This window comes from Miscanthus floridulus, chromosome 7 (assembly GCF_019320115.1).
Source record: "Miscanthus floridulus cultivar M001 chromosome 7, ASM1932011v1, whole genome shotgun sequence".
NCBI lineage: Eukaryota > Viridiplantae > Streptophyta > Magnoliopsida > Poales > Poaceae > Miscanthus > Miscanthus floridulus.
Window position 1 is genome coordinate 113,888,728 of NC_089586.1, and position 72,089 is coordinate 113,960,816.

Here is a 72,089-nt window from a genome sequence, read left to right on the forward strand (position 1 = left end):
AAAGCAAAGTAGCAAAGAGGAACACGGACACGGCTAGGCTCTGGAACGACTACGTGTCTCAAATTGCTACTCGGAAGGACAAACCACCATCAGCTACACTGTTTTCTTCAAAGGACGGACGCAGTGCATCCAAGGCGGAAATCAGCAGCACGGCAGGACAACATGTAGCAGAGAAGGCCGGTGGACATATGTCTACCCAAGACCGATGTGATGCTGGATATGGTGTTGATCTGCACTGGACAGTCTCAAGATAGGCGACGAAGATCAACCCAGAACTGCCAGATGAAGGAACAAAGCCCACATCATAAGACTTCCTCCAACTACCACCATGTACATCCTGATGCAATGCCACTGCAGGATTAGTCTACCTCTAACCCCTATCACAAGACTTCCTCCAGCTACGACAAGACACACAGGAACTACAAAATATGTCCGGGGCTGCTCAACTTTACAAACTACCATATCCATGACTACAAAGACTTCAAGCCACACAACAGAATGCTCAATGATTCAAAAACAAGCACCACAGGAGGGTATTTATAGACCAAAAGAGCGGTGCACATGAACTGGGAGCACCAAAGGTAAAGACCTGACAAAGGAAACAGTGAAAAAATAGGACTCAATAATGGAAGACTCAGGCGAGAGGGAATAGTACTCGAAGACGAGCATATTCGGAAGAATATACCAGCATAGTACAACCCATGAACAAAAGGTATTTACACTCAACCACCACCATACAACTACATCTGACAACAGCAGACTATCAAAGAATACGCCAAGACCTCGCATCCGAGTTCTTCCTGAACAAGACAACATGGATATACGCTCGGAGGCTGCATGCTGCGAAACTACTCGGATGATGGTTTAATCCAAGACTAAAGGGCTGCTTCGGAAAGATGCTGTAAAACTACTCAGATGATGACATAATCCAAGTCTCGGGGACTACTTCAGAACACAAATTTTCAAACAACATAAAGATTCAAGACCCTCCAACTTTTTGTTCCAAATAGCAAGAGGCTCGGGGGCTACACTCAGTGAGTGCACTTTTTTCTTCAAAAAAACGCACGTCACCAAAAGACTTCCTCAACGCAGACCACTTCAAGACATTACGACAAAAAGAACCCGGAACGAGCCATATTTGAGTTCTTTTTAATAAAACTTCAATGAACAAACAGAGCAACTTCAAGACAAGATCCTCCAGCTCCTTGTTCCAAATAGCAAGAGGCTCGGGGGCTATAACCAGATGGATGTACTTTTTCTTCAAAAAGCACTCACCACTCGAAGGTCCCAAGAAGCGCTACAAGGTTTCACTCTAGAAAGCACTTGGATAACGTTTGTTCCTACTCAACAAGACTTGAAGGAGCAAAACAAGACTTTCAGAGCTCAACCATGAAGTGCTCGGGGGCTTGTCGATGCGGAACCCACAAGATACCCTGCAAGGGAGAGAGAAGATCTAGTCCAACTAGGATTCTTCCCATGTAATCTTAGTAGTAGTACTATTTAGTAATCCTACTAGGAACTCTCATTGTAAACCGACTAGGACTCTGGCCTCCTGACTATATAAAGGAGGGCAGGGCTCCTGGGACAGACAACAGAACAGCAATTGTACAACACAACACTTTACAATCAATCCAACGCAAAGGCTAACGCCGACTAGACGTAGGGCTGTTACTCGATCAACGATTGATGGCCTGAACCAGGATAAGTCGACTATCTCTTGCGTAAACCATCGAGTTCAGCATACGCCGAAGCCCGAACAACACTGCCCCGGGGACCCCCGTGGCAGGCTATCGGTGGTAAAACATCGACAGTTGCCTAACGAAGACCGTCTCCGCCAGTTCGCCGTTGAGGAAGGCCGATTTAACGTCTAAATGATGGACGCACTAGTCCTTTGCTGCTGTCAAGGCTAGTAGCAAACGAACCGACTCCATGCGCTCTACTGGCGCAAAGATCTCCTCAAAGTCGATGCCCTTGCGCTAAACAAAGCCTCCAGCAACGAGGCGCGCCTTGTGCTTGACAATGGCGCTGAGCTCGTCCCGCTTGACCTTGTACACCCACTTCAGGCTGATCGGACGGCATCCTAGAGGTAGATCGACGAGCTGCCATGTCTCGTTTTCCTCAATCGCCTTCATCTCCTCCAGCATCGCCCGTCGCCCGTTTTCGTCCCGCTCGGGTAGCGAGAACGTGGGTGGTTCCTCTGCACTGACGAGTAGCAGCTCTGCGTCATTGAGCAGCCGACCAGCCAGTCCTGAGGGTCCTGTAGCGCCGATGATGTTGTCTAGCCTATGGAGCCGCACCTCCTCACCTTCGTGGTAGGCGTCCAGGAACTCAGTGATGTCACTTAGAGGTGATATGAACTCGACCAGCGTTGATGGAGTTCTATGTTCCGCCGGAGTGCTTGGCACCGTACCTGAAGTGCTCGGCACTACTTCTGAACTTCTCATCATAACTCCTATAGTGTTCGACCACACTGTAGGAGTGTCCAGCCTCATTTTTGGAGTGGTCGGTACCACTACAAGACGTCTTGGCTCCGCCACGGGAGTGCTCGGCACCCGTCCTAGAGTGGTCGCCACCACTGTAGAACCTCCCGGCACCACTCCTGGCGTGCTCGGCATCCCTTTAGGAGTGCTCGACACTGTTCCATGAGTGCTCGATATCCCTCTCGAAGTGCTCGACACTGCTCCAGGAGTGCTCGGCTCTACCGCTGCAGTGCTCGATACTCCTCCCGGAGTGCTTGGCACCTCTTCCCCAGCATCTCCACAACCGTAGATGACCAGGTGCTCGACGACGAAGGTGTTGGTGAAGCCGTCAGCTTCCCTGTGCTCGGACTGCTCCAGTCCCAAGCTGCCTTCTTGTCGAACATGACGTCGCGTGAGACAAGCACCTTGTCTCCGCGTGGGTCGTAGAGCCGGTGCGCCTTGGTACCCTCCGCGTAGCCCAGGAACACCATCGGTGTGCTCCTATCCTCCAGCTTGGTGAGGTTCGGCTTCGTCTTCCTGACGTGGCCGATGCAGCCGAATGTCCGGAGAAAGGACACGCTCGGCTTGCGCCCATACCAAGCTTCGAACGGCGTCTTGCCCGTCAGGGCCTTGGTTGGAGCGCGGTTGAGGATGAACACCGCCGTGGTCATCGCCTCCCCCAGAATCTTGCCGGCATGCCTTTGGCCTTCATCATGGATTGGACCATGCCGACCACCGTCTGGTTCCATCGTTCCACCACGCCATTCTGCTGTGGTGAGTACGGCGCGGTGTGGTGTCGCTCCACACCCTGATCCGCGCAGTACGCAGCGAACTCCACCGAAGGAAAGTTTTAGATATTTTTTTTAGATTTGAGTGATGCATGCATGATCTCTGGATATGGTAAATTCTTTTTTATTTTGCAACTTTAGATTTGATATATTTTGATTACCATGTCATTTTGTATGTGACTAAATACACTTGAATTTGCATCATCAATATGATTTGCATGTGCGCCAACGTGACAATACTTGATTTGCATGCGTGCTATGTGCACTCATTTATGTGTGCAACAGTGCAAGCATGTGAGTTGAGTGAGTAATGACGCGATATGAGTGGATAACGTGTGCATGTAATGCCCAACATATTGCCACCGATTGCAACTTTTGGTGACATGTTAGCGTGGTTTGCATATCGTGCGGACAATGTTCGCGTGTAGATTTTTGGTGGCATGTTTGGCGTGCGGAATGTGCTGCGACGTCCGAGACTTGATTTTGATTGCCGGTGTTTTAATTTGTAGCCACTGAAATATTGCACCTATAAGCGCAGACAGGGCAGACTTAAAATCTGCAGCAAGCAGCATAACCATGGCCGTCTCGCAGGGCTGCCTGTGGGCGGCGTCCGTCGGCGGGCCGCGATTGCCGGCTTGCACGCGGCGCGAGGGCTGCGAGGAGCCGGCCGGGGCTGCGGGCGTCATCCGACCGCCGCTGAAATTGCATGTTTCTTGATATCGGTATCCTTTTTCCAATCACTTAATAAAAGGAAAAGATATCTCTAAAAAAGAAGGGGTCATGCGGCTCGGAAAAGAAAGGGGCCACGCCCTGGCTCTCTATCCGCGAATTTTTTTTTTTTTTTTGTGAATTCTCTGTATCCACGACTTGGGAAAATATTTACTTTTTTCTTTTTTCATAGGTTAATTAATATGATACATTATTTAAAAAAAATAAGGGCCTAGATTTGTTTGAGGGGGCGAGATGAGTGAGGGCTTAAGGGCACCACCAACTGGGGCGCCACCACCACTGTTAGCCCTGGGCTAAAAGGATCGCTACACATAGGAAGTTTGCTCTGTAGTCAACAGACTCCCAATGCAGGCAGCTTTGTGTTTTTTTACTGTACCATCCCATCACGTCCCGCTCTACTTTTTCCCCCATGGACCACACTCCCAACACATCTCTGGTAGTAGCTCCATCCTTTTGACGGATGAGACCACTGCTTCCTCCGCAGGCCACTCTGCGCGCTTGTGAGGCTACTAGCATGTTCAACATGGATGTTTGGCGCCAGCGTGGAGTCTGGGGCAGTACACCACGTCCTTGTGTTGGGGAAGCCCTAAGGTGGTGCCGGGGCCGGACTCACCCCCAGCGACACCGGACCTAGTTGTCGGGGACCACGAGTGCACCACCGGCTTGCAATTCGATCATCTAGTGTCACTCGATGCAATCTCTCAATGCAATCGCACTAGAATCACTCACTCGCAATCGATTTGTACTCTTGCAAGCACAAGTGAGTTAGAGGACTCTTAAGCACCGTCGAGCATGGACACTAAGTCCCCCAAGATGCTCAGCCTCAGCTAAGCCTGAGCTCCACCTCTATTTATAGCCCTTAAGCCAAATAGAGTTGTTGGACCCTTGGAGCACTTTTTCTGCGTGGTCACCGGACAGGACGGTGTCACACCACCATAGGGTGGTGGTGCCCTCCAACAGTCGAATCCAACGGCTAGTTTGACTAGCCGTTGGCACAGTGCCTAGCACCGCCACAAGGGGTGGGGCACCGCCACCGCCACAGGGGGCAATGCCACTGCCACAGGGGGGGGGGGGCAGTGCCCACAACTGTGCCCAAACAAGTTTTCGCCCTTCTCTAGAAAAAAGGGGCGGTGCCCATCTCGCCCAAACTCGTTTTCAACGCTCAGAAAAAAGGGGCGGTGCACCGCCTTAGGGTGGTGCCCACTGTGCCATGGATGCGCGTTGGCTGCAATTTTGTTAAGTTTCCGACCCACGGACAACCCGAACAACTCTCCGCACATGATGCTAACTCTCAAGATGTTTCCTTAAAACATGTTAGATCTAAATTAGTATTTCTAAAAATATTTTTCGCTTGCCCTCATTTTCACCACGCCATATCAACCCTACAGAAACGAAATCGAAGTCTGTTTCTCACGGTGCTAGCTGGGAACGGCGCACGCTTTTGTTTGCGGTGACCGCTGGTGCTTCTTTGGTTCTTAATCATGGTGCAGGTGGTACCGCCGCCCTCGCGGCTCATGCCGACCAGCAGCGCCACCTCCTCCACGCGTGCCGCTGGCGTTGCTGTCTTAGACGTCGCTTTCGGGTGCTGCTCTTCCAATCTCCAATCCCCAATCCCAAACGACATGCTGCTCTTCCACGGCATGTCCGCCTCAACTGCGCTGGGGCCTCGCCCGGTGGCGGCGGTGGCCGGGACTGGGCTCGAGCTCGCCCATGGCGTTCGGTGACGGCGGGCACACTGGTACGCCATGCGCCGCTACCACGGTAGCCGAAGCACGCCGCGCAGTACGACTGAGGCCAGGACGCGGTCGCGACGGAAGTGTGCCCATGAAGGTCGCCATGGATGACGGTGGCATGGCTGCAGCCATGAACGACAGTGTGTGCATTCTCCATGTTTGTAGAAATGCCTGAAAGAAAAGAAGGGTGGTAAACTTCATCGTATGCTGCTCCAAGGTTACCCCATACACATGTATGGGCAAACAAACAAAATCCCTACGTAGCATGTCTCTGCTGGGAAATGGAACCAAACAAGCAGCTGTTGCACCTGCTGGTCCTGCCCGCCGGTAAGCTCTTTTGGTCCGACCAGGCTGGGAACGTCCAGGCAATCACGCGGGCGGCGGTGGGCTCACTCGGCATTGGAGGAGGAGCAGCGGCGTGCCAGAGCACACGCGCGTGGCAATGGCGGCCGAACTCCCGCACGAGACGACGGCAGCGGGCTCACTTAACACCAGAGGAGAAGCGGCGGTGTGCCAAAGGATGGTGCAACGGAGTTAGGTGGAGTCCAAGCGGGGGCGGTGTTGGGAGCCCGAGGCGAGCGACGGGTGGAGGAGGAGGAGCGCTTGGCAGCGCTCCACGCATGCACGCGCGTGGCGACAGTCGGACTCCCGCGTGAGGCTGGGCCGGAGGTGAGGGAGGTGTAGCTGGGTGGCGCGACAGGGAGATCCTGCGTGACTGTCGGAGCTCCTTATCGGGATCAGAGTGTAGACATCGCGACACAACCGTCGAAGCTCCTTGGCACGGCGCGGAATGAGGGAGCCGCGGCGTAGCAGTGGCCAGGAGCGACGACTACGCTGCGGTCGGTGACGGAAACAGATGCAAGGAGGAAGGAAAAAAAAGACAAGTTGTATTTGTGTATAATGAGTCATATGGTAGGTAATTTTTGCCAACTCCAGAGATCCATGAGTTGGCCCTTAGATCTGGATTTTTGGTAAATCTAGATTTCGTGGAGCTGAAGTGTTTGAACGAAAAAATCGAATTTAGAGCTTTTTTTATCTAGAGTATTTAGAGCTCTCCTAAAGAGGCCTTAAGGTGCTATTTGAATGACTAATCTGGATTATCTAGTATAAGGGAGATTATGAGATTTTGAGAAATTGAGTGATGAGATTTTGGGAATCGGCCTTTATGATTAATCTAATAATATTTATCTAGTTTCACAATTATTAATATATTTTTTGTAATTTTAGTTAGAGTCAAGATTATATGGAGACTTAGGGGTTGTTTGGTTTCTCCTCCTAAACTTTAGTCGTTGTCTCATCAGATGTTTAGACACATGCATGGAGTATTAAATATAGACTAATTATGAAACTAATTGCACAGCTTGCGACTAATTTGCGAGACGAATCTTTTAAGCGTAATTAGTCCATAATTTGACAATATAGTGCTACAGTAAACAGGTGCTAATGGCGGGTTAATTAGGCTTAATAAATTTATCTCGTGGAGTACTGACGGATTGTATAATTTGTTTTTTTATTAGTATCCGAACACCCCATGCGACATCCTCACGTGACACCTCCTGTTAGTCACCGGATCCGAACACCCCATAATTTGGGAGGGGGTAACGGAGCATTCTAAAATGCCTGTTCTGTCTGCTCAAGTCATTTCAAACATAAAAGCATTGATCGTGTTGGTAGTCTGGATGCTCATGAATCATGATGGTAGTCTGGATGCCACCCCAAAAATGGTCCCGGATGAAGTGAGTGGGTCCGACGGCGGCGGATCATATTCTCACAAGGAAATCCTTGCCCTGAACAAATCATTGCCCCGGACACACTTTTGATCGTGTTTATGGGATGATTTCTTATGCGAGGTTGAGGGAGATGTTGTCTGACCACTCGCAGCGGGTTGATGTTTTTTTCCCGTTGACAGTTCATGTCTCCATGAGCGTTTACAGCAAGGGAAGGCCGCACGGGCAGGAACCTCGATGGAGAAAAGAAGTTACTACTCTGCAAATCCAGCTAAAGTTTAAAGATGAAGGCAGGAACCTCGATGGAGAAAACAAGCTACTACTCTGCAAATCCAGCTAAAGTTTAAAGATGAACAAATTGAAGCACAATAAAAAAAGCTTATGACGACAGGTGTCCTGGAGTACATCCGTGACCTCCAAGCAAAAGGACTTGCTGTTGGCGCGCAGGGTGCGATGAAGGCATATAAAGCTGATTGTTTGCTTCGAAAAAAAGGGGTAAGCTGATGGGCTGAGCGGGCTGGGCTCCAAGATTGGCTCGTCCATTCCATTTCCATATAAAAACTGATGGGACATGAGCTCCCACCAGGAGCAATGAATGGCAGTCTGAAGCCGATGTCGATGCCTTGGTGTGTCATCGTGACCCAAATTACTTTTTTTTTTCATTCTAGACCTGCTAATAGATTGGATTATTAAGTTGGTGCACTTTAGATGAGTCAATTTTATCAATGGGTCAGGTTGGATTGAGTTCTTTTTTTTTTGTTTGGAGATTGATGAATAGGTTGAATCCATGGGTTAGTGTTGGGTTTTTTATATATCGTACAGTGTAGAAATGGGTTAAGTCATTGCAATGTACTACATCCGTTCCAAATTATAAGACAGTTTTGGCTTTTTCTAGATACATTGCTTTTACTATGTATTTAGACATAGTGTATATTAGTGCATAGCAAAACTTTATGTATCTTGAAAAGCTAAGACGTCTTATAATTTGAAACGGACGGGAGTATCAGATGTTCTAACCAATACGTGAGCTTCATATGAGACCCACATGATTATCTTTCTATGATTATTGGCATGACAGAACTTCCTATTACATTATATCATATCTAGCAAATTTTAGCCAAATTTTGGTAAAATTTTATAATGTGAATGCGAGCTTTTAGTTTTAGGTTCGGCTTTTGATGTGGGGCCTAAGATCCCACATGGTTATCTTCGCTGCTTTGTTAACTCTTGTCCTACAAGTGGAGAGCTATAGGCTACCTCTCGCTGAATTTTGGTATAACACCACCGGTTACCACTCCAGCCTGAATACAACTCCTTTTGGAAGTCTTGTATGGTCATCCACCAACATTCTTTGGCATTGCTCGTGCTGAAGCTTGTGCCATTCCTGATCTAGCAACTTGTTTATAGGAAAGAGCCATGATGACCAAACTGTTATAGTTGTGGTTGCAGAGTTTCCAACAGCGCCAAAATAAAGCACTAGGCTGATAAAAATCGTACTAAATGCCATTTTAAAGTTGGAGACCAAGTCTATTTGAAGTTGTAACCTTATATTCAGACCACTGTGGCTCCTTGTGCCAATTACAAGCTCTCTTTCAGAGATTTAGGCCAATTCCCTATTCTTCAAAATATTGGGTCCGTGGCTTATAAACTACACCTTCCACCGGCTTGTCGCATTCATCCAGTGTTTCATGTATCTCAGCTCACACTTGTTGTCGGCCCCCCTCATCAGGTCACTACTGAGATACCTGATTCAACTTCTTCATTTCAAGTGCCTGTCAAAGTTCTTTAGCATCACACTATTTCTCATCATGATGAATTGCATTCTCAAATTCTGGTGCAATGGTCCGAGTGGCGACCATTGATGGCGACCTGAGAGGATGAAAAGCTCATCAAGGATCGCTTCCCAGGCGCACCGGCTTGGAGGCAAGCCGGTACTCAAGCCTGGGGAAATGTCACTGTACCGGCAACTGATGCTGAAGAAGAGAAAGGCACATCGTAGGATGAGGTGGACCAGGCTTCTGGTTTTGGATAGGATGGAAGGACCAGTCGCAAAATGAAGCACAACTCTAAGTACCTCGGCCCACAATGGGCGCAGGTGTGAACCTACGGACAGCTAGCGAACGTTGTAGAAAAAGAGAAGGAAGGCGTGGAGAAGGGAGTGAAGAAGGATGAACTAGGAAGTTAGAATCGGCCAGCTGTGTCCGGAAAAACTCGGCGAGATTCATCCCGTGTGTATCTAGATCTTGAATTCTAAGTGTTAAACTCCAGTAATCCAAAATAGAGTTAGTGTAGTGACACAAACACGGCCTAGCAATATAGAAAGGGCTCGTCTACCTCTTTTATTCTCTTCTTGCTCTTTTTCCTCTTTCTTGTTCCTCAGTCACTTCCTCTTTTCTTTTTCTTCTACTTCATCAGTTTATCTTATGTCCAAAACTTGTAGGGAGACGTGAAGATGCTCAGCTCTGCTAAGAACGATGACGCGTCGCGAGTGCGGGTAACCATGAAAAAAAAAATGCATTGCAGATGCAGTAGTGACTTACACACGAAGATGACAATCTGACATGGATCAGGCAGCTTTGCTTCCATTTGGTGTTTTGGATCGACCACAATTACAAAGTCCGTCTTTTGAGAGGATGGTTACAAGCAAGTTCAGCCGACATCCAAATATATAAATACATACATATATATACTTATTAGCATTAGTACTTCACATGAAGTTACTTGGAGCCTCTGCTCTGACCAAAGATACAGATGGGCAATACTGAGCGGATGGGTACATGCAGCTAAGCAGCTTCTTTGACATTCCTTTTTATTTTCTATATATACGGCCAGCCCGGCACGTCGTCTCTGAAGCAGAAGAACCAAAGGCCCAGGCCCAGGCCCAGTGGCTAGACATGCGCAGAGTCCTTTCTCCTACTATCGCCGTCGCCGCCGTCAAGCATGATGCCCTTGTACCACATGGCACAGGCGATGTAGACGGCGAGGTCGACGAGCGAGAGCGCGGCGAGGAGGAAGTAGAACCTGTCCAGGTGGCCGGAGTTGAGGTTCCCAGGGATCCACCCCGGACGCTTCTCCCCGGCGGTGAGGCTCGTGACCACGCTCACCAGCATGATGCTCACGTAGTTCCCCAGCGAGATGGACGCCATGCACAGCGCGCTGCCGAAGCTCTTGACGCCGTCGGGCGCCTGCCCGTTGAAGAACTCCAGCTGGCCCACGTACATGAACACCTCCGACGCCCCGATCAGCGCGTACTGCGGCACCTGCCACAGCACGCTCAGGGAGCTCGGCCGGTCCGGGGCTGCCACGCGCTTCAGCCGCTCCACCTCCACCACGCCGGCCACCACCATCGCCGCCATGCCGATCACGAGCCCGACGCCCATGCGCTGCAGCTCGGTCAGGCCCTGCGGGTTGCCCGACAGCCGGGCCATGACGGGCACCAGGACCCGCCGGTAGATGGCGATGAACACCAGCACGCTGAGGACGTCGAACAGCGACATGCTCGCGGCGGGGAAGTGGAACGACCCGATGTTAGTGTTCATGGTGGCGCCCTGCTCCACGAACAGCGACGCCATCTGGGTGAACACCACCGAATACACGATCGTGCTCAGCCAGATGGGCAGCATCTTCAGGATGCACTTCACCTCCTCCACCTGCGTCACCGTGCAGAGCCGCCACGGGCTCTCCATCTTCTCCCCCTCGGTGATCGTCGCCGCCTTGTCGAGGAACCTGAGCTCGTCGCTGTGAAGGATCTTGCGGATGCCCGAGATCTTAGGGTCCTCTCCTTGCACCTCGTGGAGGAGCTCGCCACGGGGAACCTCAGCGTGCCACTTGCGGAACGCGGCGACGAACACCTGCGCGACGCGGGTCAGCGGGTTGCCGCTCGGCTTGAAGTGCCGGTAGTTGGGCGTGCCGAGCAAGAAGAGCACGAGCGCCAGCGCGGCGGCGGCCGCCGAGACCCAGAACCCCATGACCCACCGCCCTGAGTCCTCGTAGTACACCAGCACCGTGTTGGAGAACAGGGACCCGACGTTGAGCGCCAGGTAGAAGTAGCTGAAGAAGGCGACCTTGGAGCGCGCCTCCTTGGGGTCCGTCTCGTCGAACTGGTCCGACCCGAACGTCGCGATGGAAGGCTGGTACCCTCCGTTGCCGAACGCGATCATGTAGGTGGACAGGTAGAACAGCGCGACGCCGGGCGCCGACGGCTCGTCGCAGTGCGCCTTGACGCCGCCGCAGCCGGAGGGCTTCACCAACAAGAACCATGAGGCAAGCGACAGGATCACCAGGCCCTGACCAAGAACAGACACAGGCAAGTTCAGAACAGCGCACCGACAGAAAAAGGATCGATCACAGAAACAGGAGACTAATGGTTGGTCAGTGCAGTGTCTGGAGATGATCGCACCGTCACGTAGATGATCTGAAAGATGGCTACATGTGACGTATCGGCCCCAGTAGGAGTCGCTGAGGAAGGCGCCGATGAGCGAGAAGATGTAGACGGTCCCTGTCCACTTGCTGATGTTGTTGGCCGCCTCGGCGTTGCCCTGGTGGAGCACCCGGCGCAGGAACACCACCAGGTTCACACCGACGCCGAAGAAGGCGCACGTCGCGAGTCCATAGTTAGCTGCATCAGGAACAGACGTGATCCAGTTAGTTTCAGCCCTCACTACATCTGATCAGCGGTTTTGGGCCCACAACCAATACTGTGACATCTGTCTGAGCTTAGTTCAGGTTCCGAATGTATGTTAAACAGAGTTATATGGATCATGCCAGAGTGAATCGATGAGGGGGCAAAACATAGTGGAAAACCCTGAAGAGTACTAGGATGCTTTTCCAGTGAATTAGTGATGGAGTAACCCTCCTCACTTTGGAGTTTGTTGCTATTCAGCCGAAGAAGGGGTTCTCGTTGAAGGTCCAGTTTGGATTCTGAACTGCATTCAACTCAGGCAGGCAATACATGGGAATATATGCTTGCAAACGGAAAAGGTTGCAGTGATAAATTACACAGTTGAAATGTTGAGTTAACTGTTCCATTCTGGAGTTCTTTACAAAATCAGAATCTTGTAACTATAGCAATCATGTACAGAGCGAGTCATTACTGATCAGGCATCATGTGAGATGTTTACAACATTTCTTTCTTTTTTTTTAAAAAAAAAAAGAGCAGCTTTTACCTAACAACAGGATGGCAGATCTCCATCTTCCGGTGGCTGTCTTGACAGCTGGGTTTCCTCGTCTGTCCATGGACCCATCTTCAGCGATGGGAGACGTCCACTTCGAATCAACAGTGGTAGCATCCATCACCTTGTTCAGTGAGTTTTCTGAACCTACACAGTTCTGCAGACTGCTTCATCAATTATTCAGAAAATAAACCAACAGTTAGTCACCAGAAATTCCAATGTCACTTTTTTGGTTCTTCACAACCTCCTTGTCTGTCTTTTTAGTTGCTGTACTATGTACTGTATTGAATGAACTATTTCATTTAGGATACTGTTACACAGCAGTCCTGCATACATGATGTGGAAACTCAGCAACTATTCCGATTAAAATGTTCTAGTAGTAACTGAATTCTGAAATACGTATATACCAGTACTAACAGGATACCCTTTTGTTGCTTAATTTATCCCCTGCGGCTTCTTCAGGAATTTATGCAGCCTTTCCCTAACGAAGCCTTGAGCCAGCAAGATTTACCCTGTGATTGAGATATATATAATAATATCTCATGTTAGGGATGAAGTAACAATAGATTACAAAAACATAACGCTTCCTAATTTAGATCCACAACTATTAATTAACCTAATGATAACAAAGCTGAGCATGCAGAAGATGCCTTTTTTCTGCTCCCGAAGTGCACTAGCGTAGAAACAAGCAGAGACGGGCATCATGTGCCGCTGTCAGCTGGCTCTTTTTGTCATGATCTGGTCTGCACGTATCAATATCAGACACTACTCCAGAAACGAAGCAGCTACCTGTCCGTCCGGCCAAAGCATCGTGTAAACCATGCACGCCCATATAGTGATATAGGCAATAGGCATAGGCCGGCTCGATAACAATGATGTCGTACGTTGTGCACACAGCAGCAAATTAAACGGAAGGGTTGTTTCTTTTACCATGCACACCAACAGAATCACTTCAGTTTAGCAGGGCGGCTGTGACTGATGATGAGTTCCTTGCGCATGCATGTTTCAGAAGCGAACTCTTACAAAAATCAGTTTACTATCCTTCGTTCCTACTAGTTGTATCGCAAAGGACGGACAGATAACTTGATGGCAACTGTGAGATGCGACTAACACTCTAACTCGGATAGATTATTAATATATAAGCATATGTACGTGCACGCGTACCTTCCTTGATAAATCCTCCGGTGCGACCACGCAGCAACTTCTCCGGCGACGGGGACGATAGGCACGTCAGGAAGAACGAGACCGGAGCCAGCACTTGTACCTCGACGACGCCGGCAAGGCCTCCAGTCATTTACCGGACAAACTCCCAACAGACGTGGCCGCGGCCGGCGATGAGCACTCTCTCTGTCTCTCAACAAGTAACGACTACGTGCGTGCAGCGCAGTGGTGGCGCCCGCGCGTGGCCAACGATGACCGATCTCCTCTTCCTCTCGGTTCCTCTCCACCACCGGCGGCAATGCAGCAGCAGACGGCGAGTGGGGAGCGGATAGGAGAGGTGCGGGCGGTTTGGACCTTGGGGGGGCGCACGGCCGCGTATTTATGGACGCCGGGAGCCGGACGGGGAGGGGCAGTGACACGACCCGACCGGCAGGCGGCAGCGGCCAGCGGGCAGCGGAGTGAAGTGTTGGTGGCGGTGTTCGTTTTCTCCTACGGCCTGCGGGTAAAGCGAGCACGGCGACACATGTGGCACCGTGCATGGGCCGTGGCCAGCTGTTTTCTTGACCCCATTTCCCCCAGAAAGACGGAGATCTTGTGACTCGTGACCCGGGGGCTCCTCGCTGCCGACCGATCGAGCCCTTGCAATCCTTGGTAGAGTGATTTATTTTTCTTCTTCTTTTTAATCGTGCTACTAATTTAGCGAAATCCTTGCCACGCGAGCTAGGGATTTAGGTGTGCACTCTTCATCCTCTTGGCTCTTGCTAAGTCACCCGCGATCTTCTTCTGGATTTGAGAAAAATGGTGCCTTCTGTGGATGTACTCCGTAGAGGGATATCCAGGCCGGAGACGGCTGGCTCCAAGGGCTGTCGACGACCGAGATGATGAGGTGGCATCAACGGCCGTGATGCCCGCCTCAGCGGGTTGGCATCGGAGTGGCTAGGGAAGACCGCAATGGAGTGTGGAAATACTGTACCAGAGCCGGGGCAGAGCATGGTGTTTGGTAAGGTTAGAAAACCTTTTGGAAATCATATAGGGCGTTCATTTTTATCCAAGCTCATAACTGGCATGCTTACCAGGGCTGTAAATTTGTCAACAAAATACTTTTCATTCCTAAATTTGACCTCGTGAGTAGCTGGAACAACAGTACTGAAGCACGAGCAGCTAATAAAGTGCTAAACACGTGAAAATAAGGTGATGATGATGTAGATGCATCCCCTAGCCAAGTCGTAGCAAATGATTCTAGACAAGAAAAATAATTAAGGGCGTACGTCGCTGTGGATGTCCTCTTGGTGTGTGACGATGCATACGCGACCGCGACTGAGTGGTCATGGCTACCTAATTGACCGGCCGGCGCCGATGCACGCGAGCGCAGTTGTCCCGTCTCGTTTTCCACGTTGCATTGTGCGCTTGTGCCGTCGTCTTGAGACTAACATGGTACAGTAATAGTAATAATGGACATCCAGGTACATGGCAAAGTACTGGTTGGTCCTTGTGTGACTTGTGTGGGGCGGGGTCCCAAGGCGTATATATGCGAATCGGCGTGATATTGATGCATCAGTGAAGTTTCACGCACGGTTGCTTCCAGTTTTCACGCTGCTTTATGCCTTTATCTGTATACCTGACCACATACGTCCATGAACCATGATAATACGTCCATGATGACCCAACACGCTGAGCGCTGCTGCTTTTAGGCGTGGTTTTCGCCTTATCAGCATTGCGCCGATGATAGCCACAACCACTTTCTGGTTGGGTCGTTGGATTGATCCGCAAATCGAACGTCAAAAGGATTCAGATGTTTTGTCCTCGTCGATTATACTCTGGTACTGGAGATCGGTGGCCTCGTTGCTCGCTAGCTCTACCGGTATATATGACGGCGAGTAGTTCATGCGAAGTTGGTTTCCTGTGTCGATCGAAATGAATATTGTGACGTGTACACCGACAGCCATACGGCATCTATTCCAGAAAACACTCGGATGTACTACCTACAAACTTGGAAGAGAACGGTGCTGCCGGATTAAGAAATTGTCGTGTTTTATTATTACACCACAAGTTCATTCATGGCACGGAACAACGCAGGTACGTGCAAGTTCGGACTCATCAGGGGCACGCATGCATGCATGTTACTCCATGATATTTCACTATAATACACGGGCACACGGCGCAGCAGGCGCTAGCTAGCGCCTGTTTGCGCGGCACAGCTCATATCTGCACACCGGTCGATATGGACGTCGCTGCCACGGTACAGAGACTAGGCGACTAGGCTAGGGTAGGCAGCTGTGGGGGCACGTTTGTACCACAGTGAGAGCGAGTACGAGTACGTACCAGAAGCGTCGTCGCCGTAGAGCCCAAAGCGAAACCTTTCACTGCCAACTCCGGGCAAGTAAGCGGAGGTACCCACCCTACAACGTACTGTAGGCATCGTGGTGGTACAAGGAATCTCGCGCAAAGTCCAAGCAGCAGGTGAGGTGACCCATCGGTCGGTCGTCTTGGCCTTGTTTAGATTACCCCAAAATTCCAAGTTTTTTCACTCTCTCTCCATCACATCAATTTTTAGCCACTTGCATGGAGCATTAAATGTAGGTAAAAAAAAAAACTAATTGCACAGTTTAGTTGGAAATCACGAGATGAATCTTTTGAACTTAGTTGGTCCACGATTGGACAATATTTACCAAATAAGACGAAAGTGCTACTATTCATCGGGTTGAAATTTTTCTCAATCTAAACAAGGCCTTGGGATGAGCCGTGCGACGCTTTGCATAGTTGCGCGCATGGCTGTGGCTGCACGCATGCACGGTGACAGGCCTCGGAGTCGTGTGACAGCACTGCCTTTTGTTGTCGTCGTGCGCTTTAGACCGGCGGAAAGCGGCGCTTTTGCGGGCTATAGACTGACATCGAGCTGGAAAAGGATAAGTGAAGGAGTAGAGCCAGCCAAAAGTGATAAGCTATCACTGGATGCCTGGATCCAGCAGACGGATCGATCACGAGTTGAATGTATGGTTCACAGCTGTTGCCTGTTGGTGTTTGGGAGGATCACGAACGTAGTGCACCGCATATGGACTCCTGCGCTCGCGGTACGGTGTGCGTGTGTGTTTTCTTTTTCTCTCCGTGCCTAACTTTTGTTGCCCCTGCCCTGCTTTGAACTTTCCCGGATGCAATGCAACGGAGGCAAAGGTGGTTGAACAATTTGGCCGCGGAAATGACACCGACTGAAGTGGATGATGAGACGTTGACAACACCATCATCGTACATGCATGGTTGAGGTTTAGCGTCAGGCGGAGAACAGCCGCAACGATGGACTAGACTATACCAGAACCTAGAGGGGAGGAATGAAATAGATATTTTGAGCACGTCTCACGATTGTGTACCCGGCATCATGCGTGGGAGTCTTATGGTTGACCAACTTTTGAAGGATGATTATTGGTAATTAAAGACGAAAACAAATACTCCCTCCCTATCAAAATACAAAGTACTATCAAATGTTCAAAAAAAAACTAAATTATAAGGTATTCTGATCATTCAACGTTACCTATGCATGTTAGCTTTTTTTTTTAACCACATCCATGTATATGCATTTTAGGCCTATCTTGAACAAAATGACTTCTACAATTGGTAGCTGAAATCAATAACAAGTATGCATGTGTTACTAGGAAATTAAACAAGCTTTTTTAGATTAAGGGGAAATTAATCTAGGAAAAAAAGGAAACTAAACAACTTGACAACCAAATTAACTAGTGAGGAGTAAAATTTTTATGTGACTCTTATTTGATCCTACAGTTGCTTGGGTATCTCGTATTTTAGGATGAATGGAAGTACTAGGTGCTAGGGTTTATTTGGTCCTCTTTGGTCCTTTCTAATTTAAAGTTTTTTTTTCTTTTTTGAGAAACAGACGGGACCTTAAGTGAATCCAAAAGGACATCTATGCGATAGCCCAACATGTAACAGATTCGCAGGCAGTAGCGGAGCCAAGGCCCGGGCACCCTGGGCCGGTGCCCGAGCTCAGCAAAACCTGGCACCTGCATGCTCCAGTAAGAATTGCGCACGTATTCCAGCTGGTTACTGCCGTTCCTGTTTTTCTTTCTAAAATCTACATGTTCACGGAGATGATGCTAGGATCCTTGCCAGCCGAATAAACAAAACAAAACAAAACAAATTGTTTACTATTCGGCCACAAGTATGTGCCATGAATTCCTCCTTTATTAAATAGTAATCTAGTATCAGCCATGATTAATATATAACCGGCTTAAAATTAATGTGGTTATCTAGTTTTGCTTTCATGTACAATGCTCTATATTATGCGTTACGTTCTATTTGGCAAGGCTCCGGCTCTAACTTCTCGTGGCTCCTAACAAGAAGTCCTGCTAAACGGACATCTACAAAATGCCTTCTTGCTACGAGCCCAGAGGAGTTGGACCCATTTTTTTTTATAGAGGAGCCAGAGCCATAGAAATGTACCTTCTTTCGATTTCTCCTTACAAACCTCCTACAAATTATTACAAAACTGCTACTGAAGCTATTTTTACCAAACGTTTTCCTAACATAACTTTAATTTCACAAAAAAAAAAGCTACTTCACGTGAGGAGCCCGAGCCATCTTAAGAGAAGGGAGGAGTCCGAGCCCTCATAAACGGGCCCTTAATATTACGGTTGTGTCTCTGCCCAGGCTCCACAGAAATTCTGGGCTCCGCGCATTGTTCGCAGGTGTGAGCCACAGCTGTTAAGTAGTGCCTGACACCCCATGTTTAGCATTGTGGTAGGGCCAGTCTCAGTCTGCAGCTGTGTACTACTGACAACCACAAGCCTGCCACTGCACGGGCCCTACATGGCCAGCCAGAACTTGGGTCTGCGGCTCCGCGCATCCAAGACAGATCGTACGCCCAACACCCCCATCCATACATGAAAGAGGCCGCCCGTGTAGATGAAACTCGAACTCAAAAGTAATAATGAGGCCCAATTAAACTGAGAATATGGACTAGCGGCCCATACAGCAATAACTGCGGCAACCACCCGCACCCACCAGAAATCAATCAACCGGAGTGATGGGAGACGAGACCACCGGGAGCACCCGACCAGACCCGAGCGAAGCAGAGCAGCGGACAGATCGAATCGAGACAGGGGAGCTGCTGAACTAAGCGAGGTGGACTGGGCGAGCGAGCGAGCGAGATGGAGTGGACGACGGTGGAGACGGGGGACGGCGCGAAGCTGAGCGTGCGGCTGTTCAAGCCCCCCGCGTCCGGGCAGGAGCCGGAGCCGGAGCCGGGGGAGGACGTGGTGGTGGTGCTGGTGCACCCCTACACCATCCTCGGCGGCGTGCAGGGCCTGCTGCGGGGGATGGCGGAGGGCGTCGCGCGGCGGCGGTACACCGCTGTCACCTTCGACATGCGCGGCGCCGGCCGGTCCACGGGGCGGGCGTCGCTCACTGGCTCCACCGAGGTCGGGGACGTCGTCGCGGTCTGCCGATGGGTCGCAGAGAACATCAAGCCGCGCGGCATCATCCTCGTCGGATCCTCAGCTGGTAGGTTCCACTCTTTCGCTTCTCCCTGATGTGGCGAAACCCTGTCGCGATCCGTACCTTTTCTTTTCAGTTCATGGGAGCGTTAATCAGTCAAATTGACCAAACAGCTTCGCTCTTATGAAGCTGTTTTTGGTCAATTTGAATGTGCAAATGACAATTCTCTTGGTACTCATTCGGGCTAGTAAGCAAATAGTAGCTGTTGATGAATTTGCTGCATTCAAATTGGAAGCTCAAACGTTGTCCTCATGGAATTTCTGCGTTTCAGTCTGTATACTCCAAACTTGAATCTGTAATTAGCAGATAGGCATTAATATTTCATCTAATTTTATTTAGGGACCTAAATTTCTGTCAGATATCCTTAAGGAAAGTAGTGGCAAAAGGTTTCCTGTTAAGTAATCTACACAATATTTCAGCAAATCCTCCTAGAAATGTAAAGTAGCTTGGATGTCTGCTTCCTGTATGGCTGTATGTAGTGGTTGCGATTAAGTTGATCCCAGGGTTTTCAATTTCGGTATTGCAAAAATTTCGGCCACCACCGAAACTACCGAATTTCGCGAAATTCGGCCGAAATTTTCGGCGAAATTTTTTTAGAGACTAGCACATGAAGTATGCTTTTTCTAAAAAAACATTTAAATCTAAACAAATATTAGTATGATTTATGACTACACATCTATTGAATACAAAAATATGCAATATAAACAATAAAAAATTGAGTCTAAAGTTATATAACACATGTATTAGTGTATTACAAAATTACGGATTTTTCTTTCGGCCACCACCGAAATTACCGAATTTCACGAAATTTTGCCGAAATTTTGAACCCTGGTTGATCCTATCCACTGCAATTGTCCGTGAGCTAGTTGATGGAGATGAACAAGATGGTTGAGTTTGCATTGAAGAATCAAGACGTGGTATTCTGCATACAAGTCTTCTCCTGTCATTTATGAAGCTGTTGTATTGTGTTTAGGCATGTGTCTAACAATAATTCCCTGATGCAGGGGCACCAATTGCCGGATCTGCAGTTGATAAAGTGGACGAGGTGATTGGTTACGTTAGCATCGGGTACCCATTTGGTCTGATGGCCTCAGTCCTATTCGGAAGGCATCATGATGCTATACTCAAGTCTGAAAAACCAAAGCTTTTCATCATGGGGACCAAAGATGGCTTCACCAGTGTGAAACAATTGCAAAACAAGCTCAAATCTGCAGCTGGACGGGTTGATACACACTTGATTGAAGGAGCTGGGCACTTCCAGATGGAGGGTCCTGCTTTTGATGCCCAGATGGTAGAAATTATTGTTAAATTCATTAATTCCTTGCCAAACTAGCATTATGGTCACTGTATGAGAGTTTGCAAAAATTCTAGTGACAAACAAAGCATGGTATTTAAATACTGCCACCATGGTGTGTATTTTCTCATCCTGCAAATGTGTGCTCCTCTGTTGTTTTGGAATAGTGTAACTGCGTGTGTTGTATAATGTATTTTGAATTCTTGATCCCTCCTCCCCCCCGCCCCCCAAAAAAAACAAAAAAAACTTAAAACCGATGTGGTGTTGACCTCGAAATTCAGGCTTTATTAAAAATCTCATTTGCATCCTGACCAGGTAATCTAGTATCTATTTGTACTATACTATGATTAGCATCAAGTCTCTTCCAGATATTTCATATTTCCCAGGCAAAAATGCTTATCAACACATGCTCTACCTGTAAGCAGTCACTATATTTACCGATGTAATGGTAACCGATCCAAGCATGTTATGTGTTTCAGGTATGGCATCTGTCACTCTGAAATCTGAAACTTAAATTACTTGAGATCTTTTTATTATAGTTTGTACTAATGTCTTTTCATGATTTGTTCCTTTATTGTCAAGCTGGTGAGAAGTGACCTTCATGACCAATGATGACTGAATAACTGAGATGTACATAACCCTGTAAATAAATCAAAAATATATTATTCAGTATCGTCTTTGGCGGACAGCTATACACTCAGGTACAATGTTGGTTTTCAAGGATACCTTCTTCAGGTGCGGGAAAATGCATGATGAGCACCTGAATAATATCGGGAAGCTTTCAAGGTTACTGTCATCCTGCTGTTGTTGAGCATGCCATCCTTCCATCATAAGTACACGATTCAAATTCTAAAGGGGTGTCTACTGCAATTTAAATTGAGCAGAGGCTGTCAAACAGAATCTGGTTTGCTGAAATCTGGCTTTCATAATTGGCCCTTCTGTAAATACGTCCGTGCCTAGATCATTTTCCCCTCTGTCTGTCGGCAGATGGCACGCTGATGAAAGTGCAGTGCCTTCAAGGGCGTGCTCCAAATCTGTTTCACTTTATTTGCATAAAGCTTATCAGCGCTTATTCTTGGTCGCTTGTTCTTATCAGCCAGCCATTCAGCAGTGTTTTTCGCTCACAACAAATCAGCATCAGCCACCATCTAGCGAACCGGGTAAAAATCTGTTGCCCAGGCTGAGCGTAATCTGCATCCATCTGATGAAATGCACATGCAGACACAGAGAAAGTGATGAGACACGCAGGCTTTTCCTCGTTCGTCCCATATATCCTGAATCCCTGATGCAGCGGTAGTCGTCCAGCTGTAGAACATGTCCTGAGCGCGTGAATTCCTAACGAAAACTTGTCCAACTGGAGAGGCTTTTCTTTGGGAAGCATCTGGAAATAAAATTCTCTGGAAGAACAGGGCAGAAAGCACTGTTGGTTCATAAAAATTTGGTTGGGTCAACTGTCATGTGGGGCCAAGGCTACGTCAGGCGCCGGCGCAACCGCGACGTACGCCGCGCCGAGGAACGCGCGAACCGCGCGGGCCAGGCCGTTCCAGCGAGCAGTGGCTAGATGGAAAATTAGGACTGTTAGTTTGTTAAGTCCCTAGAATCAAGGAGTGATTAGTTTTCCCTTTCGGTTGGCCGCATGGCTATATGTATCCAGTGACAAGAAGTTTAGGAATTAAGCAATGAATTATCCCTAAACTCTCCTCTCTCTCTCGTTCAACTAGCCTGCGGCGGAGGGGTAAACCTCGCCGGAGAAGATGGATTGCGACTATGAGTTATGTAGTCGGGGTCGTGCTATCCTAGGGTTTGAGGTCCTTGACAACCTAGTATCAGAGCCTCCGCCGCGCGCCTGCGCACCATCGCCGCGGCCAGTGGGACGCTCCTAGACGAGCTCCTGGCCGCCTACGGGGACATCTTCACCGAGCCGAAGGGCCTTCCACCCCAGCGCACCCACGACCACGCGATCGTCCTCAAGCCAGGCTCCGCTCCCGTCACAGTTCGCCCGTACCGGTACCCGGCGGCCCACAAGGACGAACTGGAACGCCAGTGCGCCGCGATGATCGAGCAGGGCGTCGTCCGACGCAGCGACTCGCCCTTCTCCTCACCGGTCCTCCTCGTCAAGAAGGCCGACGGCTCAGTGGCGGTTCTGCGTCGACTACCGCACCCTCAACGCTCTCACTGTCAAGGACGCCTTCCCGATCCCCATCGTCGACGAACTCCTTGACGAGCTCCACGGCACGCGCTTCTTCACCAAGCTGGACTTGCGTTCGGGGTACCACCAAGTGCGGATGCGCCCGGAGGACATCCACAAGACAGCGTTCCGCACCCACGATGGCCTCTACGAGTTCCTGGTGATGCCGTTCGGGCTTTGCAACGCCCCGGCAACGTTCCAGGCACTGATGAACGACATCCTCCGTGCCTACCTCCGGCGGTTTGTACTCGTCTTCTTTGATGACATTTTGATCTACAGCACCACATGGGCGGATCACCTCCGACACCTCCGCATCGTCCTCTCACTACTGCGCCAGCACCGCCTGTTCGTGAAGCGGTCCAAGTGCTCCTTTGGTGTGGACTCCATCGCCTACCTCGGCCACACCATCTCCGCGGCCGGCGTCGCCATGGACCCCGCCAAGGTCCAGGCCATCCACGACTGGCCCCGCCCCCGATCGGCTCGGGCGGTGCGCGGCTTCCTCGGCTTGGCAGGCTACTACAGGAAGTTCGTCCACAACTACGGTGCCATTGCGGCGCCCCTCACGGCACTCCTCAAGAAGGAAGGGTTCGCGTGGAACCCTAGCGCGGAGAGAGCGTTCGGCGCCCTCAAAGGGGCCGTGACCTCGGTGCCAGTACTGGCCTTGCCGGACTTCACCAAGTCCTTCGTCGTCGAGTGTGACGTGTCCACACACGGCTTTGGCGCCGTCCTGCTCCAGGAGGGCCACCCGGTCGCATTCTTCAGCCGTCCCATCGTGCCCAGGCACCGCTCCCTCGCGGCGTATGAGCGGGAGCTCATCGGTCTCGTGCTCGCAGTGTGGCACTGGAGGCCATATCTGTGGGGCCGCCGCTTCCTCGTTAAGACGGACCACCACAACCTCAAGTTCCTACTGGACCAGTGCCTCGCCACCATACCGCAGCACCACTGGGTCGGCAAGCTGCTCGGCTTTGACTTCACCGTTGAGTACAAGTCCGGGGCAACCAACACTGTGGCGGACGCCCTCTCCCGTCGCGATGCTGAGGAGGGCAGCATGGGCGGCCTCTGCGTAGTCTCAGCCCTGTGCTTCGACTTCATCGCCCGTCTTCGCCACGCTCAGGCCATCGACCCCACCTTGGTCGCCATCCACGACGACGTACGGGCAGGCACGTGCGCCGCGCCTTGGACGGTGGTCGATGACATGGTGATGTACGATGGGCGCCTGTACATACCGCCCACGTCGTCCCTGCTCCTGGAGATCGTCGCGGCGGTCCATGACGATGGCCACGAGGGCGTTTAGCGCACCCTGCACCGACTTCGGCGTGACTTTCACTTCCCCAACATGCGTCGTGTTGTGCAGGATTTCGTGCGGGAGTGCGTCACGTGCCAACGCTACAAGTCTGAGCACCTCAACCCGGCGGGACTTCTCATGCCCTTGCCCGTTCCCACCATCGTATGGGCGGACATCGGTCTCGACTTCATCGAAGCTCTTCCCCGGGTCAACGGCAAGTCGGTCATCCTCTCCGTCGTCGACCGCTTCAGCAAGTACTGCCACTTCATCGCCCTCGCCCACCCGTACACCGCCGAGTCCGTGGCCCAAGCATTCTTTACCGACATCGTCCGCCTCCACGGCGTGCCGCAGTCCATGGTCTCCGACCGTGACCCGGTGTTTACCTCCATGTTTTGGCGCGAGCTCATGCGCCTGATGGGGACCAAGCTGCACATGTCCTCCGCCTTCCACCCACAATCGGATGGCCAGACCGAGGCGGCGAACGGGGTCATCGTCATGTACTTGCGCTGCTTCACCGGCGATCGCCCCCGCCAATGGCTCCGATGGCTGCCGTGGGCCGAGTACGTCTACAACACGGCCTACTAGTCGTCCCTTCGGGAGACACCGTTCCATGTGGTGTACGGCCGCGACCCGCCCACCATCCGCTCGTACGAGCCCGGCGAGACTCGGGTCGCCGCTGTCGCCCGGGACATGGAGGAGCGCGACGACTTCCTCGCCGACGTACGCCATCGCTTGTAGCAAGCCCAGGCAGTCCAGAAGCTGCACTACGACAAGCATCATCGGCAGGTGTCTTACTCCGTCGGGGACTAGGCCCTCCTTCGCCTCCGCCAGCGTGCCGCGTCGTCCCTGCCTCAAGCGCCTACGGGCAAGCTGAAGGCCCGCTTCCTCGGCCCGTACCGCGTCATCAAGCTCATCAACGATGTCGCGGTGCGCCTGGAGCTACCCCCGCAGGCTCGCATCCACGACGTATTCCACGTGGGCACCCTCAAGAAGTTCATCGGAACACCGCCGACGACTCCCCCATCCCTGCCTGACATCAAGCATGGCTCGATCGTCCCTGCACCAGACCGCGTGACTCAGGCTCGTTTGGCCCGTGGAGTCCGTCAGGTCTTGGTCTACTGGCGCGGCGAGCCGGCATCATCAGCCATCTAGGAGGACCTCGACGAGTTTCGCGCCACATATCCAGAATTTCAGCTCGAGGACGAGCTGGATCTCGAGGGGGGAGAGATGTCATGTGGGGCCAAGGCTACGTCAGGCGCCGGCGCAACCGCGACGTACGCCGCGCCGAGGAACGCGCGAACCGCGCGGGCCAGGCCGTTCCAGCGAGCAGTGGCTAGATGGAAAATTAGGACGGTTAGTTTGTTAAGTCCCTAGAATCAAGGAGGGATTAGTTTTCCTTTCGGTTGGCCGCATGGCTATATGTATCCAGTGACAAGAAGTTTAGGAATTAAGCAATGAATTATCCCTAAACTCTCCTCTCTCTCTCTCTCATTCAACTAAGCCTGCGGCGGAGGGGTAAACCTCGCCAGAGAAGACGGATCGCAACTACGAGTTACGTAATTGGGGTCGTGCTATCCTAGGGTTTGAGGTCCTTGACATCAACCTACAGCTGTCCAAAGTCCAAACAAGCATGTGCAAAACAACAAAAACAGATTACAAACAAGCTTTGAGAAACGGGAACATATACTCTACTCCATAGCTCAGGTACCGTTTAGATGGCAAATTTTTTTGGCGAAATGTCACTGTAGTACTTTCGTTGTTATTTAGCAATTAATGTCCAATCATAGTCTAATTAGGCTTAAAAGATTCGTCTCGTGAATTTCGTCTAAACTGTGTAATTAGTTTTATTTTTTATTTATATTTAATGCTTCATACATGTGTCCAAAGATTCGATGTTACGAAAAATCTTAAAAAATTTGGTATTTTGGAGTGGAACTAAATAGGGTCTCAGTAAGGACCTGACATCAAGGGCAGCAAGTACATTTTCTGCGGCGCTTTAAACAGCCTGTCGATATATACAGTCTGTGATACAGTATATTGATTCAGGAATACGACAGTGCCATTGCAATTGCAGGTGTACGGGACTACAGGCACAGACCTCCACGGATTTTTCACAGCTGCCAGCTTCATGACTGTAAAAATCCGTGGAGCTGGCAGCTGTGAAAGGTAGAAGACGAAATTGTTCGGACAAAGAAAGATAGAAGATGAATTCAGATTCAAAGTAAAGGGCAGAAAAATAATCATAGTGTCAGGATTCACTCCAATTTAATACGGTCACTTGCCGCAAATTGCTGAAGTCGGCTTTGCTTTGTCTAATCCCTATAACCTATTGATACTGTTAAAGTCAGTTACAGCTAGCAATGCTGTGATTGTAACAGTTCATATTACAGGTATGGTTGAAACAATAAACACCGAAAAGCATCCAGTGGTAATGCCTAAACAAAATTACTGCTTGGTAGCAAAATTACCAAAAAAAACAAAAAAAATGGCTCACCCAAACCAGGTGCCATACACTCATACAGGAGCATGGTTCACTACTTCACCTGGAGCTGGAGCCAGCTCATCGGAGAGAACTGTGGCTGGCATCTTCTCTTGTAACAAAGCCGTGGCCTAGGTTGTCAGGTATTAAGGCAACTAACCTAGGAGTATTGGTAAAAATAACTTCCACCAACATGGAACAAAAATCCCATTATGGTAAAAGTTAACCGCGTCCCTGGGATCCATCTTGCTCACCCATTTCTTTAATTAATCAAACAGTCGAAACACTCTCCCCCTCCCCCATTTTTCAACGGTTGGTAGACTGTAAATAAAAGCATAAACAAACAGCTAATGGCCCCTCAACAAGCTATATATATTTAAAAAAATCCTGGAGCAGAACCAAACCTCTCTCTCCTCCCTAACCCCAGCCGGTGTGCTGCTGCGGCTGCCCCAGCAGCTATTGGAGCTCAACCATCCAGAACTCCAGGGCGCTAGCGGTTCGTTGATAGAAACCCTCCTGCTTCCCTTCCTGCACACCACATCTCAATCTTTGCCGCGACTTCCCGATCTGCGGTACTTCCGGCATCGCGAGCCGAAGTTTGCCACCGATCCATTAGGTCCTTTGCATTCCTTTTCCTCCAGCGCCGGCAAAGCTTCCATCTTTTCGCCAACGGACTTGACTTGAGAAATGGGGTGCATGACGCTCCTTGGAGTAGACGCAAGCTTTATGGAAGGTCAGATTCTTGTTTTTCATCAATTCATTAATGTATGGAGCGGATCGGCTGTTGAATCGGCCCCTGTTTCTGTTTCTTTTTCGTTCATATATAAGTTAAAAAATCTCTCTTTCTTTTTACTTTATCTAGTTATTAGATGCGTATTGCTTCCTATTTATGTAACTTCCAATTGGGTATATTCATGTTGTTTGATTTGAATTCGTCGATTCTCGATAGACATATATATATATATATATATATATATATATATATATATATATATATTAAAAATCTCTCCTTTTCGTTTTACTTTATTTGATTTGATGCGTATTGCTTTCTATTTTATATAGCTTTCATTTGGGTATATGTGTGCCTTTTGATTTGAATGAATCGATTTTCGATTGACATGGATCTCAATAGACCTCGTAGTCCATTCTCTCTCTTTTCTTTTCTTTTGAAGGATAAAGAAGTTCATTGTTACATACACACTCCGATCTCCATTACGATTTTTGGTCCTTAACTACCCAGATTTCTGAGCATGCCCTTGATTATGTTTATGCAGATTTCTAGTATATCTTTTTTTACTAGACTGCCCAAAGGACCAGTTGTCTTGACGAAGTACTTCATTTCCAACAAGCAATCAGATAAAACAAAAGGAGCAGCTTCAACAGAGCCTGCAGCTCCAGTGATTGGACTGACCAATATTTGCACTGCTGAAATTGAATCCATGGGTAGAGGAAGAGGGAGAGGGAAGAAGCTAACCACTGTCAGGAGCCACGAAGACAAATGTAGCAGTGGTGAAGAAGTTGTGCCTGCAAAAAAGAGGAGGGGAAGGCCCCAAAAGCACTTCGCCAATAAGATCGATCAAGCAGATGTTGAAAATTTTGTAGAAAAGGTCGATGGCGACCAAGAAGAAGTTGATGATGCCAAGCTGAAGAACAGCGCTGCAGCCGGTGGTAACAAGAGGGGCAGGCCGTTGAAAGAGGGCTCTAATATTGTCATAGAAGATAGTAACTTTATTGTTCGATCAAGCAGTGGTGAATCAACAAGGACCAATGGATTCAGGCAGATTGGGAGCCGGCGGAAAAACAAGCCCCGGCGAGCAGCAGAGGCAGGACTAGAATGCAAGTGAATCATCCCTGTGGTTTTCAGTACAAGGTAGCATCCAATTTTTTTGCTATATTGTCATGTCTAGTAGCTCCCAGTGCTGAAAAACAAAACTCATGTCTAGTAGCTCCCAGTGCTGAAAAACAAAATGTAAACTAGCATGTTCAGATTGCATGCCTCAGTTTTTTTTCCTTGACCCGAAGTGTATGAACTAATGGTACACCTACTTGTTCAGCTGCTCTAGGCCTGATTCTATTTGAGCTGCTTGTAGCAGAGATTTTACCTTTCAGTTTACAAAAACTGGTGATACCAGAAGGTGTTCCTGCAATTTTGATTAGTCTGGTCTTCTCATTTGCTCTTACTGCAATTATTTGTAGTTTATTAAGTTCTGGAAATGAAAAAGAACACAAGTGCTGTCTTGAGGATCTGTTATCTGCTGTTCTTAGGTCGCTGAACTAATATCTATTGTATATAGTTTGCTAGATAAATCTGGTTATTTGATCAGGGAATAGCTTGTTTGGATAAGAATTTACATTTACCATATCTGAGTACATTTAGGTCAACTTGGATTATACTCAGGTTTGATCATTTCTATCCATGTATGTGACAAATAACCTTTAGGCCCCGTTTGGATCTTCGAATTAAATTTATTAATCATAATTTAGACATATATTAATTAAACTAATATGGTTGTATATTGATTATATTTATATATTATTGTTGGCTATACGAGAAAGATACTTATATGTTGCATTTCTACCGTAAGGGAGTAAGTTGAAGAGCGTGTTATAAGTTGCAAAGTAGAAACATAGAATGATGCTCTATAGAATTAATTTTCATCTTTCACCCTATGAATTTGAGATAGCCTTATATATGAACTTTGAAAAGTTATGGAATATCAAATTTCAAGCTAAATAGCCAAATTTATTAAGTATATTTTAATTCCTTCATATGAAAGGATCTAAATGCCCCTTATAGATTTGTACTACATGAATGAAAATGTCAGTTCATTTTGATGACTTATTTCAGGCTTCGTAAAACTGGAAGGCATCAATATTTAATGGAATTTGATCTTTCGTTTTTTTAGAAACTGTTTGGCAGGACTGAAAAATAAATAAAAATACTGTTATTGTTGAGAGGGGAAAATACTGTTTTGTCTGAAAACACTGTTCACGTAAACAGTGAACCTTTGAGTGCGCTGGCAAGCCCAGCCTCAGCCGGCCGGCCAGCCGAACGCACCCAAATTTGATCTTTCGTTATTTGAATTAAAACACAAGAACAAAATATATCGTGATCCTGACACCCGGAGTGGAAATGGAATGGCATGGCACTGCCACAGGACTCGATGCCTATGGGTTTAGGGATCACCTTCAGCCTGTTCGTTCGTTCGATGGTTTCAGTCAAAACTTATTAAGTCAGTCAGCAGTATTTTTCTCTCAAAATAAATCAGCATCGACCAAACTTATGACCCTATAAACCAACAAGGGCATAGCGGCGATCGCCCCCGCCAATGGCTCCGATGGCTGCCGTGGGCCGAGTACGTCTACAACACGGCCTACTAGTCGTCCCTTCGGGAGACACCGTTCCATGTGGTGTACGGCCGCGACCCGCCCACCATCCGCTCGTACGAGCCCGGCGAGACTCGGGTCGCCGCTGTCGCCCGGGACATGGAGGAGCGCGACGACTTCCTCGCCGACGTACGCCATCGCTTGTAGCAAGCCCAGGCAGTCCAGAAGCTGCACTACGACAAGCATCATCGGCAGGTGTCTTACTCCGTCGGGGACTAGGCCCTCCTTCGCCTCCGCCAGCGTGCCGCGTCGTCCCTGCCTCAAGCGCCTACGGGCAAGCTGAAGGCCCGCTTCCTCGGCCCGTACCGCGTCATCAAGCTCATCAACGATGTCGCGGTGCGCTGGAGCTACCCCGCAGGCTCGCATCCACGACGTATTCCACGTGGGCACCCTCAAGAAGTTCATCGGAACAACCGCCGACGACTCCCCCATCCCTGCCTGACATCAAGCATGGCTCGATCGTCCCTGCACCAGACCGCGTGACTCAGGCTCGTTTGGCCCGTGGAGGTCCGTCAGTCTTGGTCTACTGGCGCGGCGAGCCGGCATCATCAGCCATCTAGGAGGACCTCGACGAGTTTCGCGCCACATATCCAGAATTTCAGCTCGAGGACGAGCTGGATCTCGAGGGGGGAGAGATGTCATGTGGGGCCAAGGCTACGTCAGGCGCCGGCGCAACCGCGACGTACGCCGCGCCGAGGAACGCGCGAACCGCGCGGGCCAGGCCGTTCCAGCGAGCAGTGGCTAGATGGAAAATTAGGACGGTTAGTTTGTTAAGTCCCTAGAATCAAGGAGGGATTAGTTTTCCTTTCGGTTGGCCGCATGGCTATATGTATCCAGTGACAAGAAGTTTAGGAATTAAGCAATGAATTATCCCTAAACTCTCCTCTCTCTCTCTCTCATTCAACTAAGCCTGCGGCGGAGGGGTAAACCTCGCCAGAGAAGACGGATCGCAACTACGAGTTACGTAATTGGGGTCGTGCTATCCTAGGGTTTGAGGTCCTTGACATCAACCTACAGCTGTCCAAAGTCCAAACAAGCATGTGCAAAACAACAAAAACAGATTACAAACAAGCTTTGAGAAACGGGAACATATACTCTACTCCATAGCTCAGGTACCGTTTAGATGGCAAATTTTTTTGGCGAAATGTCACTGTAGTACTTTCGTTGTTATTTAGCAATTAATGTCCAATCATAGTCTAATTAGGCTTAAAAGATTCGTCTCGTGAATTTCGTCTAAACTGTGTAATTAGTTTTATTTTTTATTTATATTTAATGCTTCATACATGTGTCCAAAGATTCGATGTTACGAAAAATCTTAAAAAATTTGGTATTTTGGAGTGGAACTAAATAGGGTCTCAGTAAGGACCTGACATCAAGGGCAGCGAGTACATTTTCTGCGACACTTTAAACAGCCTGTCGATATATACAGTGTGTGATACAGTATATTCATTCAGGAATACGACAGTGCCATTGCAGTTGCAGGCGTACGGGACTACAGGCACAGACCTCGTCCCGGTTGGGACATTTGATTTGGATACCCTACATTACTGTAAAAATCCGCGGAGTTGGCAGCTGTGAAAGGTAGAAGACGAAATTGTTCAGACAAAGAAAGATAGAAGATGAATTCAGATTCAAAGTAAAGGGCAGAAAAATAATCATAGTGTCAGGATTCACTCCAATTTAATACGGCCACTTGCCGCAAATTGCTGAAGTCGGCTTTGCTTTGTCTAATCCCTATAACCTGTTGATACTGTTAAAGTCAGTTACAGCTAGCAATGCTGTGATTGTAACAGTTCATATTACAGGTATAGTTGAAACAATAAACACCGAAAAGCATCCAGTGGTAATTTTGGAAAGACAAAAGCTTAACACTATTCAGCTGTTGAAAAGAATAATAATGCCTAAACAAAATTACTGCTTGGTAGCAAAATTACCACACACAAAAAAAAATGGCTCACCCAAACCAGGTGTCATACACTCATACAGGAGCATTGTTCACTCCTCCACCTGGAGCTGGAACCAGCGCATCGGAGAACTGTGGCTGGCATCTTCTCTTGGAACAAAGCCGTGGCCTAGGTTGTCAGGTTGTCAGGTATTAAGGCAACTAACCTCGTAGGAGTATTGGTAAAAATAACTTCCACCAACATGGAACAAAAATCCCATTATGGTAAAAGTTAACCGCGTCCCTAGGATCCATCTTGCCCACCCATTTCTTTAATTAATCAAACAGTCGAAGCACTCTCCCCCTCCCCCATTTTTCAACGGTTGGTAGACTGTAAATAAATAAAAGCATAAACAAATAGCTAATGGCCCCTCAACAAGCTAGATATTTAAAAAATCCTGGAGCAGAACCAAACCTCTCTCCTCCCTAACCCCAGCCGGTGTGCTGCTGCGGCTGCCCCAGCAGCTATTGGAGCTCAACCATCCAGAACTCCAGGGCGCTAGCGGTTCGTTGATAGAAACCCTCCTACTTCCCTTCCTGCACACCACATCTCAATCTTTGCCGCGACTTCCCGATCTGCGGTACTTCCGGCATCGCGAGCCGAAGTTTGCCACCGATCCATTAGGTCCTTTGCATTCCTTTTCCTCCAGCGCCGGCAAAGTTTCCATCTTTTCGCCAACAGACTTGAGAAATGGGGTGCATGACGCTCCTTGGAGTAGACGCAAGCTTTATGGAAGGTCAGATTCTTGTTTTTCATCAATCCATTAATGTATGGAGCGGATCGGCTGTTGAATCGGCCCCTGTTTCTGTTTCTTTTTCGTTCATATATAAGTTAAAAATCTCTCTTTTTACTTTATCTAGTTATTAGATGCGTATTGCTTCCTATTTGTGTAACTTCCAATTGGGTATATGCATGTTGTTTGATTTGAATTCGTCGATTCTCGATAGACATCCTTGTTTCTGTTTCTTATTCTTAGTTTCGTTCATATATATATTTTTTTTAAAAAAATCTCTCCTTTTCGTTTTACTTTATTTGATTAGATGCGTATTTCTTTCTATTTTATATAGCTTTCATTTGGGTATATGTGTGCCTTTTGATTTGAATGAATCGATTTTCGATTAACATGGATCTCAATAGACCTCGTAGTCCATTCTCTCTCTTTTCTTTTCTTTTGAAGGATAAAGAAGTTCATTGTTACATACACACTCCGATCTCCATTACGATTTTTGGTCCTTAACTACCCAGATTTCTGAGCATGCCCTTGATTCTGTTTATGCAGATTTCTAGTATATCTTTTTTTACTAGACTTTCAAAGGACCAGTTGTCTTGACGAAGTACTTCATTTCCAACAAGCAATCAGATAAAACAAAAGGAGCAGCTTCAACAGAGCCTGCAGCTCCAGTGATTGGACTGACCAATATTTGCACTGCTGAAATTGAATCCATGGGTAGAGGAAGAGGGAGAGGGAAGAAGCTAACCACTGTCAGGAGCCATGAAGACAAAGGTAGCAGTGGTGAAGAAGTTGTGCCTGCAAAAAAGAGGAGGGGAAGGCCCCAAAAGCGCTTCGCCAATAAGATCGATCAAGCAGATGTCGAAAATTTTGTAGAAAAGGTCGATGGCGACCAAGAAGAAGTTGATGATGCCAAGCTGAAGAACAGTGCTGCAGCCGGTGGTAACAAGAGAGGCAGGCCGTTGAAAGAGGGCTCTAATATTGTCATAGAAGATAGTAACTCTATTGTTCGATCAAGCAGTGATGAATCAACAAGGACCAATGGATTCAGGCAGATTGGGAGCCGGCGGAAAAACAAGCCCCGGCGAGCAGCAGAGGCAGGACTAGAATGCAAGTGAATCATCCCTGTGGTTTTCAGTACAAGGTAGCATCCAATTTTTTTGCTATATTGTCATGTCTAGTAGCTCCCAGAGTCCCAGTGCTGAAAAACAAAACTCATGTCTAGTAGCTCCCAGTGCTGAAAAACAAAATGTAAACTAGCATGTTCAGATTGCATGCCTCAGTTTTTTTCCTTGACCCGAAGTGTATGAACTAATGGTACACCTACTTGTTCAGCTGCTCTAGGCCTGATTCTATTTGAGCTGCTTGTAGCAGAGATTTTACCTTTCAGTTTACAAAAACCGGTGATACCAGAAGGTGTTCCTGCAATTTTGATTAGTCTGGTCTTCTCATTTGCTCTTACTGCAATTATTTGTAGTTTATTAAGTTCTGGAAATGAAAAAGAACACAAGTGCTGTCTTGAGGATCTGTTATCTGCTGTTCTTAGTTTGCTGAACTAATATCTATTGTATATAGTTTGCTAGATAAATCTGGTTATTTGATCAGGGAATAGCTTGTTTGTATAAGGATTTACATTTACGATATCTGAGTACATTTAGGTCAACTTGGATTATACTCAGGTTTGATCATTTCTATCCATGTATGCGACAAATAACCTTTAGCCCCGTTTGGATGCTTCGAATTAAATTTATTAATCATAATTTAGACATATATTAATTAAACTAATATGGCTGTATATAGATTATATTTATATATTATTGTTGGCTATACGAGAAAGGTACTTATGTGTTGCATCGAGTTGAAGAGCGTGTTATAAGTTGCAGAGTAGAAACATAGAATGATGCTCTATAGAATCAATTTTTATCTTCCACTCTATGAATTTGAGATAGATTTATATGTGAACTTTGAAAAGTGGTGGAATGTTAAATTTTAAGCCAAATAGCCTAATTTATTAAGTAGATTTTAATTTATTCAGATGAAAGGATCTAAATGGCCCCTTATAGATTTGCAGTACATGAATGAAATGTCAGTTCATTTTGATGACTTATTTCAGGCTTCGTAAGACGGGAAGGCATCAATATTTAATGGAATTTGATCTTTCGTTTTTTTAGGAAACTAAATTTTATCTTTCGTTATTTGAATTAAAACACAAGAACAAAATATATCGTGATCCTAACACCCGGAGTGGAATGGAATGGAATGGCACTGCCACAGGACTCGATGCCTATCGGTTTAGGTATCACCTTACTATCACAAGTTCACAGCATCCACCATCTCCCCTGTTCGAACCCGACACGGGACAAGGTCGGCAGAGAGCTTTTTTGGCAAAAAAGCTGCGGCACTTTGCGACCGGCGACCCACACCCACCCCTGGTGGTGGCCTGCCGTTGCGGCCCGCGCTGCTGGCACATGGGATCTCGCCCGACGGACGCGCTCGGTCACGCTCGAGAGGAGCTCCCAGCGTGTGTTAGCAGTAGAGGGGAAGAATGGTAGCAGGGAGGAGAAACAAGACGAACAACACGAACCTGGCCGGGTAGGTTTCGTAGTTCACGAACCACCCTGTAGGGTTATTCTAAATGTTATACACTGAACAGTCGGTCACTTGTTGTTTAACTATTATTTGGATTACATGACCATTTAAACAGGTAAAACAGCCATTTAAACGGGGTAAACGATCGATTAAATGAAAATAATGTACTAAATGATGTGTAAATAGGTTAACAGTGCCGCCACGCCATCACCCAATCATCCTTGACAATCGACCCAAGTTTTAGGGTCTCAGTTCTCAAATAGTCAGATCTTTATTGCACCTTAGTTGGAACACCATGCAGTTTCTACATGAACAGAGGTATGAGGTATCAAAGGGCACTCTCAACCAAGAAACTACGTGATTTCTATGTTCATTAATTAAGGTGCCACCTAAACAAAAAAAGTGACGTGACACTACAATTAAAGAAGAGAGATGAGGAAATGGTTCTTTTTAGATAAAAAAATCATGTCTATATGAGAACCAAAACATGAAGATATGTGATAGGGACATGATGCAAAGAGAAGACATGTGATTGGATAAAAACTATAATATAGAAATTATCCATTAGGAACGTAGTTTATATGTAAATAAATTAATAAACATAGAAACTACATGTGTTTTTAGCAGTGGGACTGCCCTAACGAGTAACAAAGTACTGTCTCGTCCAGAAACACAGTTAATTTGAGATAAGAGTCTGTACTTTGTGTTCCACTTGGACCGAGAGCATCTCCAAGAGTTTTCAAAACTCACTCCCAATCTTGATTTTTTTTACAAGATTAAAAAAACACTCTCCAACAACTCTCTATCTCAACTCCTAAACTTTTTGCACTTGGAAAAACTGATCCATTTGCGCATGCATCAATCCGCCAATCCGATGGTGGAATTGCATGGGAAAGAATAAAAGTATGGATAGGGTCTCCAATGCAAAAGTACGAGAGAGAAAAAAACTATAAAAATAGTTGGGGGGATTTAGGAAAAATCCAGGATTATTAATGCAAAGTTACCCTCTATCTTTAGGAGCTAGATAATATGCTCCTAACTTTTTTAGCCACTTGGGAAACTCTTTGATTTACCTAACTGATTTTTTTTAGAAACTATTGAAGATGCTCTGAGTTAATTGCGCAGCTTAGTAAATTGATAATTAATTGATTAGTTGAATTCGGATGTACTGTTTTTTTAGGAAGTTGGATGTACTAGTCTGTTTACGGACTCGCTGCTATGCATCTGATCCGAATTTCTTAACGTGGTCCCTTTGTGAGGCCCATGCAGACAGACCAGCCTTTTCCGCAGCAGCGAAGCAGCCCACGCGCCAACCAGGCCCGGAACCCCGCACCAACGCCGCCGGCGGCCGGGCTCCCCACTCCTACGGCGCTGCCGACGACGCGATTGGCGATTCCATTTCGACCCCGAGACTTCCATCCGTCCGCCCCTGAACCCTCAACCTTCTCCGCCCCCGCCTCGGCACTCGGCGGCCGCCGGTACGCACCGCGCAGTCTCGAGACAGGTAACCCACTCCCCTCTCCGCTCAACTCCTCTTCCAACGCGGCGGACAGCCTCACCCCCACACCCACCTAGACCAAGCGCACGCTGCCACTAGATCCCGATCTCTCCTGCCAAGTGCCGAGGGTTGGGGCTCGCTGGATCCCGAGTCACGTGCGGCTTTGATTCGCTGCACCTGTCGTGCAGGAACCGGAGGAGCGAAGCGATGGAGGAGGACTCGCCGCTGACGAAGACGGTGAAGGGCGCGGTGACGGGGCTCGCCACGGGGACCATCTGGGGCACCGTCGTCGCCACCTGGTACGACGTGCCCCGTGTGGAGCGCCACGTCGCGCTCCCAGGCCTCATCCGGACGCTCAAGATGTGCGGCACCTATGGGGCTACCTTCGCCACCATCGGAGGCCTCTACATCGGCGTCGAGCAGCTCGTGCAGAGCCAGCGCAAGAAGCGCGACTTCGTCAACGGGGCCGTCGGCGCGTTCGTCGCCGGAGCCTCCGTCTGCGGCTACAGAGGTTAGAAACTTGCAGTTTTTAACAAATGCGCCTGGGAAGACTTGGCTTTAGTTTCTGGTCACTTCTGATGCCTTAAATTTCTTACTTATTGTTGATACTGGCATGCAGACATGTAGAGGTTAACTGGGAATTAGTGATTGTTACTTACTGCCATATATTTCACATAATGTGATGGTAAAGTCAGCTAGGTTACGGGTGATTGTTGGGTCTAATTAGTGAAGCTTAAGCTCAAATAAGAAAGAAGGAATAGTACTGGGATTTTGGGATCAAATCGATGCATGGTTTAGTTCTATCTTTTTCTGAGTCACTGGAAATGTTGTTTATTCATGTCACTGAATAGGCATAACTCTTGTAGCAATTAAAAAAAACTCCTGTACCATTATACATTGCTTTGGCAATAGTCCCATGAACATAACATCCATAGGTAACAATTGAGGTTAGCTGGCACATTGTGTCTGTGTAGATCGGTGCGCTATATATGACTGCACGGTGTTAATGGTTACTTACAATCTTATGCACTTCCAGAGCATCCGATTTTCTTTTGTAAGTTGCAAAGACAAATATGTGATTTGACAATGATTACCTTGATTGAATAATACCGTTTGGGTGTCTGGAGCATTTGGATTGGTTCATCCTAAATTTGGATGATGGCATAGTTTGTGCTCCTATATCTATTGACTTCTGGTGACTACACAGTAAGAGTTATTGTGTGGACAGATACGGGTCAAACAGTTGTTTCACTGTTTCATATAATATTTGCTCTATTGTCACAATTTGTGTTCTCTAGTTTAGAAATGATCACACTGAACATTATTCCAGAAGTACTGTCATTTGGGCTAAACAAGTTTCTTCTTCGAGCAATGCAACCTATGGTTCAGACTATTTATAACATCCCATTAAATTTGTAGAACATCTTGGTATTATGAGATAGGAGTATTACCCCACATATCTATCATACAATAAAAATATAGCATGCTCATTTACTTAGAAACTGATTTTGTTTGACATTTATTCACTCCAATTTGTTCTCACTGGAAACTCTAGTAATACGAGTTACAATTACTTAAATGCCTCTATTGGTGGAGATATAATCTTGGTGTATAAAGCACTGTGCGTGGTGATAAATTAGCGTAACACCATAGTGTTGCTTGTAACATCAGTTAGGTTTAGTTAGAAATAAGGGCTAATAAGCAATGGTGTGGGTGAGCATCTGCACAGCATTTCATGCATCAAATAAGCAATTTTGCTTTGAACATACTCCCTCTGCTCATTAAAACATGGTGTTTAGAACAAGATGTTGGTCAAACCTTAAAACTACAAACATAAGTAACTTCCAAATTATTTAGTTTGGAAACATAATCCTACCCCAACTTGCTTGGGACTGAAAGGCTATGTTGTTGTTGTTGGAAACAAGTAAGATATATGTGTAGATTTATATCAGAAAATATTCGTGAAATCTCATAGATTTTGATGGGTTTTAAGAATACATCTAGAAGATATTAACAGTCAAAGATACGCATCAAAGATCATACAGAGTAAAATGTGTAAAGTATTTTTGACCGGAGGGAGTATATGTTTCATAGTAACAGTATTGTCATGCTTATGCTTTGATTAGCTCCCTGTTTGTTTTATTGACTGCCAATTGATGCAAACTATTACTAATACACGTATCTATTTCTTCAGAAATTAGCAATGCAGTTGCGCTTGTCCCATGGATTAGTATAACTCTGATCAACTGGATGACTGATCCTTAAATACAAGTTTGCATTCCAATGATTGATGGATAGTTTAGATAAATGTAGTGCAACTTATATAACTGGTTAATAATAATTTTCATGTGAACTTTGTTGTTCATTAAGATGGAATGCAAGAAACCTGTCAGTTGTGAACAGCTTTGAGTCTGGACTGATATATGTGCTTGTATCTAGTATATTGGCTGTCAACTCTGATTTCTGCCTTAATCTGGATGCCACTTTGGCAGGAAAGAGTATTCAGTCAGCCCTCATCGGAGGCTCCTGCCTGGCCTTCACATCTGCTGTGCTGGACATTGGTGGCAATACAACCAGAGTGGACAACGGCAAAGAGTACTATGCCTACACAACTGAGAAGAAGCCTGCAAATTGATTTTAAGTCTGTGTTTGTAGCAAACGATCTTGCAAGCCATCAACTCAGTGAATTTGAAGCTGATGTGCAGTTTTATGTCAGTTTTGCTGATGCAGTTAGTTCCTAAGCAAATCCATGGCAACTTGTTTATCGCTGATGCTTGAGAGGGACGGGAATGACACTCAGACTAAATCTTTGATTTGCTTTCTTGTGATCGTCGATCACAATAAACGCAGTGGCGCGATATACTGTGTAATTGTCTATTTTCCCCTGGTAGAGCATGAAATGCTGAAGTTCCTTTTTTGTGATATATAAAGCATAACATTTAGCATCTAATTGTGCATTGAAACATGTAATTTATAGGAAAGTTCTATAAACACCAGTGCTGTAAATAGCGGGTCAAGACATTTAGCAAAGTCTAAGGAAATATCTAAGCAAGCTGTAGTGGCCGCTATAGCGACGCTAAGACATTTAGCTTTTTCTAAAATAAACATGCATATTACCGCTTTGGCATTTAGGCCTTGTTCGGCTTACTCCTATATTCGACTTGTTCGGTTTTTTTTTTTCAGCCGGAACAGTATTTTTTCTCACAACAATTCATCCAGTACTGACTTGCATCTGTCTCTGTTCTCAGCTATCACATTCTTCATGCCAATACCGCAACCGTTTGGCAATGTAGTTGGTGCACATAGGCCAAGGGGACGGCCACGGCCGCGACCTCTGCAGTCACCGCACGCAGCTATGACACGTAGCTGCCTCTAGAAATCACTCTCATCCTCTCATAGGCGTCGTTCCGGCCATTATTGCCTCGATACACATCATCACCATGTCGCCGCAAAATGTTCTGAACTCAGAGCGTGGTCTTGGAGAATACAGACAGGAGAATTGGAGATGTTAGGTTTTGTGAGCATGCTAATACACCATGTATAGATAGGCTAAACATGGGTAAATAAAAATTTTGCTAGGTCTTATTTGTTTATAGGTCGTCCGACTACACATTTAGCGCTGCTAAATTAAGTTACCGCTAAAGCGTGTAGCACCGATAATTGTCCAAAATAGAGCTCGTACCCGGTAATATATATGTAATATCTTAATGACACCCTGTCCAAAAAGCTATATCAGACTACACGTGTTATAGCCTGGTATTTTCAACACTGCTATACACAAATACTCAAATACTCGAATACATGTACTGATGTACAGGATTCTCTAGGAAGACATGTCTCTAGGTCCCTTAATATTCGTATTCGTTAATGTCGAACATTCCAACGATTCAAAAGTTGTTGGATGGTTCGTTACATCAATTTTTAACTAAAGAATGTAATGGAGAGGCGGTCTATACTGATGTCCCGCATGCACCCGCACCCCCCCTGCCCCCAACGCCGCATGCACTTGCTGTGCCTGTACGCCCGACCCCAATATGCTGGTGCGCGTAGAGCTGCGCGCCCGTGCCTGCTGATGTGCATGCAGGTGACGACCACCCGCGCTCACTTTGCTTGCCACGCACGTGGGACCGCCTCCGCATGCGCCCGCTTCCTGCGCCTGTTAATGTTGCAACATGAAGCACTTCTGCAACATGCGTCTGAAACAGGTGAAACATACTCTTGCAGCATATATGTATAGCAACCACAAATATGCAACATCTAGATAAAACACCTTGCAACATACGTTTAAAACAGATGAAACATTTTAAACAGATGCTTGCAACATATGTGTATAGCCGCTGAAACATATACAACATCTAGATCACAACACTTGCAACATACGTCTGCAAACATATGAAACGGTTTGAACAAACGCTTGCAACATGCCTTTGAAACACTCGTAACATATGCAACATGTGCAACATCCCCGATCTACTTTTGTAACATCCATATTAAACTATTGCAACATGCTTTAGAAACTTCTAAAACAATTGAAACGCATATTTGCAACATAGGGGGAGAGAGACCTAGACTGGTCAATTCCAGTCAAAGGGTGGGAGCCGACGGTGAGCCGCTACGTGCGAGCACCACCACCGCTAGCGCTAACGACACCGAGCTTGACTCGGAGGCGACGATGGGGAATGGGGGGCAGGGAGCGCCATGGCTGCCAGGGTAGGGGGAGCACCGTTGCCAAGGTGAGAGAGGACACCGCGCCGAGGGGGAGAGCCACCGACTCCCCTACAACACCGCCACGCTACCTCCATGGATCTCGCTCGTGCTCCATGGATCTCACCAGGGTGGGGAAGAGGACCACCGGATCCGCTGGCGTTGGACGCTCCCGATGGGTAAGGACATCGGGGTGGGGGACGAAACCCCCGAGGTGAGGGATGAGGGCACCGGCGATAGCCAGGGAGGCGGCCATGGCCGCATGTGGGGGTGGGGCAGGGTGCGAGCGCGGAAGGGATAAGAACGGGGAGGAGGAAGCGAGGGCAAGCGGCGCGTGTGGGAGTGAGCGGCGAAAGACATCCGTCCGAACGAGAATTTGTTTTTGTTTAGGGCCTGCTCCTTGGGAGCCACGTCCAGATGGTTTTTAACACTTTTTCTAAACTATTTTTAATTCTAACATTGTTTGTTTTTTTTCTTTCAAAAGTAACACTTTTGGCCACGCCTATTTCCAGGGCGCGGCGAAACAACGCTGCCACGCCATGCATGGCGGTGCGGTAGGAGTGCATATGTGGCAACGTCCCAGCCCGCTGGTCACTGACGTGGCAGGCCTTGCCGCGCCACCCGTCAGGGAGCGGTAGAGCGAAATAGAGGCCCGCATCCCGGTCCCTTTCCTCCCTCTCTGTTTCACTCTACGCCACCCAGCCACCGCACAGCAGCCGCCTCCACGCCGCCCAGCCCCCACCGCCGTGCCTCCTAGCCCGCGCCACCACGCCATTGCCTCCCGGTTCCCCCACGGCCGGCCGCCAACTTTCCCTCCCTTGCCGGCCCCCTCCCTACCTTCCCCAAAGCTCCTCCTCGGCCTTGTCATGGTAATGAAGCTCCTCCTCGACCTCCACGGTGGATCAAAGGATTTAAATGAGTAGTTAGGGTATGGAGAAAAATATGAGTTTGTTAGAACGTTGGATTAAAGACTTAGGATTAGGATTGCCAATGTTAAGGTTAATTGGTTAGTTAGAATTATGATTACCATGTATTCTAAGGTCAATTTTTATATGAATTTTGCTTGTTTGAGTTTGCATCTTAACTTTTATATGTGAATAAATATATGGACACACTGTTGATGCACCAAATTTTATTTTTTTAGTGACCAAAGTATAGTTTTTATATAGTTTGCATGTTTACATCTAAGATAGAGTTTGCACCAAAGTGTAGGTTATATTTTATTTGTTGTAATGCAAATGACTAAGGAGAAGCACCTAGCCACAGTTAGACGACTTGAGGAACCTCCTCTGTGCGAATACGGAGATCGAGCTATGATAAACTCTAAGAATACGTTGGAGTTTGTGTGTCTAAACAAGCACGAAGTAAGTGGAAAGTGTATCTGTTTAAATGTTTATATCTATATGTGTGCGTGTACTAATGTATTCTCTTGTAGCGTTATGGATTTGCATAGTGTCGTTTCAATGAGTGGCTCTATGGTCCTAAAAATCAATGGCCGGAGCCACCAAAGGCAGAGGAAAAGAAGAAAGAGAGGTTAATTTACAAAGCACCTCTAGTCATGTGTGAATTTGGTGTTAAATCCAACTACGGTCTAGTCCCTTCGGAGCTTGGAATAGGCCATTATTGTGGCCATATGGTTGACTATGATGAGGTTGATTATTTTTGTGGTAAACGTAAAATCGTATTTTGTTTCTTTTGCTAAGACATATATGATATAATTTTTCGTTTGAACAGCGCACTAGGAAATGCAAGTGTGAATGTTATGATGGTCAAGCTAAGTTCTTGGATGAACCGAAGGGGTGGCAAGTAATTGCATGGAAGAGGGGATATGGACCTAACTATGTCAACCTATTCATTAAACATCACAAAAAGAAGATGCATGAATTTACTAGACAACACGGTATTTGTAACCCGATCGATGTTAGCCTTGACAAATGGGGGTTGGAGAGATGGAAGGCGTTAGGGGAGGAGAGGGCAAAGGAGGCAAGGGAGGAGACAAGAGTACAGATGTAGGTCTTGAATGACCATGTTGTTGCATTGTGTGCCAGTGAGTGCTTGAAAGACTTTTTATTTTTGCTACCTAATTTTAAATATAATATAATCGCATTGCTAACTAGTTGCATTTTATACATGAAGGGATTGGATGTAGCGAGGACCATGCTGTAGAGTTGGCCCATGCAAGGTATAAGGAAAAGAAGTTAGATGAGCACAGAATGCGAGTTGATCACACCATCCAATCTCTGATTGTGTTGGCCGGTGATGGAGACGAGGATGAGGACGACACTGCCAGATTGAGCGATCTCATTGCTCTTGTGGAGGTGGGCTTGTAGGTGAAGGAGGCTAAGGAAGACACTAGAACACTTAGCGAGCTTATTGCTCAAGCAGATGCAGGCTTGCAGGCAGAGGAGGACGCATTCTTCTCTCAGGCCACAGAGGCCACAGAGGCCACAGGTGAAGCGGAGACAGCTTACTACTGGCGACAGGTAGATCAGGGCAATGCAGGTGAGCCTAGCCACAACAACAAGGTAATGGTAGAGGACTGATACTTGGACGATGAGTTGCTTACTCAGTATGTTTCAGATTGAGATTGATAGAGGTGTGGTAGAGGATTGGTACAGGTGTGCTAGTTCAATGCTTTAGATTTGGTATTTGTATTGTAGTAGAACTTTCTCGGTGCTGCATTGTGTTTCATTGGAACTATTTATGTATTGTACCCATGTAACAAACACTATTTAATTTTTATAACGGACATTGTGTTATCTCATAAAACTTTTGCCACAAAAAATAGTATTACAATGCTGCAATTTGCATGTATTTGTTACATTCTCAGTATATAATGCTTTTGCTTTTGTCATTGTCACACATTTGGGTTTTACTTTTGGGTCTTAGTTTGGTGCCCATCTTGTCCAAACATTATCTAGAAGACTGTACCAATCACTAATGACCATTGCGATCTTTTGAAACCCCCTAAATTATATGCATCCAAATCTTGCTGCTGCTGATGCGCTTAGAAGGGAGTCTAGCCAACGCCCAACATGGGTTTGTCGTGCCACCGTCCACGGTGTGGCTAGGCTGAGGCGCCAGCTGCCATGGCGTGGCAAGGCTGACACACAAGCCACCATGGCACAGCAAGGCTGATGCACCCCCAGCCATGGCGAGACGGTCAAAGCAGTAGCAAATGGAACAAGGCACTTCTATTATGTTCTCACATGAGCCAGGTTATTTCGTCGTGTCAGTTTAATGAATAGGTCAGCAGGAAGGTTAAGTGCACGAGACAATCAATACACAAGTTTAGTAATACTAACTTGTACACATCCCAAGTTCATCGCAAGTTCGACAATACCTCTGTTCGACATAAGTTCAACAAGTCATAACTACGACACAAGTTCATGAATACATAAGTTCGACATTACTTGATATACCACATGTTCCATCAGTATATGGGTGTCCGAGTACAAGGAAGGTATATTGCCACAAGGAAGGTGGAAGGTGTGGGTCTCTGGCCTCCACCTGTGGGTTTCTAATTCAATACAAGAAGTTTTTTTAATTCAAACAATAAGACAAATCAATGCTTCGTACCTCACCAAACGTGTATCAAATCATACCTATTGACAGTAGCAGTGAGAAGTGTAGGGTCGAGGATCGGTAGCCCAGTGTTGAAGACTTGGACAATCTCTAGGAAGCTGACACATTGTATGTACGACTGGTATCATTGGTCCTAGTGGTACGGCTGGTGCGTGCGTAGTCTAAGAGGTAGCAAGTCCTCCTGAAGCTCCGATAGGTGCTTGGCTCGGTGGTCCTTGTCGTAGTGCACCTCAAGAATGGGGTACTATGGATGATGACCCCCCATCCTGGTTCAAATTTCAAATGGATGTGTTAGAACAAACATTAAGAGTACTATAATATGATGGAACATTAATGCATAAAAACAAAGTAAATGTAAAAGGAATAAACTATTATGCAAAATGAGAGAATAAACATATATCATAATTGGTACTAACATAGTAGTTTTAAATAGCATAGCAAACAATTAACATTAATATAATAAAATGTATGCTATATGCACCTACTGCCCTTGTCTTCTATGCCTGCTAGCCTTGTGACCAAGTTCTTTGCAAACGGAGCAAATATTCCTGCCATGGGTCTCGTTGAAGTCTCCCCCTCCGTACATGTCTTTGTCGTACCCTTTCATAGCGTCCATGTCCCCCTTGAGTCACTTCTTCCTCCTACCTTGCCTACCTTCATTAGATCCGGATGCGGTACGTAGTCATAACCATGATAAGGTGGCCACTGTGTTGTGTCAAGGTATGGCTCAAAGCTCCTCTCCCAAATACTAACGGTGTTCGAACGGAGATACAAGGGTGACATATATGGCATATCCTCAAAGTTATACCCACAAACCCTATAGGTCGTGATTAAATGAGAGCAAGGGGCATGCATGATCTGAGGGACGTTACAACTGCACTCTACTTTGTCAAGATCAACTCGGTAGTTTCTTCCACCATAACGTTCGCTGCCCAAGCTTGTGCCACCCTTGCCCTGTACACTAAAGATATGACGGTGGGGTCCATACGGCTCGGCGGTGTGTTGCTTGGCCAAATTCTCGGCCTCCTTCAAATGTTCTACTCTGGCCTTTCCAAATTACCCCTGCTCAGCTATATTCCTCTACACAAGTTCCCACCTCTTGATAAAATATCCATTGCACTTATGAAAGGAGAACTCAACAATTCTAGACACAGACAACGATCAAACTCCGGTGAATACATGGTTGAAAGACTGCGAGGAGTTAGTGGTCATGATGCCATACCTAAAACCCCACTCGTCATATGCTAATGCCCACTTAACCTTCTGTTCCATCTGTGCCTCTAACCAGGCCTTGCCCGCTTCATTTAGCATCTTGTCCAGTTCTCTCTTTGTCTCCTTGAACTGGTGCTCTATACGTACACAACATAGAGCCTTTACCTTGTCACATACCTCCTTCCTCTGACGCCACTAGAAATTAGTGGCAAAGTGTCTCATGCACCATCTGTGCACTAGAGGTGGGAACCCATCTATATGCTCAGCTATAGCATTAAGAAGCCCTGGGTGATGATCTGAGATCAAATATATAGTGCGAGATTGGCCAAGCACTTGTACACATAGAAGCCACATGAACCATGACCATGATTCATTGTTCTCTCCCTCTGCCTAAGCACAAGCCATGGGTACTATCTAGTCCTCTGGATCAACAACAGTAGCCATCATCAAGGTGCCCCTGTACTTTTTAGTTAGGAAAGTGCAATCAACAAGTACGACTGGCCGATAAAACTAGAATGCATGTTCCGTTTGCGCAAATGACCAGAACACACAATACAGGACATGCATCAATGGGTCCCAAAAATACATCCCTTTGGTGTCCACAAACCATTTCAAGCTAGGGTTGTAGTAATGCATTGCACATAAGATGCGGGGCACCCTATTATACGCTTCCTCCCAACAACCCCAACAAATCGCTCGGGCAATTTGCTTACCACGCCAAGCCTTTCCGTACTTCACATTATACTTAACGAATCCAGATATGGACTGTTGTAACGAAGACACCAAAATCTCGTTATTGTCATCAATGAGCCCCAATATACGATGGGCAAGGTAACGTGTAGTGAGCTGATGATAATTTTCCTTCCCCCTATTTGATAGGCAAGTGTGGGGTTCAACCACTTTACTTGTCCTCCACTTGCCATCACTCTATCTCTTTCATGCATTTAACCTCCACATACAACCATTTTTGTATATCATGTGGTACCTCAACTCCTAGCCTGAATGAGTGACGTTGTACGGCCTATTGTAGGATCTCTAGTATGCCTAGGGGGTGAATAGGCCTATAAAAATTCAACTCAAACCGAATTCAAATTCACCCATAGCACTACCGCACCTGTAGGAGAGATTAGTTCACAGTTCAAAATCTTCTCAACAAAATTTATATCGAGTATATTTCTTATCTTCCTGAAGGGTAGTAGATCATAGATCGATAGCTGAAAGTAGTGGGAACACCACACACAAGTAGATCAGCCTCAAATTCTAGAAATCACCTCAATCAACAATATGTCATGCAAGTAATGTAAATCAAGCACAAGTGACACAATGATTTATCCCGTGGTTTGGCTCACCACAAAGGCTTGCCTACCTCCATGTTGTTGAGGTTAGCCACTAAGGCTTAGAGCTATCCAGCACTTCCTCGTTCTCAAGTCAAGAGACTTAACTCTTGAGATGAGGGGTGAGTTTACTAGCTTCAAGAGATGATTACAAACCTCCTGGGGCTACCACATAAGTTGGCAAGCCCCACGAGCAACGCTTTAGTCGGCTAGGAGCTAAGCTCTAAGAGTAATAAACACAACCACCTACCAAAATATGAACCAAGTGCTCTTTAGAGTTTGGGAATCAATGGAGCTGCTCTCTAATCGAGTTTGTGACCCTTTTTCCTCAAAGATTGATGGGTAAATCAATGTATTTGCTTGAGGGCTTGAGGTCAACAATGGAGTGAGAGAGGGAGAGAGCTCCTGCTATATTTTGGGCATGCTCAAGTGAGGAAGAAGAGAGCTGGTTCATTACCATTAGGATGGAAGGGGAAAGGTATATATACCCCTAGCCCCCAATGATCACTAAAATCACAGATAGCCATTGGGAAGGAAAGGGAAAAGTATATATTCCCCCAGCCCTCAATGGATACTGCACCCAAGAGGTTGAGTGAGATGAGGATATGACCAAAGGGTAGGGCAAGCCAGAGCCTGCGACCAAGGGGTTGGGCGAATCAGAGCCTGCGACCATGGGGTCGGGCGAGCTAGAGCCCACAACCGAGGGGTTGGGTGAGCCAAAGCCCGTGACCGAGGGGTCGGGTGAACTGGAGCCTACGACCAAGGGGTCGGGCGAACCGAAGCCCACGACCAAGGGGTTGGGTGAGCCTCTCTTCAAGTGTGGCAGTGCCACACCACGCAAGACAGCTAGGGTAATAGTGAAGTGTAGACTGCCTTGGCTATGCATCTGAGGATGCTTGTGGTTGTTTGAGCACTTGGTAGCACATATTAGCTTAAGCATTGTGCCCCTTTATAGTACAACTTTTCCTATACTCAAATTCAATATATAAAAGAATTTAACTCCTTTGAGTTTGAAGCCATCTACATTTGTAATTGGGGACTCCTCCGTTCCATGTAGCATCCTCGAATATAAGTTCCCTGCTTGTTATCTCGATAAATCTCATTAGTTCTCTAATTGTGTTGTCATTATCACCAAAACCCACAATTAAGGCTTGATTGCACTTTTAATCTCCCCCTTTTTGGTGATTGATGATAACCCAATTAAAGTTTACAAAAGATATGAAATAAATACTGAGACTTTCGAGCCATGGGTGTAGAGCCTCCCCTAAGTATGTGAATAGAGACCACACAACATGTTTTGTTGTTGCAGCACTACCGCACTTGCTATAACAGCACAGATCAGAACAGACACCACACAACATGTGATACATATAACGATATATATTCTAGCACAATTGTATCACAAGCGACAACATAGATTAATAAATGTACATATCCCACACAAAGAGTCAAATACTAGCATTATTTCACAATTTAGAGTTTTAAGCGACTCTCAAACTTTCACCTAACGAAGACTACCCTAAACGGATACGAACATGACTCTAGTTGTAGCAACCTCCATGGCGTCGAAAAAGTTGTTGATCCCTCTAGTTTTCTCCCCCTTTGGCATAAAGCACCAAAAAGAGAAGAAAAGAAGAAAGATCAACACCTACTCGTCATCTCCCTAGATGTTCATCCAATCAATATCATTACCTCCTATAGCCCTAGCACGTCCTACAGCAGTCCTGGCACCACCATCACCATCATCATTGTTGGAGTCAATACGTGCATGGCCCTGACGGTGAGTAGTGGTGGTGTAGCGAGTAGAACGAGTGGAACGCCTCGGCTCCTGTCTTTGACGGTATCCCTCCAGGGTCTCATCCCAATCTACTACTCGTCCCTGCTCCTCCTCCTCCTCATCATCATCATCACCATCTATGTCGAAGAGACTCATAAGGTCATACTATGGAGGAGGTGGAATAGGAGGAAGTGGTGGAAGGTCCTATCACGCTGCTGACGCTACTCAAGCTGTGTCTCATATGCTCTGTCAGCTGCATAGGTGCACTTGTCGAAGATTGCCTTCAACCACTTACCAAACTTCTTCATCTTTCCTCCTCTGAGTAGCTGTAGCTGGCTGGGTCTTCTCAATTTTGTAGACGGTGTGCATCCTGTCCTTTGGAAAATAAAATCTAGTGACTCTCTCAATCATGAACATGAGGTAAGGAGCATAGGGCAGCCCCCTCCTTCCATCCTCCACTGTAAATCTCAACTCAGTCCACATGAATCTAGGGACATTGAATCTGTAATCAATGCCCAAATCCTTGCACACTACATAGGGATTGATCCTCCTTGCCTCTTCCACCAGTTTCCAACTCTTGGAATAGTTGACAACTACATGCTGGCAGGAGTCATCTGAATGCCTCATGATGATCTCACCCTCAAAATCTCTCATGTATCTGCTATCAACACCAGAGAGATGTTGTGGGGTGTTAGAAATGGCATCAGTGGTACGACATGTCATCTCTAGCCTCTCCTTATTTTCAATATATTGCTCGCGCCTCCCCCTATCACCAAGTCCCCTTGGAGCTGCACTACTGCCTGCTGCTGTTGACCTCCCTCGACCACGGCGAGGTGGATCCTTGTCTCTTTGCTCATTCATCTTTCTTTTCCCCCTTCGGTCATTATCTCCATGCTCCATCTTCTCAAATGAGGATGAGAGAGGAGAGGGAAGAAACTGCTCAGGCCAAGGGCAGTAGCAGCCATCAGCGATGTTGAGAGAGGGCTTTGCGAAGATATCAGCTAGTTGCATTTCAGAGCTCACATGGTGATTTTTGATATCTCCTTTGGTTTTATGGTCTCTCAAGAAATGATGACGGATGTCTATGTGCTTGGTTCTAGAGTGGCTTATGGGATTGTTTGCAAGCTTAATGGCACTCTCATTGTCATGTAATAATGGGATTTTGGTAAAAAGACATCCGAAATCATGAAGAGTTTGCCTCATCCAAAGTAGTTAAGCACAACATGCACCGGCCGCAACATACTCGGCCTCGATAGTGGAAAGGGCTACACAATTTTTCTTTTTAGAACTCCAACACACTAGGGATCGTCCAAGGAATTGACATGTCCCCAAAGTGTTTTTTCAATCTACTTTGCAACCGGCGTAATCGGAATCCGAATACCCAAGTAGATTAAACTTAGAGCCCTTAGGATACCACAAACCAAGGTTAGAAGTGTGTACTAAATATGTCAAGATTCTCTTAACGGCCACCAAGTGACACTCTTTTGGGTTAGCTTGAAATCTAGCACACATGCACACACTAAGCATAATATCAGGCCTAGATGCACACAAATAAAGTAGAAAGCCGATCATGGAACAATATATCTTGGTATCCATGACTTCCCCTTCAATGTTGAGATCAAGATATCCATTGGTTAGCATGGGAGTTTTGATAGGCATGGCATTCACCATGTCAAACATGTTGAGCATATCATGAGTGTAATTCGTTTGACTAATAAAAGTTCCATCATTCACTTGCTTAATTTGAAATCCGAGGAAGAACTTCAACTCACCCATCATGGACATCTCAAATCTCTTTGTCATGATCCTACTAAATTCCTCACAAAAAATATGATTTGTACTACCAAATATTATGTCATCGACATATATTTGGCACACAAATATATCTTTACCAACTTTGTGAGTGAAAAGGGTAGGGTTGGCTTTGCCTATTTCAAAGCCTTGTTTAAGCAAGAATTCCTTAAGGCATTCATACCATGCTCTTGGTGCTTGCTTAAGCCCATTGAGCGCCTTTTGGAGTTTGTAGACGTGGTTGGAGAACTTGGGATCTTCAAAACCCGGTGGTTGCTCAACATAGACAAGTTCTTGAATGGGCCTGTTGAGGAATGCACTCTTCACATCCATTTGATATAGCTTGAAATTGTGATGAGCGACATAGGCTAGAAGCATTTGGATTGCTTCAAGTCTTGTCACCAGTGCATATATTTTCTCAAAGTCCAAGCCCTCTACTTGAGTGAAACCTTGAGCAACAAATCTTGCCTTGTTTCTTGTCATCACACCATTCTCATCTTGCTTGTTGTGGGATACCCACTTGGTGCCAATGATATTGGTGTTGGGTCTCTCCACCAAGGTCCACACTTGATTTCTTTCAAAATTGTTGAGCTCATCTTGCATGGCCATCACCCAATCCGGATCACCAAGTGCTTGCTCAACCTTAAGAGGTTCCAAAGAGGAAACAAACGAGTAATATTGGCAAAAGTTTACTAAATGTGAATGAGTTGTTACCCCCTTTCGAAGACTCCCAAGGATGTTGTCAATAGGATGATCTCATTGTATTGTTTACCTTAGCCTTGGATGATCAATGGCCTCTTGTCCATCTTCTGGATCTTCATTATCTTCTTGCTTGAATATGGGTTGTAGGTTCTGTCCTTGAATTAGAGTTGGACTTGCTGCTGTTGTCAGAGGGAGTGCGACACTACCTCTCTATTGATTTGCAGCTGGGGTCGGCTCCCCTCACATCAGGTATGTCAACAAAAATTGGTGCAGCAACAACTTGAGGAACCTCCACCTTAGTGACTTCGTCTTCTCATGGTCTTATATCACCAATAGCCAATTGCTTGATTGCTTCACATGATGGATCCTCCTTTCCTATAACACTTGAATCAACTTGCTCCACTTGAGAGCCATTAGATTCATCAAATGTCACGTCTACTGCTATTTCAACTCTCCTAGAGGTTTTGTTGAAAACACGATAGGCATGCTCATTTGATTCATAACCAAGAAGAAAACCTTCATCAACTTTAGGTGCAAACTTAGAGCTTTTTGGTTTCTTATTAAGTATGAAACACTTACACCCAAACACTCTAAAGTAGGATACCTTTGGTTTGTTACCGGTTAGAAACTCATATGAAGTTTTCTTCAACTTCTTGTGTAAGTAGAGGCGGTTGATGGCATGGCAAGCGGTGTTGACGGCTTCGCACCAAAAGAGGTCTGGCATCTTGTACTCATCTAGCATTGTCCTTGCCATATCAATTAGTGTACGATTCTTCCTCTCTACTACACCATTTTGTTGAGGGGTGTATGGAGTTGAGAACTCATGCTTGATGCCTTCTTCATTAAGAAACTCCTCAACTTAGGTGTTCTTGAATTCAGTCCCATTGTCGCTTCTCATTTTCTTGATGGGGAGACCGAACTCCTTTTGAGCTCTTCTAACAAAAGTCTTCACTTTGTCTCTAACTTGACACTTATCAAAACAAGAAAAAATAACCAAGTGAAATAGGAATAATCATCAACAATAACGAGACCATATTTGTTACCCTCGATACTTAGGTAGGCGACTGGTCCAAAGAGATCCATGTGTATGAGCTTCAATGGTTGCATCGTGGTCATGATTGTAAGGTCGAGATGGCGGACTAGAGGGGGGGGGGGAATAGTCCTTTCTAAATTAAATCACGCCGGCTAATCGAAATAAATACGGAATTAAAACAATCAGTCTAGCCAAGACTACACCCCTCTATCGAAGTTCATAAGCACCTTATAAAGATCCTAACTAGGCAACAAAGGTTCTAGGTTAGCTAGAGCTCACCTATCCAATTCTAGGAGCAAGGTCACACAAACCTATGTCACTAGTATTTTACACACCGGAGAGCTCCAACACAATTCTAGTAAGCAAAAACACAATGCTCCTAGGCTCACTAGCAATGCTCAATAATAAGGCAACCAGTGCCAAATTAGAGAGCGCAAATACTTAGCTACACAAACTAAGCAATGTGACTAACAAGGTTAGACAAACCAAATTAGCCATGCAAGGAAGCTACTTCTATGCTACATAAGCAAAAAGGTAACTAGTGAGCTACACAAGCTAACTAATTACAAGAGCAACTACACAAACACAATGTATATGAAAGTAATTACAAGCTTGTGTAAGGGGATTGCAAACCAACATGAAGAACAATGTTGACATGGTGATTTTTCTCCTGAGGTTCACGTGCTTGCCAACACGCTACGTCCCTGTTGAGACAAAGCTCCAAGGTTGCCGCTGGTCCTCTTGCTAGTGGTGACCCACAAGTCACCCTCTCCCACGTGGAGTGCTTACCACAAGCTCTAGCACTTGACCCAGCTGGACCACTTGTCGCCCTTCGCATCTCGCTCTACTAGAGTTGCTCTTTGTGGCTCCCACGGGGCGAGCACAATGCCCCTCACAAAGCTCTTCTCCGGAGCACCGCACAAGCTTCTTGTGAGCTTCGATGGAGACCACCACCAAGCCATATAGGAGGTGGCAACCTCTAAGAGTAACAAGCACCACCGGCTTGCAAGACGACCACCTAGTGCCACTCGATGCAACATCATGATGCAACCGCACTAGAATCGCTCACTCACTCAATTGGATGAACACTATCAAGCTAGAGTGAGTTAGAGGGCTCCCAAGCACCACCACATAAGCCACCAAGGCTCTAGTGTGCTCAGCTTATGGCCAAAGGCCGACCAACACTTCTTTTTATAGCCCCACAGGCTAAAATAGTCGTTACCCTTTCACTGGTCATTTTTTGGGACGACCGGACGCATAGGTCGTGTGCATCGGATGTGTCCAGTCTGGTGATTGAACATGTTCAGTCACTGTGTCTGGTCGCAGCCTCATCGCCACATGTCCCATTCAAATTGTTTAGCCATTTGCGCCCAGTAGCTATCTCTACGTGATCGAACGCGCTATTATAAAATGACCGAACGCGGGAGACGCAGCGTCCGGTCGAGTCCAGAGAGCTCCTAGAGCCGCTCTGGGCCGACCGGACGCGTTCGATCACACCAGACCACACGCTCCCAGCGTCCAATCAATTATAGCGCTAAAAACCCAAGACTTGCTGGTTCACACCGGATGCGTCCGGTGTGGCGACCAGACGTGTCCAATCGATGCGTCCGGCCGCTGTCTGCAATCCTGCTTTGGGCTATATCACTTTGACCTAATGCTGAATAGTAACTCATCAGCATTTGGTCACTTCACTAAGCCAGAGTCCGGTCACCTCGGTAACTTTGCCCGTGCCTGGCCAGAATACCGAATGCGTCCGGTATAGATATCAGACACGTTCGGTCACATCGAGAACACTGTGAAAGGATCAAGATGCCCAAGAGGGAGGGTGAATTGGGCTAATTCTAATTTTCTTTGTAATAATTAAGTCCTATGGTTAGCCTAATTAATGTCATAGAACCGACCAATTTATAAGAGTACAAGTACAATGGCAGCCCGCAAGCGGTCGCATAGTCATACTTGAACCCATATAAACCCGGTAGTCCATCGAGTACCACGATGGGTCTTGATAAATGATTTACAACAACCAAGATCGTATATGATTCAACATACATGTCACATATTACATAAGGTTCATAGATACATTTTCATCATCAGAGTATGAAATAAAGTTATTACAAATCAAGTTTGATAAATAATAGCAGAAGCAAATTAAATTTGAAAGTAGCATTTGCCAACATAGTTTAATACAGTGCCAACCTACAATCACAGTCCACAAAAGCATATAGAAGGATTTATAAAGAAGCTTGCCCAAGGCTTACTCCTCATCCACAGCGGGATAGAAGCAACTCTTACAATAACCATGATACACAGTGCCATCTGCAATAATGGGAAATAAAACCCTGAGTATGAGAAGGTACTCAGCTAGACTTACCCATCATAAACCAGAAATAAATTGACTCTAAGGATTATGCAAGGCTATATAAGTGGAGATAGCTTGACAACATTTGCATAAAACGCGATTACTCAGTTATACAATTATAATTCTGTTATTAAGTTAATTATGATTATCCATCTCTAAATTAGCAACTATCCTGTGCCAAACATATGGTATATCATTTTAAGAGCATACAATAGTAACCATAGCAGGTATTGTAATTCCATGTTTATCCGAACCATCATATTCCATAATACAATTACTACGATGTTGGGACTAGCCAAGTTTCTCACTATCCGGGAGAGACGGCGATTCGAATTGATTTCAACCAGCTGGGAATTTATTCCTAACACAAACCCAGGCAGACCAGATCAATAGTCACCTTAGGTCACCTTTGGTACAACTCAAGTACACATTTCGTGGGTTCACCCAGCGCTGCATAATCATGGACAACCAAATGCCAGGACGTTCAGGCCTAGCCTACCCTTGGGCTTAGTCTTGCTCCCCACACATCCTTACTACCATCCAGAGTGCGCACTCTTATAGAGCGGGGCCTGGCCTGAGTTGAGCTACTCGGCTTCACGGTCAGAACGAGTTATCCGGCCAGCTAAGTGATAGGCTTGCGTTTAATCTTGTCAGAAGCGCCAACAACAGTACGGTCCTTAACCAGCACAGACGGAATCACATGAGTCAACCTACACATAGACTCCATTCGACCTTGATTTACTTTTACCCTATGGTTCTTTTCCACGATAGCAAATATAGCGAACCGTGCTTCGGTATCCACCTATATCTCGCAGGTGACAGGAAATCACCCAACTTCTACCGGTCTAAGCATGGCTAAGCATATATTCGATCTTGGACCTATACAGGGTTAAAGGTATATTTCTAGACAAGGAAATCATATGCATCAAGTGGTTCCAATCAACTCTGATAACCTAATGCATCAATCATAAAGGACTCGAGTAATATTTGGTAAAATACTGGGAGACTTAGAATGCTCTGGGGCTTACCTTTTAGAAAGAAAGTGGGGCGGTGGTCAGGGCACTCTGGAAGCTCTTCTAGGGTCTGCTCCTCGCCTTCGGGATCTGCGGCTTGAGGAATCTCCTGTTGGTCCCCTTCCTCTCCTTCGTTGAACTCCAGCAACGTTATCTCCTCTGTCGATCCTAGATGCATGAGTATGACATAAGATATTGCGCATGCATACATGTTGACAAGTATAGTATGATGATACATGATGAATGGATTCTTGTAAGTATTCTTAATAGCATGGTGTTAAAGTAATAACAAGTGCATCACGCTTTACTGAGTATGTGCATATCTCTTCTTGATTATTTAATCAACTACTTCACAATTCCTTTACTACACCACGAAACAGGCTACTTGTTTTACTCATAACTAAAGTTCTACTTATCCAAATGTTGTGATCTTGGACTTTCTAGAAAGCTTATAAAATTATCTATAACTTTCTTTTAATACTCTTACTTAGGGATGAAAGCGGGAATGGGAAATTCCCGTACCGACCGACACCGAATACCGAAATTCCTGACCGGATATCATTTTCACGGGAAAAAACGGATTCGGGAAGAAATCCGGGAAAATTCGGCGAATCCGGTATCGAAATCGGTTAGAGTGATTTCCCGACCGAATTAGCGGATCCCGTATTTGTCCGGGAAAACTCCCGCGGGAAATTCCCGTTTTTCCCATGGAGCAGCAATTTTGGCCCAGCAAGCAAAGTTTGGCCCAGCAAGCAAGATTTGGCCCAGGAAGAGAGGAGGCAAAGAGCTGAGTCATGCATGCGGCCCATCATTCCATGCTTGGCCAGTTGGCCCAGGAATTCACGCATGGAGGCATGGAGCACAGGAGCAGCAAGCCTTTTGTTCATTTTTCTTTTCCATTTTCTTTTTTGGTAGTTCTTTAGTTTTCTTTGCATAAATATTCTGACAAGCTCACTATTTGCTATTGTATGCATATGGATTATGCATGGTTGCTATTGTTGCATCGAGCTCACTGTTTTCAGTGGTTACATATATCGATGTTTTCGTTTTGTGTTACCGCTTCCCGATCGTAATCGACGCATTCCCGTTCGAAATATTCCGTTCCCGATATCCCGTAATACCGGATTCGTTTTCCCGTCCGGCCTTCCCGTTCCCGTTCCCATTCCCGGCCAAAAAATACAGGAGCAGGAATGGTTAAGACATTTTCCCGACCGTTCCCGACCGTTTTCATCCCTACTCTTACTATGATTCAAGAGTTATATAGGGCAAACAAATCATTCAATCAAATCTGTCCAGAAAGTAAACCTTTCGGACAGCAAACTTGTAACAGCTAGAACTCAAAAACCCTAAGTCCTATGACTGTGAAAATTGAACACAAGGTAGATTAGTAAGTTATCTACAACTTTGTTATTAACAAGTTTTACAGCAGAGACCATTATCCATATGAAATCATCCACACCATCAAAACTATACATGCAGTCTTGTATTGGAATGATAAAGCGATAATTAGTTATTTATATACAATCAATGGCTTCTAAGCCTTACCATTGACACCAACAGTTACTATGCATCCTAAGAACCATAGAAAATATCATGCTTAATCACAATCTAATTATTTAAATGCCTTTATCAATTTACTAAAATACTTAGGTTAAATAATAAACATATACCAAATGTACATCGTAAATTCTTAGAAATTTACAATGGCTTACTAGTGCTACCAATAGACTACTGTAAAAGTTTCATGACATTTTACCAAGTAAAACATCCTATGCAAAAATGACAAGGCATAAAGGCTTAAAATAGCATAAATAGGAAACCCTAGTGAAAAGTGTCAAGCAACAGATCTTATATTTTTCTTAGCATCCATATGGTACTAGGACAACCTCCAATAAATTTCATGAGTATTGGATTCATAAATAATTTATAAAAATTCACACAAAGATCACCTAATTATAAAAGGAAAATCTATAACTAAAAATCTATTCATGCTCTAGCCCTCAAATTTTTACCAAAGCTTATACTTATCAAGAACAGCTCACCATATAAATTTCATAATTTTTGGAGCACAGGAACTCTAGATATAAATTAAACAAGTTTACATACATTTAAAAACACATTTTAAGTTTCATTTAAATTCTTTCAGAAACTCTACTACAAATGCTAATATTATATTTTTCATAAATACTACACTTCCTAAGGAACACTACAAAATTTGGTTCACAATATTTGGATCTCTACAACTCAACTTATCCATTTTCAAAGATTGCATCTAAATAGGAAATAAATGAACTATCCTACTGTAGTACAGTCAGTGACAACTGGGACCCGCTGTCAGTCGGCCCCACGCGTCAGTGAAACGAAATAGGGCAGCAGCGCTACTCAATGCTTGCATGGCCAGAGCTCGCCGACGACGAGCTTCACCGGCGACTGCAAGTGGACCTACGTGTTCTACAAAGCAACGGGCGTCGAATGACCTAGGTGGTGGCAGTGAAGGTGTGGCGGAGCATGCTCGTCGCCAGCCATGGCGGCATGGCGGTGCTGCTCTGTGGTGCGCCGGTCATCACCATCCACGGTGAAGTCAGGCGAGGCGCGCTACAGCATCACGGTGACCGTGCGAACATATCTAGACGACCTAGGCGACTTGAGGCGCTCCGACAAAGCATGGCCACGGCGGCGACCATGGCGGAGCTCCGGCAAGGACATACCCGTGGTGGCGCAAGGCAAAACATGGCTTACCAATGGTGTGGCTGTGGACGCTGCAGTGCGGGAAAGGTAGAGCAGAGTGAGGTGGAGCTCTGAGCGCAACTTATTGGAGAATGGGGCGGCGGTGAGCGCGGGCAAACTCGACGAAGCGGCTGCGATGGCGATGGCGAGCGTAGTGAGCAAAGGAGCATGAGGAGGCGAGTGAGAGCGAACGGCCGGCTCAGTGGTGACTTAAACGCGTCGCTAGTGGCTTGCTGGCCATCGATGCCTGACGAGCGAGCCCGGCGCTGGCGTATGGCCGCCCGATGGGGCGCGCAGCCATGGCTGGTCACCATGCGGTGGGCAGTGCCTATTGCTGGTCGGCCACAACGGCCAGGCTGATTCAGTCATCAGCGCCCCGGAAGACTGTCTGACAGCGCAATTTCAAGGTGAATTTACTCCCAATACAAAATGATTCAGCGAATGACTCTAAAACAAAAATCGTAGCCCTAAGTACCATCTCAAATTCTTGTTTAGAACTCTAGTCTCAATTCTCAACCAATCTTGAGTAATATCATCCCAAAATTGAGGTTGTCAAACTGTCAGTGTATTTGACTTAGAAAATTTTTGCTAAGTGTTGAAAACAGTGAATTGATGATTTTTGTGAGTCCATTTCAAGCATGTTAGAAGCTAAACTAGTCTATGACCCAAACATAAAAGTTGTTCCCCTTATCAAATACTACAACTTTGCTTTAGTGACCACATCCATGCAAGGTCTCTATCATATGGTTCAAACTTGGTCAAACACATTACATTCAAAAGATGGCCTATACATGAACTATGACTTAGTGACCAATTTAGCCCTAACCATGAATACCAAAGTTGTTCATAATGATATTCTAACATGTTTAAGCTATTTATAAGGTCACACAATCATTTCATACATTAGTTGCACATAAAGCTTCCTAGTTCAACACATAGCATCACTTAGGTTCTTGATTAGACAAAATGATCTTCATGAACATTGTTCCACTAGTCATCATAAGTGTAGCTAATATGTTTTAGTGACTCACATCCATCATTTACATGTATTCACTCATGATCATATGCATATATATAAGGAAACATAAAATAACAAGCAATGTTGCATATGTTTCAATCATATGTTTCAATTGTAAAAGCTTATATATGAATGCTCGATGCTCATGCTCATGCAATGCGAGTCAAATTATACAAGGCTAACACCTAGGGTGTTACAATTAACCCCTTGTGCCTAGAAAGTGTTTCTATTGATCTACCACACAAAAGTTTAGCAACTTATGTTCCAATCCTACTCTAGCATGGCAATTCTATGAATGTAAATGATAAGAATTGAATTGCTCAAAGTAAATGCACAAAGTAAAGAGAGAAGGAGGAACATGGCGATGTTCTGTCGAGGTATCGGAGAGTTGTCACTCCCTACTAGTCCTCATTGGAGCACCCACACAAGGATGTAGCTCCCCCTTGATCCATGCAAGGATCAAGTGCTCTCTACAGATTGATTCTTTGACACTCTGTCGTGGTGAATCACCCACAACCGCTCACAACTTGAGTTGGGTCATCCACAAGCTCAGCTGGATGATCACCAAGCTCCCAATCACCACCAAGCCATCTAGGTGATGGTGATCATCAAGAGTAACAAGCACAAACTCTCACTTGACCACAACAAGCCTAATGAGAAGGGTGGATGCACACTTTGCTACTCTTGCTTTCACTAATGAGGCCTCTCTTTGGGATTCTCAAATCTCAATCACCTCACTAGGACCTTGCTCTTCTTGGCACTCTCAAAGGTGTTTCTCAGCTGTTGAAATGAGCAAAAGTACACCCTCACACGAATGGAGGAAGTATTTATAACCTTGGTTGAAAAATGAACCATTATGTGCCTCTATGGGGTGACCGAACGCTCTGGTAAGTTCTCCCCGAACTCTAGTGTTAAAGTTGTGACCGGACGCGTCCAGTCACGATTTTCCCTCTCTGGAACCTTACTAGAGTCGACCGAACGCTGGCACCTAGCATCCGGTCACTCACCTCTCAGCGTCCAGTCACGTCTAGACGATTTCACCATGATCAAATGAACTGACCAGACTCTGAACCAGCGTCCGGTCACTCTGGAACCAGCGTCTGGTCAGCATTTGACCCTCTATTCACTTTCAACTCTCGATCATACATGAATGAAGTTTGCTCCAATGGATCTAAGGGCTTTTTAGGAGCTACCTAGTGCTAGATTTAGCAAGTGTGTACCACACCTAACTCACTAGACTCACCTAGGTCAAGCTACCCATCCATACCCCCCTTAATAGTATGGCCAAAGGAAAAAACAAAGTCCTAAACTACTCTAAGTGTCTCCTCAACACCAAACGACACTTAGAACTAGTCCATCCTTAACCTTGTCGTCCATCCTTTGAAAACCGAAATGATTTCCATCATAGGGGCATGACCACCATGATAGCCCAATCAATCTCCATTATCGTGACCTAACTTATTTGCCTCTACAAAACACACGATGGTCACAGTAATCAAGTATTGTCATTAATCACCAAAACCCAACTAGGGGCCTAGATGCTTTTGATCTCCCCCTTTTTGGTGATTGAAGACAATACCACCTCGAGTATGTGAAAGAGATGAGGTTTTTAACATGCTTGATTCATATAAGCTTTTGACAATAAGAACAAAAGTGTTAGGCAAGCTTATATGACCCAAGCTAACATGATGTACTCAAAAGATATGAAATAAGCAAGAGTACAAGTGACAAAGCTCATTTGCATCAGAGTAAAACGTGGAAGCAAAGCAAATAAGCATAACACAAGTGATATGACATATAAATAATTCAAAATAGAGAGCACACATGTCACATATCACATAAAAATCATGATCACATTAATATCACGATTACGATCACACTTAAGTAGTTCAATGCATAATAGTAAACATGAATGCAAAATGTATCACACATAAAAATCCAAATGTAATAGATAAGCTAATAGATAGACTCCCCTAAATGTATCGCTCCCCCTAAGACTAACAAACTCGATCCCTCTCCCCCTTTGGCGTCAAACACCAAAACCTAAGGGTCGGTTGGCGGGGCTGCAGCGGACGAGTCGAGCGCTGAGGTGCGAGGAGCGAGCTAGAACTGTGTGCTATCATCATATGATCCTAAGCTCTAAGCAGTCTGACTCTCTATAGCTGGAAGCGATGCTGAAGAGGTCTGGGTCGGATCTATAACTGGTGCTACCTGCTCTAATGATGCAACTAAGGAAGGGAGCATCTCTGTAGTCCCAGTAATAGGTTCAACTATGGAAGGACCTAGGACATGTAGCTCTGGTGGTGTAGGCTGCCCTGTCAACTCACTGAATGAAGCACCAAGGCTCCTAGAAACTAGGGTGAGCACTGACGAACTCTGAGGTGGAGTAAAGCCTATATGAAGAGGAGTGAACTGTGGGGCTAGCACTAGAGAAGCAAACCACTGGGACACCTGCTCTGTAGGTGAAGGAAACTATGGCACTGGCGGTCCCTGACTCTAAAGCCCACTAGGCTGTAAAGCTGGAGTCATAAAAGTAATATTAGGCTGACCAAGCTGGGGTGAAGGCTATGGCGGTGGAGCCCCAATAGCTATCATAACATGCTGCATAAACCCAAGTAGCTGCTGCTGCATGGCCTCCTGCTGCTGCTGTATAGCCTGCTACTACTGCTGGATCGCCTACTGCTATCGCTGGAACTCATCCTGCCGAGTCTAAAACTGTGCAAATGTAGTTGCGGTCTCCTGAGCCTAGCGAGCCTGATCCTGCCTCATCCGCTCAAGTATGGCAAGTAGAGCAGGGTCTGTCTATGGTGTAGGTAGAGCTGAACTAGAGCTACTGGCCTCATGGTCATGTCATCGTGGAGGCATCTGAGGTATATCACTATAGTCATCATCTGAGCTGTCACTAGGGTCGCTCTCGACCATCCCCTCCTACTGAGCATCTAACTACTCCTCTATAGCTGCTATGCCCCTGATAGTCTCATCCTAGTGGGTTATAGTCTTTGGCACCTCTAGTTGATGGCACGACTGGCTAGGTGTCCTCACTACACTATGACGAATCATTTGAGTCATGTTGTATGCAGGGAACTCTATAGTAGCACCACTATACTCTGCCAGCATCTCAGGTGACCTCATAGTAACTGCCCTATGGATCAAGAATGTAATCCAGTGAGCATATGGTAGCTGCATGTGACCCCTGAACCCCTCTACAATAGTATTCTCCATCTCTGATAGAAGGAGATCCCAAATGTCAAACACAGTCTGCTGCATCAGAGAGTTCAGTAGCCATAGTTGTATGTGTGTCAAGCCCTCGCGATACCCCATCCTTGGAAGTAGGGTCCTCCTCATAATAGCATCAAGCACTCTAGCAGTAGGAGTGAGATCACTAGGTGTCCTACTCGACCCCTCGTCGAAAGGCTCTGTGAAGCAATGATGGACTAGATCTGTAGGGGACACCATACCACCATAAGGGTGTCTAGGAGGCACTATCTGTCCATAGCAAACCTCATGTAGCTAGACAGGCTGCTCTTGAAGCCTGAGTATCTCTCAGACCCTAGAGCTCATCAGCCTATAATCTCTGCCTCTGAAAGCAAAGTGAATGAATCTATGTTGTGGGTCAATCCAAAGTGTAGCATAAAACTGACGGACCTAAGATGGAATATATAAGCATGTCCGTCCAAGTAAATCTATCATCCCTAGTAGGTAAGATAGGTAAGGGTGAATATGCTCTCCAGCTGCTACTACAATGGACTCAATGTTGCATACCCTCTCAGATTTGAATACGGCCCCACTGTTAAGATATGCATTATAAAAAATCTTCCTACAGTGGTGTGTAGAAACCCTCTGAAGCTTGGTCATCTCTCCTTGGTGGGAACCACTGCTCAAAGTGTAAAAATCTGAGCTGATGCACCTGCTTGGCCATGCCAGCCCTCAAATCTAAGTGAGTCACTAGAGGCGGATCCTGTGGTCTAGGCGGTGGATGAGAACCCCTCCATTGTATGTACAACCTTAGTGTGACTAGAGTAGGGGTACAACTAGAGTGGTGAAGCTGTGTCTGAGGTGGCTGCTCTATCTCCTTGGCCTGCTCTCCCTCCTGAGTCTGCTCTGCTGACTATGGCTGTTGCTGTGACTCCCCCTAAAGCTGACTCTCATCAATAGCCACATGTCATCCTCCAACCATGATAGTCCTAGCTAGACCACCATGATGGCGCTCAACCTGCTCAAGTGCAGCCCTCGTAGATGGAGAAAGTTGATATATAATTACAACACCACTCTGAGTACCTCCTCTCTCTACGCGCTCTGCGGCCTCTACAACTGCGGCTGCTTTCACTGTATCTACATCAAGGTACTTGTGCTTCCTTGTTGCTAGCTTCTTCGTTGCCTTGCCTTTTGTATCTACAGGCTAGCGAGGCAGGGGCCTTCGATCCTCATCACCAGGACCTCCTCCGACATTCTTGACATGAGCCATCTGAAGGAGCTGAAAAGAATAACTGCCGCTGACAAAAATCAACTGCCAACTGTCCCTTCTAAGGCTTGGCCTTGATCCGTACTCGCGAGCTTGGCCCTGAGTTGATAGTCAACTACCATTGAGACCTCAAAAACACTGACATGCCGCACATTAGAATAGAACAGATATATGAATAATTATAATATATCTAGAGATGCGAAACCCTAAGAAGCAAGCAATCGATACAAAATTAGAAATGAGGGCTTACTACCTGATGAACGGCGAACCAAAGAACAAGCAACAGATCAGGGAACCACTAGGAGGCACTGTGAAGCTAGGGTTCACAATGCACAGTGAATCGATGGCTAGGGTTCAGGAAAGGCTCTAGGCACTGGTGAAGCTAGCGGCGTGGCTCGGTGGTGCACTGCGTTGAACAGGCATGATGAGCAGTGGCTTGGGCACCGGCGGTGCTTCTTGCTGGCATAGAGGCTCGAGCACAGGTGGCGCTGCTGCTTGGTACGGCAGCGGTGCTAGAGCATGGCACAGGCATGAAGACATGCGGGGCGTGGGGCAACGTGTGAGCATGGGAAGGAGCGGCATGGCGAACGGCGATGGATCGAGCACATGAGCATGGTGTGGTGGAGCTAGAGACATGGGCTCACGACGAGGCAGGCGCGAGAGCAAGGTGCGGCAGCATGACTATGGGCAGGAGCGCCGCTGGTGGATTCGGCGGCTAGGGCACGGCGCTGTGGCTCGGGACGACGAGGTCAGCGCAGTGCAGGATGAAACGGCGTGGCGGATTGGGTTATAAGGGGTCCCTCGATGAGACAGAAAAAGAAACGGAGAAGAAGTCTAGAACCCGCACCATTTCAACTGACCGGACGCTCCGGTGGCAACGACCGAACGCTGCCACCTAGAGTCTAGTCGATTCTAGAGAGGTCCAAAACCCTTGGAATCATGACCGGACATGTCCGGTGAACCCTGACCAGACGTAGCCAAAGTCCGGTCCACACATCCTCCATCATCTTCGCTCGATCCGACACTGAACCACCATTTGACCGGACGCTGAACAGCAGAGTCTGGTCACTCCATCACAGTAGGTTCACCTCCTATGAACTGACCAGATGCTGGACTTCAGAGTCCGGTGCAGTGTCCGGTCACTCTTTTTCCAGCAAATCTTTAAAGTCCTTCGTGCTACCTATTCCCAATCAAGTCCCAACATGAATAAGACCCAAATAAACACCAATTGGGACTATTATGAGTGACCTCTCTTAAACCCTCATATTTTTCAAAATATATTGCCTTAGGCTATAATTCTTTTTAAGAAAATAGGCAATAAGACGGCAATTTAAGATAAACGACAACGCAACATTCATGCATATGCAATGCAATACTTGAAAGTAAATCTAGTTGTTTGTCAAGTTTGATCCAAGGTTAAGTTTCTTCACATGCTTTACGACGGTTATCTTAACCATGTTAGACAAGCCCTATATGCATTGGCAAAAATTAAACATGTTGTATATTACAATGCAATGCAAGGGATAACACAAGCTCATTTTTTTTGAGAAGTTACTAAAATCAATCACATTGAGCTCATTCCGCAATCGACAAAAAGTTGTCTCATCTAGCGGTTTAGTGAAGATATCCGCCAATTGATCCTCGGTCCTTACACCTTCTAATGAAATATCATTCTTTGCAACATAATCTCTAAGAAAGTGATGGCGGATATCTATGTGCTTGGTGCGAGAGTGTTGAACTGGATTATTTGCAAGTTTTACCGTGCTTTCATTGTCGCACAAAAGAGGTACCTTTTCTAGAACTACACCATAGTCTAGCAAAGTTTGTTTCATTTAAAGAATTTGTGCACAACAAGCACACACGGCAATGTATTCCGCTTCAGTGGTGGACAAAGCCACACTATTTTGCTTCTTGGAGGACCAAGACACAAGTGATCTACCAAGCAAATGGCACCCTCCGGATGTGCTTTTTCTATTAACTTTGTAACCGGCATAATCCAAATTGGAGTAGCCAACTAATTCAAATATAGCTCCTTTGGGATACCAAAGGCCAATGCTTGGTGTGTGCTTAAGATACCTAAGGATTCTTTTAAAGGCAATCAAATGAGCTTCCTTAGGATTCGCTTGAAATCTAGCACACCTTCTCAAACTCCTTCGACATCAATTCACCTAACTCTTTGCAAGAATCTTCATTTGATGATCCAAATATGATATCATCAATATACACTTGACAAATGAAGATATATCCATCAAGCTTCTTGGTGAATAGTGTGGTGTCGACCTTCCCAGTGGTGAAGCCCTTCTCAATGAGGAAATCCCAAAGATGCTCATACCAAGGTCTTGGGGCTTGCTTAAGCCTATATAGTACTTTGGACAACCTATAAACATGATTAGAATATCTAGGGTCTTCAAACCCGAGAGGTTGATCAACATAGACTAGTTCATTTATAAAGCCATTTAAAAATGCACTTTTCACATCCATTTAATATAGTTTCATTTTATGATGTGATGCATATGCAAGGAGGATATACATAGCTTCTAGTCTTGCAACCGGTGCAAAGGTCTCTCCAAAATCTACCCCTTCAACTTGAGAGAACCCCTTTGCAACTAGTCTTGCCTTGTTCCTCACAACACCACCTTGATCATCTTGCTTGTTGTAGAACACCCACTTTATTCCAATGACTCTTGCACCTTGTGGTTGCTCTTCAAGAGTCCAAACTTCATTGCAGGTGAAGTTGTTCAACTCTTCATGCATGGCATTTATCCAATCTGGATCTTGAAGAGCTTCTTCTACATTGGTAGGCTCAAAGCAAGAGACAAAGGAGTAATGTTCAATAAATAAAGTTTTTGAGATCGAGTCATTACACCCTTTGATGAACTCCCTATGATGAGATCTTGTGGATGAGCTTATAGTAGAGGTGAATTTCTTCTATCAACCACTTGAGGGGGAGGATGTGGAGCATCAATATCTTGTGCTTGTGTCATCATTTGCTCATGGGAGACATGAGTATCTTCATTTTCTACTCTCCTATCTTTATCACCATCTTGTGGCACATTTGATGAAGAAGTTGGATTAATCACTTGTACATCATCTTTATCATCTTGTGGCTTGATGTCTCCAACTGGAATGTTCCTCATAGCCTCCCTCAATGGTTCATCACCTACATCATCAAGATTCTCATGTGCTCCTTGGAAGCCATTAGATTTATCAAATTCCACATCATATGTTTCTTCAACTAAGCCAGTGGCATGATTAAATACTCTATATGCTTTGGACTTTGATGAGTAACCAACAAGAAAACCAATATCACAACATCTTTGAAACTTCCCTAGGTGTTGTTGCTTCTTGTAGATGTAGCATTTACAACCAAACACCCTAAAGAAAGAGACGTCCGACTTCTTCCCATTGAGCAACTCATAAGGTGTATTGCCAAGAAACTTTTGAAGGAATAGGCGGTTGGATGCATAGCATGCGGTGTTGATAGCTTCCACCCATAGAGCTTCAGGTGTGTTGTACTCATCAAGCATTGTTCTTGCTAGTGTGATTAATGTCTGGTTCTTTCTCTCAACTACACCATTTTGTTGAGGAGTATATGTTGCGGAGACCTTATGCTTGATCCCAACTTCATCACAATATGCTTCAATGTTTGTATTGTCAAATTCTTTCCCATTGTCGCTTCTAATCTTCTTGAGCTTCACTTCAAACTCATTTTGTGCTCTCTTGGCAAACTTCTTGAAGCATGATGCAACTTTGGATTTGTCATGAAGGAAGAACACCCATGTATATCTAGAGTAGTCATCAATAATCACAAGACAATAAAGATTTCCTCTCAAACTCTTGTATGTTGTTGGTCCAAATAAGTCCATGTGAAGGAGCTCTAGCACTCTTGTGGTTGACATGAAAGCTTTTGTAGGATAAGTGTTTGCAACTTGCTTGCCGGCTTGACATGCACTATAAAGCTTGTCCTTCTCAAACTTCACATCATTCAACCCTCTCACCAATTCATTTTCATTAGCTTCTTGAGTGAGCTCATCCCAACATGAGCAAGTCTTCTATGCCATAGCCACCCAAGTGATGTTTTGGTGAATAGGCAAATCTTCAAGTTAGCATCTTCAGAGGTGAAATCCACTAGATATAGGTTGTTGTATCTAAATCCTTTGAATATCACTTGATCATCAACCTTCTTAGATACAACCACTTCCTTCTTGGTGAATAGGCATTGAAAGCCAAGATCACACAATTGACCAATGGATAGCAAGTTGAAGCTCAATGAAGCAACATATAGCACATTTGAGATTGAATGATCATTTGATATTGCCACTTTGCCCAATCCTTTAACTTTGCCCTTTGAATTATCTCTAAATGTGATTCTTTCTTGTCCATCTACTTCTTCATCTAGTGAGGTGAACATATGAGGATCACCGGTCATATATTGTGTGCAACCACTATCAATTACCCAATGACTTCTGCTAGTTTTGTAGTTCACCTACACACAAGAGATCAAGCTTTAGAAACCCAAACTTGTTGAGGGCCCTTGACTTTCTCAATAAGTGACTTTGCTACCCAAATTTTTTAGGCCTATTCTTGTTGGGAGGTCCTAAGAACATAACTTTCATCTTTCCACTAGAGTCCTTTCTATGCATGTAATGAGCATTGAAGGCAAAGGGTCTAGCATACTTGGGCAAGGGTTGTAGTGGTGGAGTTTGACACTCATGGGCAAAGTGGCCTTCTTGTCCACACTCAAAACATCTCTTTGGCTTTGGCTTGTGTTGTTGTTGAGCTTGAGCCTTCTTCTCTTGGTTTGCCAAGTACCCAATGCCACTTCTTTCCATCTTCATGATGGTGTTCATTAGTAACTCACTTTGAAGATACTTGCCTCTTGTGAACTTGCTCAATCCAATCTTGAGATATTCTTTTTCCAACTTGAGCTTCTTGTTCTCTTCTTTGAGTGCATCATTATTTTTCTCTTCCTTGAGTCTCTTGTTCTCTTCTTTGAGCTTCTCATTCTCAACAATCAAATCACCATCATGATCAAGAGTTTCTAACACTATAGTGTTGGTGGTTTTGAGCTCTTCAAGATCTTTCTTGAGCTTTTCATTATCATGCTTGAGCTTGACATACTCATCATAGTTGTCGGTTTCAACCACTTGCTTGCCTTTGTTGCTAGATCCTTGCTCAATGCTCTCAACAATTAAATCATCACATGATGTAGTTATATCAATCTTAACAACATCGTTAGTAGCTTCATGTGGCTCATTGGATAAAAATTCTTGAGCGATAACAAGATTATCATGATTGATCTTGAGAGTTGTATATTCTTCTTTTAGCATATTGTGGCTAGTAATGAGCTCATTATGTATCCTCTCAAGTTTATCATTTTTTTCTTTAAGCTCTTTCTTAGAAGATTTGAGCTCCTTAAGTTTGGATGATATAGCATCATTTGCTTCTCTAAGCTCAACACTAGCCTTTTCTGCTATGTCACATTTAGCTAAAAGAGAGTCATTCTTAATCTCAAGCTTTTCATTCTTAGCTCTAGTCTTTCTAATGATCTTAGTGTATTGGTTTAGCAATTTTACAAGATCATCATATGAAGGTGATTCAAATTCATCATCACCACTATCACTATCACTATCATCATTGTTAGCATGATCATCACCACTACTATCATCATCATTTGATACCTTTCATTCACCCTTGGCCATAAGGCATAAGTGTGTAGAGGATGATGGCGGTGGCGTCGGTGAAGATGATGAAGAGTCAATCACAATGGCGGCCACCTTCTTGTTGTCACTATCATCATCGGATGAGCAACTAGATGAATCAATGTCCATGAGCCAATCATCGACGATGTATGCCTTCTCATTTTTCTTCTTCTTGTGGAAGTCCTTCTTGCCATCCTTCTTCTTATATGGCTTGTTTTTCTTCTTCTCATCATTATCTTCATCACTTGAGTCATCTTTCTTGACCTTGTACTTTTTCTTGTACTTATCTTTCTTGGGCTTGGTGCATTGATGAGCTAGATGACCAAGTTCTCCATAATTATAGCAATCCATTTCAGAGATTGGCTTCCTTTTTGTGCTAGTGAAGAACTTCTTTTTCTTGCCATTAAACTTGACATTATTCTTGTTGAGCTTCTTTAGCATCTTGGCGGTTTTTGTCACCATGAGAGCAAGACTTGCATCATCAACTTCATCATCACTTGAGCTCTCATACTCAATTCTTGCTTTGCCCTTCTCTTGGCTAGCCTTGAATGCTAAGTCTTTGTCTTTCTTCTTGGTAGAGGATGAGCCATATTGTGGTTTGATGTGCATGTACATCTCATGAGCATTGATCTTTCCCAAGATTTGAGTCGGTGTAGCGATGGAAAGATCACCTTGATGAAGCATGGTCACAATATGCCCATATTTATCAATAGGGAGGACACTCAAGATTTTTTTTACAACATCAGATGGTTGCATTTGAGTGAGTCCAAGCCCATTGACCTCCTCTACAAGAACATTCAAGCGTGAGTACATTTCATTAGCACTCTCTTTAGGAAGAATCTCAAAAGAATTAAGCTTTTTCATTATGAGATGATAGCGTTCCTCATGCTTGCTCTTAGTTCCCTCATGGAGCGCACAAATGTCTGACCATAGTGCATGGGCGTCCTTGTGGTTCCTCACCTGGTTAAACACATCTTTGTAAAGGCCTCTAAAGATGGTGTTTCTAGCCTTTGCATTCCATTTTTCATAGTTCACTTCATCGCCTTGAAGGTGCGTGGGATCCTGAGGTTTTGGGAATCCTTGTGAGGTGGCTCTAAGTATTCCAACATCTAGAGCTTCTAGATACGCCTCCATGTGGATTTTCTAAAATCATCCCCCTTAAAGATAGGAGGAGGTCCATCCCTATGAGACATCTTTCTCTAGGTGGTTAAGCCTAAATACATGAGCACAAGGCTTCGATACCAATTGAAAGGATCAAGATGCCCAAGAGGGGGGGTGAATTGGGCTAATTCTAAAATTCTTTGCAATAATTAAACCCTACGGTTAGCCCACTTCACCCCTTGTGCCTAGAAAGTGTTCCTATTGTTCTACTGCACAAAAATTTAGCAACCTATGTTCCAATCCTACTATAGCATGACAATTCTATGAATGTAAAGATAAGAATTGAATTGCTCAAAGTAAATGCTTAAAGTAAATAGAGAAGGAGGAACGCGGTGATGTTTTGCCGAGGTATCGGAGAGTCGCCACTCCCCACTAGTCCTCGTTGGAGCACCCGCGCAAGGTGTAGCTCCCCCTTGATCTGCGCAAGGATCAAGTGCTCTCTACGGGTTGATTCTTTGATACTCTATCGCGATGAATCACCCACAACCGCTCATAACTCGAGTTGGGTCATCCACAAGCTCTGCTAGATGATCACCAAGCTCCCAATCACCACCAAGCCGTCTAGGTTATGGCGATCACCAAGAGTAACAAGCATGAACTCTCACTTGACCACGACAAGCCTAATGAGGAGGATGGATGCACACTTTGCTACTCCTGCTTTCACTAATGAGGTCTCTCTCTCTTGGATTCTCAAATCTCAATCACCTCACTAGGACCTTGCTCTTCTTGGCACTCTCAAGGGTGTTTCTCAGCTATTGGAATGAGCAAAAGTGATCCCTTGAGTGAATAGAGAAAGTATTTATAACCCCTCATTCAAAATGAACTATTATGTGCCACTGCGGG

General features: G+C 45.9%; 4 protein-coding genes across 4 annotated transcripts; 3 read left to right on the top strand and 1 right to left on the bottom strand.

Moving 5' to 3' along the window:
• Nucleotides 1-9,999: 9,999 nt before the first annotated feature.
• LOC136467619 (protein NRT1/ PTR FAMILY 7.3-like) lies at nucleotides 10,000-14,133 on the bottom strand. The gene is given in 6 exon segments (XM_066466380.1): nucleotides 10,000-11,722; nucleotides 11,836-11,862; nucleotides 11,864-12,054; nucleotides 12,602-12,771; nucleotides 13,032-13,119; nucleotides 13,772-14,133. Coding segments are annotated over 4 exon segments (1,743 nt in total). The 5' UTR covers nucleotides 12,729-12,771; nucleotides 13,032-13,119; nucleotides 13,772-14,133; the 3' UTR covers nucleotides 10,000-10,324.
• A 4,652-nt stretch (nucleotides 14,134-18,785) lies between these two features.
• LOC136464335 (uncharacterized) lies at nucleotides 18,786-20,774 on the top strand. The gene is made up of 2 exons (XM_066463294.1): nucleotides 18,786-19,279; nucleotides 20,278-20,774. The coding sequence occupies exons 1-2, from the start codon at nucleotides 18,928-18,930 to the stop codon at nucleotides 20,604-20,606; spliced, it is 681 nt and encodes a 226-aa protein (XP_066319391.1). The 5' UTR covers nucleotides 18,786-18,927; the 3' UTR covers nucleotides 20,607-20,774.
• A 7,184-nt stretch (nucleotides 20,775-27,958) lies between these two features.
• Nucleotides 27,959-28,363, top strand: LOC136466092 (uncharacterized). The gene has a single exon (XM_066464570.1). The coding sequence runs from the start codon at nucleotides 27,959-27,961 to the stop codon at nucleotides 28,361-28,363; it is 405 nt and encodes a 134-aa protein (XP_066320667.1).
• An 8,153-nt stretch (nucleotides 28,364-36,516) lies between these two features.
• Nucleotides 36,517-39,536, top strand: LOC136464336 (outer envelope pore protein 16-3, chloroplastic/mitochondrial-like). The gene is made up of 3 exons (XM_066463296.1): nucleotides 36,517-36,672; nucleotides 36,855-37,177; nucleotides 39,159-39,536. Exons 2-3 carry the CDS (start codon nucleotides 36,874-36,876, stop codon nucleotides 39,299-39,301), a joined length of 447 nt encoding a protein of 148 aa, XP_066319393.1. The 5' UTR covers nucleotides 36,517-36,672; nucleotides 36,855-36,873; the 3' UTR covers nucleotides 39,302-39,536.
• Nucleotides 39,537-72,089: the final 32,553 nt, after the last annotated feature.

What these genes read in the sequence shown, in the direction of transcription:
- LOC136464335 (XM_066463294.1), top strand. Translation starts at nt 18,928, where the DNA reads ATGGAGTGGACGACGGTGGAGACGGGGGACGGCGCGAAGCTGAGCGTG. An exon ending in CCTCGTCGGATCCTCAGCTG is followed by an intron (nt 19,280 to 20,277) that starts GTAGGTTCCACT and finishes TCCCTGATGCAG; the next exon opens with GGGCACCAATTGCCGGATCT.
- LOC136464336 (XM_066463296.1), top strand. Translation starts at nt 36,874, where the DNA reads ATGGAGGAGGACTCGCCGCTGACGAAGACGGTGAAGGGCGCGGTGACG. An exon ending in CTCCGTCTGCGGCTACAGAG is followed by an intron (nt 37,178 to 39,158) that starts GTTAGAAACTTG and finishes CCACTTTGGCAG; the next exon opens with GAAAGAGTATTCAGTCAGCC.
- LOC136466092 (XM_066464570.1), top strand. Translation starts at nt 27,959, where the DNA reads ATGGGTAGAGGAAGAGGGAGAGGGAAGAAGCTAACCACTGTCAGGAGC.